The sequence below is a fragment of the Malaclemys terrapin genome, chromosome 5, assembly GCF_027887155.1.
Source record: "Malaclemys terrapin pileata isolate rMalTer1 chromosome 5, rMalTer1.hap1, whole genome shotgun sequence".
Classification (NCBI taxonomy): Eukaryota; Metazoa; Chordata; order Testudines; family Emydidae; genus Malaclemys; species Malaclemys terrapin.
In genome coordinates this window covers 30,358,816-30,420,171 of record NC_071509.1, presented here as the reverse complement: position 1 = coordinate 30,420,171, position 61,356 = coordinate 30,358,816, and the positions used below count along the sequence as shown (strand labels likewise).

Sequence of the window (61,356 nt, the reverse complement as noted above, 5' to 3'; positions counted from 1 at the left end):
ACACAATCAGTATAGGTGACATAATTATTGTCCATATCTTTTCATTTCTCTGTGGATTCTAGCAACAAAACTTGTGTTGTGATAAAACAGATTATAAAGTCTTCCTGGTGAAGAATACTGCTTTGTGGTCTGGAATCAATTGCACTCAGAATCAAATGGATTAAACTTAACTTCCCGTGTATTGAACAAATTGATTTACATATCTATATCTATATCTATAATCTATTCGATTATAGATAGATACAGATATAGATATTCTCTGCCCACTGTCTGCCCTGGATAAGATCTTGGCCAGATCCTCAGCAGATGTAAATCAATGTAGCTCCATAGTCAATTTTCTTTCCTCTATATATTGACGGAAATGCTCACAACTGTGTTGTTTGCCTGTGGATGTGAGCACCTGGGATATATACCATTGGTTTCCTTTCTTGTAGTAGCACATTGCTAAATCCTCACTGAACACCTGAACTGTTAACCCTCTAGTTATATCATAGTATACCAATATGCCTGCACTAGTAGGTTAATTGATTCATTTTGATGAAGATAGTTCCGGTTAATCATCTTTCTTTAGGAGAACGCTTGGTGGGGCCAAAGTTTTCCACAAATTGTGGTAGAAACTTGGCAAGGTGATTTGCCATCCCCAATATATTTCCAGGTAAGCATGATTCTCTTCCTCAGAAATGGATGCCACTTTTTTGCATTGTTGGTCTTGATAAACTCGTGAGACAAAGTAATCAATATACTGTACTTCAGCTGGTTTTATGATGCATTTGTCCAGATTTCACTTGACCCATTTTCCCTAGATCTCTGGACCATGGCATGTAGATTTACTTCAAACAACAATATATTATCCACAATGGCTGCAAGTGCACCAAGCCTGGCTTAGACTCATAGGGTGAAATCCTGGCTCCATTGAAGTCAATGGGCATTTTGCTATTTACTTCAGTTGAACCAGGATTTCACCCACTTTTAAGGCCAGAATGAACCATTGTGATCATCTGGTGCAGAGGTGGCCAACCTGAGCCTGAGAAGGAGCCAGAATCTACCAATGTACATTGCTAAAGAGCCACAGTAATACATCAGCAGCCCCCCAGCAGCTCCCACCCTTTGGCAGCCCTGCCAATCAGTGCCTCCCTGCACCTCCCGATCAGCCATTTTGTGGCGTGCAGGAGGCTCTGGGGGGGAGGAGGGAGGTGTGAGGGCATGGTAGGCTCAGGGGAGGGGACGGGAACAGGTGGAGTGGGGACAGGGCCTATGGCAGAGCCAGGGGTTGAGCAGTGAGCATCCCCCTGGCACATTGGAAAGTTGGCGCCAATAGCTCCAACCCTGGAGTCAGTTCCTATACAAGGAACCACATATTAACTTCTGAAGAGCCACATGTGAGAGTGTACCCCATAAGGCTTTATGGAGAGGGGGTGCTTATAAATGTATGTATGACATAACTGGAATATGTTTTGTGCTGCCTGTGCCATGTAACATATCTTTGTAAAGGTTATGGTCTACTATATCTATTTATCCTATTTGTACATATATATATTATTTTCTACTTAAGGTTAAGAATATGGGCTGTATGCTTGCTTGGTTTCTAAGTAAGCTTTGGGAGGCATTTGGTCAGCTTCTTTAGGAAGGAATTCGCCAGGTTAAGTACCTGATCAGGAAACACTTGGAGAACAATGAATCTTGGAAAGCTTCAATCCACATAAGAAGTCTTCCTGGAGACATACAAGATACTATGTGGACAATGGCTTCGGCCTGTAAAGACTAAGTCATGCAGGGACATGTGACTTGCCCAGGTGACTCCAGAACTCCATCTTGGAGCTGGACTTTGCATAGGAGGGAGGAGGGGGGGGTCTCCTCCCACAAGAGAGAGTTTATTTAAACCCGTGGGAGACCCCTCCATTTTGTCTTCAGCTGGCTAAAGAAGGAGCCTCTCCACCCCCGCCAGGATACTTGAAGGAGACTGAAACAAAGGACAGTAACTACAAAGGGTGTGAGTGATTGCTGGACCCAGGCTAAAAGGAAATTAGCCTGTAAAAGGGAGTGCTCTGGAACTGGTGAGGAGATTATCTGTATTCAGTTTGATTAGGCATAGATTTGCGCATTTTATTTTATTTTGCTTGGTGACTTACTTTCTTCTGTTACTACTTTGAACCACTTAAATCCTACAGTCTATATTTAATAAAATCACTTTTTATTTAGTAATTTACTCGGAGTATGTATTAATACCTGAGGGAGCAAACAACTGTGCATATCTCTCTATCAGTGTTATAGAGGGCGAACAATTTATGAGTTTGCCCTGCATAAGCTTTATGCAGGGTAAAACGGATTTATCTGGGTTTAGACCCCGCTGGGAGTTGGGCATCTGAGTGCTAAAGACAAGCACACTACTGTGAGCTGTTTTCAGGTAAACTTGCAGCTTTGGGATAAGTGATTCAGACCCTGGGTCTGTGTTGGAGCCAGATAGGAGTGTCTGGCTCAGCAAGACAGGGTGCTGGAGTCCTGATTTTTTCCCTGGAGGCAGGGAAAACAGGAGCAGAGGTAGTCTTTGCACATCGGGTGGCAGCTCCCAAGGGGGTTTCGGTGATCCAACCCGTCACACCTAAGGTGACCAGACAGCAAATGTGAAAAATCAGGATGGGGGTGGGGGGTAATAGGAGCCTATATAAGAAAAAAAACCCAAAATCGGGACTGTCCCTATAAAATCGGGACATCTGGTCACCCTAGTCACACCACATGTGGCTCCGGAGCCACATGTTGGCCACCCCTGATCTGGTGTGACCTCCTGCATAACACAGGCCATAAAACTCACTAAGTGATTCTTGTATCATACCCATAACCACTGGTAAAACTAGAGCATATCTTTTGGACAGATATCTATTCTTGATGTAAAGACTTCAAGTGATGGTGATTCCACCAAATCCCTGCATGTTGTTCTAATGGTTAATTACCCTCACTGTTAAAGAAATTGTGCCCTATTTCTCGTCTATCTAGCTTCAGCCTCCAGCTACGAGATCTCATTATGCCTTTTTCTGCGAGATTTAAGTTACCTCTGAATCCTTTCTTTAAACCAGGGGTAGGCAACCTATGGCACGTGTGCCGAAGGCAGCATGCGAGCTGATTTTCAGTAGCACTCACATTGCCCAGGTCCTGGCCACCGGTCCGGGGGGCTTGGCATTTTAATTTAATTTTAAATGAAGCTTCTTAAACATTTTAAAAATCTTATTTACTTTACATACAACAATAGTTTAGTTATATATTATAGACTTATAGAAAGAGACCTTCTAAAAACGTTAAAATGTATTACTGGCACGCAAAACCTTAAATCAGAGTGAATAAATGAAGACTCGGCACACCACTTCTGAAAGGTTGCCGAACCCTGCTTTAAACAATTTAATAGATTGAGCTTCTTTAGGCTCTCACTGTTAGGTATTTGCTCTTGAAGCCACTGCATCACATTGGAAGTTCATGTTGCATTGGTTATCCACCAGGACTCCTAAGCCCCTTTGTAAAATACAGTCCTGTAAGAGTGCTATATGTTCGTTGTTTCCAGAAGTATGACCTTGCATTTGACTGTATTAAAAAGTACATTGTTGAAGTACAACTTACCAAGTGATCTAGATCAGTGTTTCTCAACCTTTTTGGTATTAGGAATCAGCTTGCTGTCTTCCTAAACCAGTGGTCTCTAATCTTTTTCTGCACAAGATCACTTTTAGAATTTAAGTGCAACCCAGGATCTACCCTGCCCTGTCCCTGCTCACTCCATTCTCTCTCTGTCGCGCGCTCTCCCCCACCCTCACTCACTTGCACCAGGCTAGGGCAGGGGTTGGGGTTGAGGAGGGGGTGAGGGCTCAGGGCTGGGGCCGAGGGGTTTGGAGGGTGAGAGGGGGGCTTGGGGCTGAGTGTGGGGTAGGGGGGTTGGGTGCAGGAGCTGATAAGGGGTGCAAGCTCTGGGTGGGAGTTTGGGTGCAGGCGGGGAGCTCTGGGCTGGGGCAGAGTGTTGGGGTACAGGAGGGGGTATGGAGTGCTGGCTCTGGGAGGGAGTTTGGGTGCAGGTGGGGGCTCCGGGCTGGGGCAGAGTGTTGGGGTGCCGGAAGGGATATGGGTGCTGGCTCTGGGAAGGGGCTCAGGGCTGGGGCAGGGACTTGGGGTGCAGGAGGAGGTTTGGGGTGCTGGCTCCAGGAGGGGGCTTAGGGCTGGGGGGCTCCTGCCGGGCAGCACTTACCTCCGACTACTCCTGGTTATTGCAGTGGGGCTTCTGCTAAGGCAGGCTCCCTGCCTGCCCTGACCCCACGGCACTCCCGGAAGGGGCCAATGCACCCATGGGTGCAGGTGGGGGCTCAGGGCTGGGGCAAGGGTACGTGGCGCCGAGTGCTGCTCCTGCCTGCAAGCACCACCCCCACAGCTCCCGTTGGCTGCAGTTCCCCATTCCTGGTCAACGGGAGCTGCGGGGATGGTGCTTACAAGCAGAAGCATGCGGAGACCTCTGCCCCCCCTCTCCCGCGGGGCATGCTGGCCACTTCTGGGAGTGGCGTGGGGCCAGGGCAGGCAGGGAACCTGCCTTAGTGGCAGCCCCACTACACCACCAGAGATCGCAACCGACTGGTTGGTGACCACTGTTCTTAAATCTATCAGGGATATCTCAGGGACCATTGCCAGTCCATGGACCAGTCGTTGAGAAACACTGATCTAGATCACTCTGTATATCTGACCTGTCCTTATTAATCTCTCCACCATCTTTTGTGTTATCTGCTCATTTGCCAACAATGGTTTTATATTTTCTTCCAATTCATCGGTAAAGATGTTGGCTAGCACTGGGATCTCACTAAAAGCACCCCAGTTGGATGATGACTCCACATTTACAGTTACTTTTTGAGATCTGTCAGCCGTTTTTAATACATTTAATATACGCTGCATTGATTTTGTGTAGTGCTAAATTTTTTAGTCAGCGTTGCACAGTACTAAGTCAAATGTCTTTACAGAAGTCTAAGTATATTATGTCAACACAGTTCCCAAAAGGTAAGCTATTGCATCTCTACCTCCTCTGTTGGGTATTAAATATGATTAGTATCCACCTTGCTTTGTCCAGTCTTATGTTGCATAGAAATACTGAAAAGCTGTAGGGCTGGGATTGGATCCCTCACTCCAGTTTAGGAAAAAGGATTGGCCCCTCCAATCACACTGTGTATGTCCTCTACATCCATCTCTAGTATTCAGGTATTGGTAACTATGGTATCACACCCAATTTAATAATGCAACCTATAAGCTTTCACCTAGTTGAATGAGACTTTACAAAATAATGCCCCATCCAACTGAGGAGAGAAATTGTATATTGAGCGGCGTGTGTGTGTCAGGCTCACCTACTAGGACATGAAGGACTGGATTCAGTGATATGATGAGTGCCTTCCACTCCCACTGAGTATCTCCCAAAACGTTTCAGAAATGGCCCCTTAACGTATAAGATAGTACACTTGACTCCTGCAATTGATTCTGCATAAACTTCAGGGCCCTGTGGCCTCCTTGATGTCAGCAGTGCAGAGAGGGGGCTGCTGTTCCTTGTCAGCTAAACTTACTAACACTTATGCACTTAATTGAGGGCCAGATGTTGATCTTTTAATGCCTGCGTGGCTGGCAGCCCGGGGGAGCGGCACAGGCTGCAGGCAGCCCGGAGGTGGGAGCGGGGCTGGCAGCCCCGCCCACCCCCCAGCGTTAGCTCTTTGCGGTGCCTGGGGCGGACGGGCCCGAGCCGGGAGCAGGGAAGCCAGCGGGGGCGGCGCCCGCAGTGCTGCCCTGACGGCTGAGGCCGCGCCCCCACTCCCGCAGCAGCCTGTCGGCAAAGAGGCTGCGCACGCTGCGAAGCGCTCCCACGGCCGTTGCGGCAGGCCGCTGTTCAGGTGGCCCCTGTCACGTGACGGGGGGCAAGGGCTACTCCCAGAGCGGCCTCGGCGGGTTGGGGCATGCGCAGAGCGGTTGTCGCTGCCGCTGCTAGTGCTGCTGCTCGCGCTGGTCACGGCGAGTCTCTATGGGGAGAACATGGCTCCCTTCCCCGACGAGGTGGATGTCTTCACGGCTCCGCACTGGCGGATGAAGCAGCTGGTCGGACTCTACTGCGACAAGGTACCGGGCGGGAGGCGCGGGGAGCCCGCGGCCGGAGTGGGGTGGGACCTACACGCCCCCTGGGGAGGATTTACTGACTGCGCAGCTGTCACCGCCCCTCCCCCCGGGATAGGGCAGGGCCATGCGGCCCTCGCGGGCTGCCGAGCACCTCGCTCCTCGCTCCGGCCCGGTCCCCGCGCAGCAGCCGCTGCTTCTTGCTCCAGCCCCGCGAGCGCGGCAACTTCCGCCTGCCCCAGCAGAAGTAACTGCGTCTGCTTCCCGCCCGCCCCCGCTCCTCCCGGCAGCAGGGCTGCCCTGCCCGCTGGGGCGGTGTGTCCCCTTCCCTTTCCTCCTCCCGCCCCCCGCATCAGCTCTCTCCTCCCCAGTGTGCCTCCCCCCCCCCCCGAAAACCCCCAACAAGGCTTTGCTGATTTTTCCCAGCCGTGAAGAACAGAGTTTTTTTCTGGAGCCTCCCACCCCTCTCATTTTATAAGCTGAGATACATACTAGGGTTCCGAGTTGGGGCTACAGGGCCTTGTGTCGGTATCAGTGTCCTATGCAAGGATCCGCTGCAGGATTAGGGTCTGGTCTAATGAAGTGAATTTCTCAAACCTAAAAAGGCTCACTGTTTACATTGAAAAGCTTGCAATTTTATAAATCCGAGGTTCCCAAACTGGTCTGCTCACCCACTGGTGGCCTGCAGAGCAGCTGATGGCATTGCATGCTTGTGATGTTGACTTCTCTCATTTGAAGCTGCAAAACTGTATTGATGGTCACTTTTAAGAATACATTAAATACTTTCTTAATGTTACTTCTCCATGTAAGTAACCTCTATAGTTTCCACAGCCATGTTATGTGGGCACAATTGATCTGCCTGTTGCGAGAGGCCAGTTTGGTAGTCTGTCCTACTATTGCAGGTACAGGCAATGTGGAGGGGGTCTGTGAGACACTCTTTAGAATGTTCTCCATGTTATGAAAAAGTTTGAGAACCCCAGACTGTAAAACACAGTCTTTGAGTGCTGTTGGCTTAGGCCTTAACACTCTTTTGTATTGCTCTTGGAATGCTCACACAATTTTATTAATGTACTTGCTTTTTCAACATTTCTACAAAGTTTTTACCAAATTAATCCGAGTATCCTAAAAGCACGCTGTAGTGATGCTGAACTGGTTGGACAGGAGTATGGGTTGTCAAATATTGACAAAATCTTGAATTCAACTGTCCTGTCTTGTGAATTTTTACTTTCTGATTTTCCAACATTTTCATGTAATAAACCATGGCCCAATTTTCACAAAATACATATGGGGGCAAATCTGGATTTACCATTTTAAGTGTTGGAAGATGTATAAGATTGTCTTCTGTTAGCCATATTTCAGCTTCTTCTTTATCTGAACTCAACCTCTGACCTTTGTATTTGAGATCAGTCATGTCGGATAGATGTGGAAAAGTTCCTAGCTGCTCTGAATTGTTTTTTGACTTTTGTTCTTATGAGGTTACAGTTCTTTGTTAATCAAATCAGGCTTCACTGTATGAATTATTCATAATTATTCTCAGGTTGTCTTCCATATTCTACCAATCATGTCAATTTTGATTCTTTTAGTTCTTTCCTAATTTTTGTTTACATTATATGTTAACCTGTACATTTTTAAATCTGTCTGGAGGAGCACATTAAAAATCAAAGCATCTTTCCATTTCTTTACATTGAGGGCAGTTTATTAAGTTAGTGTCTTTACTTTTAGTTGTTACAACATAATCACAGATAAATCTTTGCCAAATTTTGGGGTGAAAAATGCTCCTGACTGAAACTGAAATGCTTCTGGAAGGCTTGGATCAGGGACTTTCATGATTAAATTGTGGCTACATTTTTGTGTCCACACAAACATTGAAAATATTTCACTATTAAGAGGTTATCAAAATAATCAACATTCTGATCTTCTATTTCAAAGACAAAATTTTGTTGAATGACACACTTGATTGTGAAGAAACTGATTTTTTTCTGCACTTAAGATGAGCCCAAATAATTTCTATCTTGCTGCGTAACACCTCTTAAGAATATTTTCATTTTACTTTAGAAAAATTCTTTCCATTATTTCAGTTTTCATCATTTCCTTTCATTTCATTCAACTGTAGACATGTTGAGTCAGAAACTCATGCAGTGATATTTGGTAATAACTAAACTCTAAGCAACATAATATAGTGTTGATCAGCAGCTTTCACACTTAGCTAGTTTTAGAAAAATCACGAAGCAAATTCAACACTACTAAGACAGAAAAATAAGATGAGTTAACTATCCTGCAGTCCTTACAGAAGATTCTAGATTTAAGTAAATCAGGCCTCCTTACAATTCACATCTTCATTTGCTATCCCTTCTTCAACATCCCAAGACTGTTGAATCCACTTACTAGCCATGCCCCTTACCATTGTCAGTGACTCCATTCACTCCTTTTCCCATCTTGGTTTCTGGACAATCCTACAACTTCTCTGTTATGCGTATTAGAAAATAACACTGATTCAGTGCTTCTATATCCTGGGAAATTTCCCAAAATCTGGGGATTTTTAACAGCATGTGTCCTGCAGTTTCCCAAGGTGAAACATTTTACTCAAAAATTCCCAGATTTTGGGAAATTTCCCAGGATATAGTGGTACTGGCTAGCACCAAAAATTTCCCAAACAGGTGAAAAATTCCCAGAGTCTGGGAATTTTGGGTTGGGAAAAATTGGCATCATGATATAGAAGCACTGCACTGATTTTATCATTTCTCTTAGATCTCTTTAGAATATTTTCATTCACACATGAAAATTGCAGCCAGTTTCTAATATAAAAACCTTTCAAATGTGTTCATGTAAGTCAGAGGTCTAAAACATGGGAGAAACCAGTGAACCTACCATACCAGAGTGATTCAGAATCAGCCCCATCCCTGGCTCCTCACAACCCTGTCTCCTTCCACCCTCAAATCCTCCTAAGCAGCAACTGGTACCTCAGTTCTCTTCTCCCCCTCCTGCCAAAGCTGTCTAGCAGTAAAAAATTTTCTCACCTCTTTAGATCCCTTTTCCCTCCCTACTCTATCATGTTCTATCCTTCCAGATCACCTGCAGCTCTAGATTTTCCTCATTCCAGCCACAGCAGCCTCTTGTTTTCTCCTGTAGTCACTCAGCAGTTCATTTTCCCCCTGCCTTTTGCCTTCCCTGGCTCCAGCCTCAGCAGCTTCTCCTTCGCCCAGCCGCACTCCCAGCAGTTTTAGCAGGGCCTCCCTTCTTCCTTATCCACTCTACTTCCAGTAGTAATGGCCTCATCACCATCTCTGCTTCTGCCCCCAGTAGTAGCAGGAGGAGAGAAGAGAAGCTGCAGCCCTCTAAAAGTTGGAGGCTATAATTAGTGTCTTGCAGTATTTATTCAGGTATTATGCAATTATCCCACAACACACTGCATAGTGTCTGAAAGAACTCATTCAAGTCAGGGTTTACTTCGCAATTTGTTAGAATATCTTTGTTTTCAGGATGTTTTTGCAGTTAGTGTCTCCCAAAATGGGGGATTAAGCAAAAGTGGGGTATTTTCTCGATGTCCCCTTTCAACATGACTGTCTTGAAGACCCACATTAGGGAATTGTCTGACTGACAAAGGGAGACAGAAATTACAGGAATGTTTCTGTAATGGTGAGTCACCATAGCAGTCGAAACATGCCCTGGTACTGCTTTCTTTTTGCCCTTGATCCTCATCCTTCATACACATTTGATATAGAGACTAAAAGCTTTGTCTGTAAATTATTAGATCTGTTAGTTCCTAGTGTAGTTCCTCCAGTGAAACTATAGTGCGTAGACAAAGCTCAGGCATCTCAGTGGTAAAAATAGCTGAGTCATATGTTCACTATAGTTTCCACTGGTAGAGCTGCACCTATTGAAAATTAGGCCTTTGAAAAATCCTAGTGCAGACACATCCTAATAGTCTCTCATGCTACTGAGCGGGGTACAAATGTGAAACCAGAATGAGTCGCTGTGCTCGATTTCAGTGCAAGACTTCACCCAGTTGATAGTTACTTTGCTTTGGGTAGTTCTGCCCAACAGCAGCATTGGCAAATAATGCAAAATATCCTCCTAGAAAATCAGCAGACTTGCTGAAATGTTTGTTTCCATCTCTACTGTGCTCCCCCCAACCTTTGAAATTATCTGCACGATCATCAGCCCTTCTAAAACAAAAATGTCGCCTTAATCTTTATTTGTTTAAATGTAGTGGCTTTTTATTAAACTTTACTAAAGCCTTTAATGGAATCGCAAAGCAATTGATAATTTTATGTGTAAGGGAGGATAGCCTTGTATCTATTGAGTTACAGGCTCTGAGATTGTGAGCTCTATTTAGAGTTCTGTCATGGACTTGGGACAAATCCTGTCCTGCTTATCACACTAGGCATAGCATAGGATGGGCTGCTTTGACTTATGGTGGCTTGATGCATCTGAATAGTTGGGAGTGTTAGGTGCATTAGCTGGTTCTCTTACCATTCATCTGGCACCCCTATGCTTGGGAATGGGGAGGTAATATACTGTCTTAGTGCTCCAGTTATTTCTGATGACTGGTTAACGTGGCTTTGCAGCCCCTAGAAGCTGAGCTACTGTAAAGATTCCACCATGGAGCCCAGAATCAGGCCCTTGAAGTGTGACCTTGAACCTTGTCCTTATTCTGTTCTTCAGTTTCTTCATCTATAAAATGGAAATAACAGTATTTAGCCACTGCACTAGGGGGTTGTGAGGATAAATTCACTAATGCCTGTAAAGTGCTTTGATTTCCTTGGTGTTACATAAACATTAGCTAGTGTTACATAAAATTAGAACATTGAGAATTATTGAATATGTTAAAGATCATGGCTAGTTGATAGTTTGACTTCTTCTAAGATTTAAGATCCTGTTCTACCATGAGAAATGGTATGTTAAAATTAGGCTTGGTAGAATTTGATTTTAATGTGTGACTGTTGGTAAACATTGATTTCAGCTGTCACACTGAAATTGACACCGCCTCCCCTCAAAAGAAAAAAAACAGCCCCCAAACAGTTGATAACAGTGGGCGTACCTGCAGATTGGGTGGCGATGGCTATGGAAGGAGCCCTCTGTAGTCTTGCTGTCACAGGAGTGAGGGAACAGGGCCATGACAGTAGAGTAGCAGAGGGCTCCCTGCACGGCTGTGGGGTTGGTGAACCCTGATACTGGCAGGCACAAGGTACTGGGGAGGCTGCAGTTTCCTGGCCTAGCGGAGCAGACACCTCTGGCCAGGACTGTGCAAGGAAGAGTCCTTGTTATCCCTGGCCACAGAGGAGACCACCTCGCTGCTGAATAGCTCTGGCCACTGGCAGGAGTCATTCAGCAGCAGGGTGACTTCCATGCAGCTCAGGATTTGTCTTCCTATTCATCCTCCTATTCACAGGCCTGGCCTCCTATTCACACATTCAGCTGTGCCCTGCCAAGACCCCAGCCTTCCCCACACCTGGTGCCTGGAGGGAACCAGTATCACCAGCCCTGTGGCTTTGCAGGAACCCCTCTGCAGCTTTGCTGTCATGCTCCCACTCACTCATTCACTAGCCATGAGTGTGGGAGCTGTCCCTGGGCGGGAACAGTTTAGCATCGGTATGGCCTCCCCCTTGGCAAGGACTTGTTATCCTCCTTCAAGTCCTGGTTGTGGGGGGTCTGTGCTCAAGACCAGAACAACTGCAGCCTCCCCTGCACCTTGTGCCCTGGTGTCTTGGGCCCCTCGGCTACACAGGGAGCCCCCTGCTGCCCCATTGTCAGCATTGCCCTGACCCCAACCCTACCCTCCCACAACTGTAAAAATAAATATACTTAGAAACAGGATAAAAACGTAAATAAAAATTGGAAAAAAACCTTAAATAAAACGTAACAAAAATAATCTAAATTAGAAAAAAATAAAAATCAAGTTCTACCAAGACAAATGAAATGCTAGTTTATTCATAACTGCTTCCTGGTTGTATCAAAGCTGTATCTGCCTACAGTGTCTAAAATGAGCTTTTACTGTTTTGTTTTGTTTCTTTTTAATCATGTTAAGCTGCACCCAAAAAAGAGAAATTTACATCGGCATAGCTATGTGTCTCAGGGCTGTGAAAAATCCACACTCCTCAGAGACATAGCTATGCCCACCTAACCCCAGTATAGACAGTGCTAGGTCAATGGAAGAATTCATTAGTTGACCTAGCTAACACCTCTCGGGGAGGTGGATTAACTACAGCAATGGGAGAATCTTACTCCTGGAGGAATTGTGTGCCAAAAAATTAAAAATTCTGCCTACAATATTTTAAAATTCTGCATATTTTATCAGAATAACACAATATAATCACACCAGTTTAAATTATTTTGGTAATTTATTTCAGAATACCTGTCCAGGTATGTTTGTAACAATGTAGACAACAAAAACTGTTCAGGAAATGTTTTTTGACACACAGGTTGCTTACTAGGCATATTAATACAGAACTTTTAGTAATTCATTTAAATTACAATACAGAATACAATAACCGAGGAGCTGAAGGAGAGGGAAGTAATTGCTGGGAGTCTGGATGTGAACTAGGTGGGTTGTTGAGTATGGGAGGGAGCAGTAGGGAACGTTGTTTTTTGGGGGGGGCAATTGTTAGGGAGCCTCCCCCATGCAGACTCTGGCCGACTTGTAGCACCTCTCATTCAGTCAGACACATCTATCCCTGTCCCCATGTGTCCCTAAACGTCCCTGTTCCCATGTGTCCCTGTTCCCATGTGTCCCTGCACCCCACTTAGCTGCCCCTCCTGCCCCCGGCCCCATGTGTCCCTACACCCCCTACTCAGCTATGCTGTCCCTCCCTTCGCCCTGTCCCCATGTGTCCTTGTACCCCCACTCAACTACTCTGTACCCTCTCCCCCATCACCCGGTGTCCCTGCACCCCCAGTTAGCCACTCCTCCCTCCATCTGCTATGTGGCCCTGCACCTCTGCTCCCATTCAGCCCGCATTCCAGTCTGTGACCCCGCCCCCCCAGGAGCCTCATGGGGCCCCATGCTGTTCGTCCCCTCATATCCTGTGCTCCTGATATGGCCCCACAGGCAGGGTGCTGTGAGGAATGCAGCGTCTTCTCTTCCCTATCCACAGCTAGGGCTGCTCCTGTCAGGGAGCAGCTGCTCTCTGTTCTGGTGCCACAGCAGCCCCTGGTAGGGGAAAGGCACAACTACAGCACTTCTCCAGCTGAATGTATTTTCTGCTGGGAGGGAGGGGAGAGAATCTGTGCGGGACATGAATTCTGCGCATGTGCAGTGGCACAGAATTCCCCCAGGAGTAGACTCTCTCCTGTTGCTGTAGTGAGTGTCTATACTGAGATGTTACAGTGGCACAACTGCAGTGTAGCAGCTGTGCTGCTCTTGCAATTTAAGTGTGGACATACCTCTGGTTACCACTGCTCAGGGAGGTTGATTACCTATGTGGAAGTAGAGCAAGAACTGACAGGGATTTGAAGGGGATTTCAATGCATACTATCTCTTCTGTGAGCAATATGGAGGTGATGTATGACACCTGCATGTGGCAGGGGTGGGGCCGAGGGGTTCGGAGTGTGGGAAGGGACTCAGGGATGGGGCAGAGGGTTGGGGTGGGGGGAGGTGAGGATTCCAGCTGGGGGTGCAGGCTCTGGATGAGGGCTTTGGGGTGCAGGTGGCCCCATGGTTATAGCAGGGAAAGAGGACTCTCTTTTCCCTCCCGCCCCCCAGTGCTCTCTCCCTGCAGCAGCACCTGGGTTTGGAGGGAGAGGTATCTCTTCCCACTGCAGCAGTTCTGGGGCTGGGGTCGCAGGATAGGCGCCTCTCTCCTGGCTGCGGCAGTCTGGGGCTGGGCTGGGTTGGGGCCAGGGGAGGAGTGCTTCTCCCCCCGGCTGCAGCAGGTCTAGGGCTGGGTTGGGTCCAGGGGAGGGGCACCTCTCGACACGGCTGGTCCGGGGCTGGGTGAGAAGCATCTCTCCCTGCCGCAGCCTTGAGCACCTGCGCAGCGCGTAATAGGCTGCTGTGCGGCCGCGCAGCTTAGAGGGAACTTAGATGTGCAGGGAGAGCACTAAAAATAGCAGTGTGAGGATTGGGGCTGCGGCTGGAGCCCAGGAACCCTGAAGCCTGGGGGATCCCAACTCTTTGCCAAGGGTAAAATGTGGTATTGTATGTCTACCCCATGGCCAGACTGAAAAGTCCTGAGACTACCCTGGACTGAAAGAGGTAACTGCAGTAGACAGGGAGACTGATCCCTCCATCCCCTAATCTCAGAATTTTTCTAAAGAGAAGGGTTTCTAAAAATGAGGTCTTGGCTCCTATTTGTATTTGGGGCAGCCACCATGTAATAATGTAGAATGAAATGTATATGTCTCTGGTGTACATATTTGTCCTTAATCTGTTCAGCTAAAATATATTAAAAAAAGTTTAACTTTATCCTGTTGACTACTTCTATAGAGGTTAGGTAAACTTCGAATAAGTGACAGAATCATTGCGCTCATTTGCACAGTACAGCTTGTAATGCAATGTAGGCTATGCTGACCTGGCGTTGCATAACTACTTGTCAGCCACTCAACGTGTTTCACTTGCATCACAAGTGGTTGCCAAGAAAGTGACAATATGGGGCTGGAAACTAGAATCACATATGTACCACTCTTACAAAATTTGAATTGCCTTGTAAATTATGAGAAAGATTGCATATATAAGAAATAGCTATTAGTTTAGGTGTGGCAGTATCATCATCGTTGTTATACATGTAGGCTCCTCTATTCCCATTTTTCATGATTAAGTAAATTAAAATATTTCTGTTATTGCTCTTTTCCCCTGAAAAGTCTTGATCTTTTGTTATCAGTGTCATGCAGGGACACGAGCTCAAGTCACATGCTGGATAATGCATTATTAATTCTAAATAAAACTTTATCCAGCATTATGATTGCATTTCCTTTTATGAATGTAAAATCTTCAGAAGTGTTATGACTCGCATAGCAATTCTAACACAGCGTATATAGATATTTAGTATGTTGTACTGCTGTGTTATGCAGAGCTTCAGGATAATTTTTTTGGTTTGATAGAACCACCAGAAATCTTAACTATCCGCTCTAAATATTTGCTGTTACAAGCTTCAAGTTCTTTCAAATTATCGCATACTGACTACCCATAGGAATAAAAGCTCTTTCTGAAGTAGATTCAAAAGATGAGGATGATGAAGCCTCATCAGTGAGGTCTGGGGAAAATATTAGATGAAAGGCATAGATCGGTTTCCTGGCTGCTATGTAAGGAAAAAGTATAGGGATTTCTGCCAGGAATGCTGGCCCAGAGCCCTGGCTGACAGTTTATATCGGTCTCTGGCTAATAAATGTCCAATGTCCACACTAGTTGATTGAAGGGAGAAGAAACTTTGTCGTCTTTTTTGTTGCTCCAAGGAGGGGTCGGGCTCAGATTCTCTTCCTTGTCCTTTTGCCTAGCAGCCAAGAGGATATATCTACCCATCTCCTGGCTTTTTTTTTTCTTCATGGAAAGTAGTTCCCATGAATAACTCCATTGCCTGTCTCTGCAACTATTCATAGCTTTCGTAGGGAATAGCAGTGTGTGTTTGTTGACAATTTTATTGCTTCCTATAGGATTTTGAATAGCAGCCGTGGTACTGACCAGTCGATTAATTTCATTGTGCAGTTGGCAAAACTGAGATAAATTTTGTCTACGTTTTACATAAACAATCTTTTAAAAACTAGAGCATGTACTTTTTATTAAATTAGAATTTAAACTGAAAAAAATTGGCTTAGTTTCCACAATTTGCTAGGGAAAGCTTTCAACTTGCCACTTACAAGTACAGTCCTGCTTTGCTCCTGTCTGTTTGTTTAGGACTACAGTTGTCTAAAAGAATCAGTGTATTTCTTGCATCCAGTGTATGATAACAGAAGAAATTAAAATAAAAATACAAATATCCTGAATGCTTAATAGTACCTCCTTCATTAAAAGTTCTTTGTCAAAATGTTGTCACTGTTAGGATGACCTTAACTGTTCATTTCCAGACTACACAGGATTTGTACTTTTTTAATTTTTGTCTTTAAATATAATTTGGAATGTGCTGTCTTTCTCGCTCCCTTTGCTAAAACTGAATATGGTTATTTCAAGGGATTTCCCCCCTATATACAGTTTATTCCAAGGGTTCTCAAACTTCATTGCACCACAACCCCTTTCTGACAACAAAAATTGCCAGAAAGAGGGGACTGAAGCCTGAGCCCGCTCAAGCTCTGGCGCCCCAAGGGGGATGCCAAAGCCAAAGGACTTCAACCCTGGACGGGGGGGACTTTAACCTGAGCACTGCCACCCAGGGCTGAAGCCCTCAGGTTTTGACTTCAGCCCCAGGCAGTGGGACTGAGGCTTCAGCCAGCCTTGGAGACCCCATTAAAATAAGGTTTGACCTGCTTTGTGGTCCCAACCCATAGTTTGCGAACTGCTGGTTTATTCTTATAAACATTTTAAGAAGGTAAGGTGGAAACTGTCAGTACTTAAATATTGCACAGTAAATGTACAGTATATGCCTTTTGCAAAGTAAGACGCTTCTACTCAGGATGAGTACTGCTCATATATTCTTTCTGCAATATTAGTGTAAATAGTTCAATTTGTCCCCAGTGGCTTGTAACATTTCTAAACATGGGATTAGATGTTCAAAGCTTACTAAGGGATTTAGGCATTCAGCTACCATTGAAAATGAAGGTAATTGTGTGGTTAAATTCTTATTTGACTTTGGAAAATCTCAGCCATAGTAAATAAGGATTTTAACAATAGTTACTCATTATGTAATTTTTTTTTCATGATTATTAGTGTTCAGTATGGATGCTTTAGTATTATGCTTCACACTGTTAGTGTCCAAATGCACTTAAGTAGCATGAAGCAGAACCATACTTCAGATATTTACAAAAATCTTTTTTGGCTTGGAGATTGTGTAGCGTTTTTTGTCATTGTCAGCTGACTATTTCTGCTGGTAAGTAATTTTTTTCACATCTTAGCTCATATTAAAATGGCAAAAAAAAATCACTTATGAAGATAGCAAAACTTGTCATTATTGTACTAATGTTTTCAAAAGTGAGCTTAATATGGACACTCTTACAATAAATATTCACTAAGTTACAGTATGTAAAATGGTACCAGTATTAGAAATAATGGTAGCAGAAATCCCGGAAGAGTGTGTCAGCTGGGTTGTCTTAAATTGTAGGCTAATTTAGCAGTTAGCTAAGCTATATAGGACAATTCTCTTCTAAAATAGGTTACCATATCATGAGTTCTGTATAATTGTTCTGTAACCGCTTACCTTGCTTGAATCTGTGACTTAGACATTGAGACCGAAGGATGGCATTTTCAAAAATGCTCAGCATTGGCCTAACTTTGCTTTCATTGAAGTCAATGGTTGACTTCAGTGAAAGCAGAGGTAGGCCAATGCTTAGTGTTTTTGAAAAACACCCAAACTTTTCAGAAGAAACTGGAATATCATAGAACTGGAAGGGACCTCGAGAGGTCATCTAGTTCAGTCCCCTGCACTCAAGGCAGGACTAAGTATTATCTAGAACATCCCTGACAGGTGTTTGTCTAACCTGCTCTTGAAAATCTCCAATGATGGAGATTCCACAACCTCACTAGGCAATTTATTCCAGTGCTTAACCACTCGGACAGTTAGGAAGTTTTTCCTAATGTCCAAACTAAACCGCCCTTGCTGCAATTTAAGCCCGTTGCTTCTTGTCCTGCCCTCAGAGGTTAAGAAGAACAATTTTTCTCCCTCCTCCATGTGACAGCCATTTATGTACTTGAAAACTGTTATCATGTCCCCTCTCAGTCTTCTCTTCTCCAGACTAAACAAACCCGAATTTTTCAATCTTCCCACATAGGTCATGTTTTCTAGACCTTTAATCATTTTTGTTGTTCTTCTCTGGACATTCTCCAATTTGTTCACATCTTTCCTGAGATGTGGTGCCCAGAACTGGACACAATACTCCAGTTGAGGCCTAACCAGCACGGTGTAGAGCAGAAGAGTTACTTCTTGTGTCTTGCTTACAATACTCCTGCATACATCCCAGAATGTTTGCTTGGTGGTTTTTTTGCAACTGTTACTCTGTTGACTCATATTTAGCTTGTGATCCACTCTGACCCCCAGATCCCTTTCTGCAGTACTCCTTCCTAGGCACTAATTTCCCATTTTGTATGTGTGCAACTGATTGTTCCTTCCTAAGTGGAGTAATTTGCATTTGTCCATATTGAATTTCATCCTATTTACTTTAGACCATTTCTCCAGTTTGTCCAGATCATTTTGAATTTTAATCCTCTCCTCTAAAGCACTTGCAACCCCTCCCACCTTGGTAGCATCTGCAAACTTTATAAGTGTACTCTCTATGCCATTATCTATTGGGGGAGGGGGGGGTGGGATAGCTCAGTGGTTTGAGCATTGGCCCAGGGTTGTGAGTTCAATCCTTGAGGGGGCCACTTAGGGGTTTGGGGCAAAATCAGTACTTGGTCCTGCTAGTGAAGGCAGGGGGATGGACTCAATGACCTTTCAGGGTCCCTTCCAGTTCTATGAGATAGGTCTATCTCCATATATTATATTATTTAAATCGTTGATGAAGATATTCAACAGAATTGGATCCAGAACCAATTTCTGCGGGACCCCACTCGTTATGCCCTTCCAGCATGACGGTGAACCCCTGATAACTACTCTCGGAATGATTTTCCAGCCAGTTATGCACCCACCTTATAGTAGCTCCATCTAGGTTGTACTTTCCTAGTTTGTTTATGAGAAGGTCATGCGAGACAGTATCAAAAGCCTTACTAAAGTAAAGATATACCACATCTATCACTCCCCCCCCCCCCCCCCCCCAAGACTTTTACCCTGTCAAAGAAAGCTATCAGGTTGGTTTGACACGATTTGTTCTTGACAAATCTACGCTGACTGTTATTTATCACCTTATTATCTTCTAAGTGTTTGCAAATTGATTGCTTAATTATTTGCTCCATTGTATGGTTCCGCTTCTTTAGTTTAGGTGTATCAGTATCATATTATGTAATGGGTTATTTACCCACTGAATTTAAAGCTGGGATGAGGGACAAACAGTGCATATGAGTAGACCTACCAAATTCATGGTTCATTTTGGTCAATTTCACAGTCATAGGATTTTAAATATTGTAAATGTCATGATTTCAGCTATTTAAATCTGAAATTTCACAGTGTTGTAGTTGTTTGGCTCCTAACCAAAAATGATGAGGGAGGGGGAACACAAGGTTATTGTGGATGGGAGGGGTTGCAGTGTTGCTACCCTGCCACCAGCAGCAGTCCAGAAGTAAGTGCTGCCTTCAGAGGTGGGCAGCTGGAGAGCAGCGGCTCCTGGCTGGGCTCCCAACACTGAAGAAAGATCCGCTGCCAGCAGCAGCACCAAAGTAAGGATGGCATGGTATGGTATTGCCACCTTTACTTCTTCGCTGCTGCCTGCAGAGCTGGGCCCCCAGTCAGCAGCCACCACTCCAGCAGCCCAGCTCTGAAGGCAGCAGCACAGAAGTAAGGGTGGAATGGTATAGTATGGTATTGCCACCCTTCTGTGCTGCTGCTGGCAGGGTGTTGCCTTCAGAGCTGGGTGCCTGGCCAACAGCCACCACTCTCCACTTGCCTAGCTCTGAAGGCAGTGCAGAAATAAGGGTGGCAATACTGTGACCCCCCCCCCAAAATAACCTTGTGATCCCCCTGCAACTCCCTTTTGGGTCAGGATCCCCAATTTGAGAAACACCAGTCTCCCCGCTGAAACCTGTATAGTATAGGGTAAAAGCACACACAAGACCAGATTTCATGGTCTGTGACATGTTTTTCATGGCCATGAATTTGGTAGGGCCCTACGTATGAGAAATGGGAGTTGCATATGCTACTTTAGATGCTAACTTGACTTGCAAGGATTAAAAAAAAAAAAAAAATCCAGAGGGACAATTAGCCTCTCTTTCTTATAGCTTTCCAAGACCAACTTCTCCAACAACAATGATTTTCGGGCTCTTCTGCAATCACTGTATGCCACGTTCAAGGAATTTAAAATGCACGAGCAGATTGAAAATGAATACATCATTGGCTTACTTCAGCAGCGGAGTCGGACTGTGTATAACGTTCATTCGGACAACAAACTCTCAGAGATGCTTAGTCTCTTTGAGAAAGGGCTGAAGAATGTGAAGGTAAGCTGCCAAAAATAGGCTAAAAGAAGTACTTGTTTAGGTTTTAATTGTGTAATAAGGGAAACTTGCTAAGATTAGTCATTGGTCTGCTTCTGCTTCATTTATTTGATGAGAAACTTTAGAAAACAAAGAATTGGATTATACTCAGGCTTTCTTAGCATGTTACTACAACTTTATGGTCTCAGTAAGCAGAAACTGCAGAGCAAGTTTCATCATCTAGCATAGCTGTTAAATGAATCTTTTTCTCTCTCTCTCATTTTATATATATAACTTGAACATAAATTAGATTGTTAGAATTATATATAGATATCTCCCTCTATATATTAGACAGATAAAAGATTAAAATGCTACAAAGCAAATATTTTTGTTCTTGTAAAGAGAATAGTTATGAATACAGAGGAAAGCCTAGAAGATGACTAATAAGTATTATATAGGAACCCAGGTCTTCCACACTCCAGGTGCGTTCTATACCCACCAGGCTATTAGCTATTCTGGTGTTGGTCTCTCTCATTCTCTTGTGAAAGCAGTTCCACTTCATATCAATAATTAATCATGAATTGGGCCAGAGAGAGTGAAAATGGATGTGTAACCTGGTGGTTAGGGCCCTCACCTAGGAGGACACCATTCAGTCCCTGCTCCAGTGAATGTTTGTTTATACAGAGTGGAATGGTTTCTACAGGGGAGACTCTGAAGGACCTACCCAGAATAGTCAATAGTCTGGTGGCTAGGGAATTAACCTGGGATGTTGTAAACCTGGCTTCAAATCCCTGCTTCAGGATGGAGGTTTAAACCTGAGTCTCCCACATCCCAGGCGAGTGTCCTAACCACTGGGTCTGAGGGCACCACCACAGTTTTGTGAATCTAGCCTGACATTTTGGAAACAATTTGCTGAAATTGACATGACAAGTAAGGAAATAACCATTTAACAACCAACCCCCATCTTCATCTTCTTGCTTCTCAGATATTGTCATCAATTTTTACTGGCTTCTTATGTAGAAAACTAACCTAAAAAGAGAAACGGGAATTTTGGGACAATTTTGGTAAATACTTTGCTAGAGCTATTTGATCTGCTTTGAATTAAACAGGTTGGACTGCACTTGTGTTTTTCTCTGCAGTATTGTTATGTTAACTTTGAATAGATACATTTGTTTGTAGAAATCAGTTTTAAGAAAAGTGTAAAAATTAAGATTTCAGCATGTTTCCTCTCCTGCATTAGTTTTTTTTGTATCTGAGCCCATGACCACATTACTGATATTGGCTATCATACACAGTACTGGAAATTTCTCAGTCCACCTATTGGGTATTGTAGCTCAACAGAATAAAGATATTAGCCTTGTATTGTTTACTTTTTTTTTTTTCAACACAGGAAAAAAACACCAAACTGTGTGTGTACGTGTACACACACACACACATTTTTGATGATACAAGGTTGTGTTACCGCCTCCTTCCTGTACTATTGCAAAATTCACTGTAAAGAATTTCCTTCTGTCACAATCTGGACAGACTCCAGGGCCAGATTCTTATTACAGGAATACAGAAAGGGTAACATTCATAGTTGAGAAAGGTCAGTTAGCAAATAAGTCACAACGTTTAAAGTAAAGTATTTATTTTAAAAACTGACTGTTTCAAAGTAAGTTTTTATATGGCGCATTTAGTTAGAAACTACAAGTTGTTATTTAACTGAGATATTAGGTTAATTCATGTAGCGTTTATATATTTAAAATACAAAGCTAAGCTAGTATATAACTTATGCAGCATTTCCCAGAGAACACATTTAAATTACTTATATTAAATTTATTACTTTACAGTTTTTTGGTGTGGCTGATTGGTAGGTTTTAATCTACAACAATCTTAATACTTACATGTAAACCTTGCAATTACTTTAGAGTAGAAGTCAGATAATTCATATGTGATGACAAAGTAGACTAGAATTACAATAATATAGTATTTGTTAATTTGACTAGCGATGGATTATTGACCTCTTATGAATTATTGATGTGAAATAACAAAGAAGTGAACAAACAAGATTAAAAAATAAACCAAGGATGCTTCATCACAGAATATACTTTATTATGTTGACTAATGTGGTTTTGTTTTATTTGTGGTACTTCATAGCATAGTGTACTATATATATTTTTTTAAATAATTACATTGTTAATATGAACATATAGCATCTCTGAGAAATGTTGTGTCTGTTCTTCAGGATTTGTAGACCTGGGGTTAGCAAGGTTCTGCTGTTTCTGATTAATGACACAGTGCATTTTAGATTGTAACAGAAGAAATAAACTACAACTTTTCTAGTGCGGAAGACATCTATGAGAGTAAGAAATATGCTAATGATCTCTCTACTAAAAGTTTAACCATTTTTTGTATGTTCTAAAAATTAACTCTGCCTTTCCAGAAGTGGTTGTATCTTGAGAGCTATGGGAGATATGGATATACATTTCAGTTCTTAAACCCTATGGAGAGCTTTTCAGGTTAAATCATACTTTTTCTTTTCAGAATGAATATGAACAGCTAAACTATGCTAAACAGCTGAAAGAGAGGTTGGAAGCCTTCACCAGGGATTTCCTTCCTCATATGAAAGAGGAGGAGGAGGTATGTAGAACTTATCTCTTTAAAGCTAAACCAGTTTTCTTCTCTGAATGTTTGGAACTGCTGGTCTTCGGGTCCTGAGAACCGAAGAAGAGGTCTGTGTAAGCTTGAAAACTTGTCTCTTTTACCAATAGAAGTTGGTCCAATAAAATGTATTACTTCTCTCATTTTGTCTCTCTAATATTTATTAAATAATTTAAATTCCAGGTATAGTGAAAGTCAAGTGATTTTGGCATGACTAGCCTTTTTGATAAGAAGTATTTACACTGAGTGAATTGTACAGGGTTTCACCCTAATTTTGGATTAGAAATGAAGAATATATGACATCTACTATAGAAGTTCAAGGCACACTTACTTTTTATTTTATTGCTGATTTGATGTATAGGTTACCTCTGAGCTTCACTAGTATATGGAACGTGGAATTTTAAAGATATTTGAACAGTTTGTTCTATAATTTAAACTTTCAGTATAAAATTATGGTTAATAGTGAATAATGTATATGGACCATTTTAATTTGACAGTTTTTCTAGATATTCATACCACGACTGTGGTAGGAATGCATTCTTTCTGTGTTTAAAAAAAAATATATAACTTTTTTTTTCTTAAGGAATACCTTTAAATGTATTGAGAATATTATTTCATACAATGTGTATTTTTCTTAAATTTTAAACATAATGTCCGATTATTTTAAAATAGCTTCTCTAAAAGAAGATCTAGTAAAACTGGCCAAAGATCTACAAACGTTAAAAGCAAAACCAAAAAATGTTTGATGTTATAAACCAGTGGCCCGTGATTAAACAGCTTCTCTCAAGCCGCTGCATATATTTGACATATACAGACTGGTATTGCCAGTCTGATTCTGTTTTGTGTGTTTCCAAAAATTGGGAAACATCCTTGGAGAGAGTAAAGCCTTCCAAATCTGCTCAAGAGAGAAGACCTCTCCTGCATTATTAATAATAATACTTAAGATCCTCACATAGAAGACACTAAATAATAATTTCTGAGTTAAACACATATTCTTAGCTCTATTTCATATATGGGGAAACTGAAGAAATTACACTAGAAATTTAGGCCAACCCAGCTATGTCATTCAGGAGTGTGAAAAATTCACACCCTTGCGCAATGTAGTTAAGCTGGCCTAAATCCCCATGTAGACAGCACAAGATCCACAGAAGAATTCTTCCATCGATTTAGCTGCTGCCTCTTGAGGAGGTGGATTACCTGCACTGATGGGAGAACCCCTCCTGTGGAAGTAGGTAGTTGTCTACACTGAAGCACTATAATGGTACCACTGTAGCATTTTAAATTTAGACAAGCCCACAATGATTTTACTTGCCCAAGGCCATGCAATCAGCTGTTTGCAGATTTGGGATTAGAATTCAGGAATTTCAGATTCCTCACCTGGCATTCATTACTATGCATCATGTTGCGCCTTTTCTAATTGAATGTTTACAACAGGAGTTACAAAAGTTATATATATAATTTTAAACACATTGTGGCAGCAGTGTGGGTTTTTTTGGTTGTGGATAACTGGCATTTATTGGTTTAGGTTTTTCAGCCCATGTTGATGGAATATTTTACTTACGAAGAATTGAAGGATATTAAAAAGAAAGTTATTGATCAACACTGCTCACAGAAGGAAGCTGCAGAACTTGTTAGAGGTCTTAGCATTTGGAATCAGCGGAAGAGCTCTGTGGATGAGAAAACAGATCAAGGTGAACCATTTTTAATTAAACCAAATGCAATTTTAAATTTGCAGGTATAATCCACTAAAATCACTCCAGTGAAGAGTTGTCACTGTACATTTTTTGAATGCTTTTACATGGTTTTTATTTGTTAGAAAATGGTGTCTTTTTTTCAAAATTGCAGTGATATGTTGGGAAGAATATTGCTGTTATAGATTTTTAGAAGTTTCAATGTGGGTGTGTATTCAAGCATATCTCGTTCTTCCCCCAGCAATGCTTTGTCCAAATTATAGCAAACATGCAGAGTCTGGTGTTTAACTTTTAATTTCATGCTTCAATTTCAGATTGTATTTTCTGTTTCCAGATCCTGCCTTCACTACCTGAAGGCAGGGTCTGGAGGTTTCTCAGTTGATATCCTCAACAGAGCAGAAGAGTTAATTCAGCTGGCAATATCCCGTAATAGAACTCCCCCTTGGCCTTCCTTGTTCAAGGAGCCAGAAGGGGAAGATAAGCAGGGAAGGAAAGGGTCGGAAAAATGTTTCTGCAAGATGAATGACTGAATAAAGTGAAACTTCATCCTCACTTTTAGAATGAAATTTGGGCAATTCTGAAACACCATCTTGCTTTTCATTTATGAAACTTAGTATAGGATGATTCACTTGATAAGGGCCTGTTGCTCGTTTAATCTGAATGTTGGAGCATTAATAAAATTTTCAATGTAAAAAATACTCATAGCTGAAAAGGTGGCCTAGTCAGCTTAGTGGGAGGCTTGTGTTGTTCCACAACATCAGGAATATTGTAATGGGATAGTAAATACAGCACACCCTCATGAAACTGACTACCAAGGATAAAGAGGTACTGTTCCAACTTCAGTCTGTTCATGAAAATCTAACAAACTTGAATTGAAGACTGTAATCCAAACAGTGACAAGATTTGAGACTTCCTTTGCACCACTAAACTGATCAATTTCTACTTTGTAGGCCAAGCTGACAGAGAATAAAATCATGTATCAGAATGCAAAATACATCTTGGTCTCTGACACAGCCTGCTGGAATTAGCTCCTGCCATCTCTATCCCCAAATTCCCACTCAGTTAGTAAGACTTCTACAACTCTTCTGTCCAGAGTTTAGTCAGGTTTGGTATCAAAGTGGTTTTGTGAGGGAAGCATATGTGAAGGTATGTGATTTTTTTTTTTTTTTTTTTTGAAGGAAGCATATAAATTCCACCCATTTTAAAAAATGGAGAAAGTATCCATCACTGATGTCTGTTTCTTGTGCACTGCTACTTTCTTTTGAAATAAAGCAAAATATATATATTTCATCTGAGGAAGATTTGCTGAATGCCTCATTTAAGGTGTTTGTTAATCAAGTGAACCTGTGCATGATTGCATTTTCCTTTCCTGCCAGAGAAATGGCAAGCAGGACATTTTGTTGGACAAATTCCCTGTCTTGTCCTGCACTTATTTCGGAGGCTTCTCAACACAGGAAGAGAGACTTTGCCCCTCTCTGAAAAGTCATGTAAAACATCATGGTTTGATTTTCCTTTTGACAGTTTTCTGGGATACCATTTGTCTGAAGTCTTGTATGCACTTCAGGCTTGAAGCTCAGCTCCAGGCATACAAATAAATTGGTATTCCCAAAGGGAACCAAGATACTAAATGTGGAACCCTGCAGGGTGATCTCCCTTATTGTGCAGTCTTTATGGGAAGCTCTGATCTTAGCCACATCAAGAATGTCTTCTAGATACACAAATTGTTTTATGGGAACAAGTTGGAAATTTGAGTAGCTTGTAGAATATGAATGTCAAGTTAGAAAAGCCTAACTTCGATGACACCAGCAATTCCTGTGGTGAATTGATCAGTTCCGTGGATCACTTCCATAGCAATGTCTTTGGTTGACCAGTTGTCCAGATAAGAAAACATGCATTCCTATTCAGTATTAAATGAAATACAGTATATTCAAGCGGTTGCTAAATGTTTGCAAGCCAACATCATGAATTGAGGGTACTATTGCTGTGCTTACTTAATTAGAAATCTGGGATACAACCTGAGACTGGGCTTGATCCTGATGTGTAAGAATCCATAAGGTTCAGAAGTTGTAGCCTGCTTCCGGTCTCTGGAAGCAAGTCACCAACTACTGGAAAAAACACTTTTGACTTTTTCTTTCGTAACAAACTAGTGTCACTGATACTCAGAATGGTAAGGTAGTTGAACTGTTTTTGAATCTGGTCTATGAGAATTCACTCTTCTCACATTCTGGAAGCACGCTTTCTGGACTCCATTATAACACACTTACCTTTGGAGAAAATCTTATTCTTTTGATGTAATGGGAAAGAATAGCATTACCTCTATGGTTCTGGTGTCTGAAAGACCTATTTAAGGTGAGTATCTCCTTCCCTTTCTGAGGAGCTAAGGAGTAGAAGGAAAAAAGACACCTATTTAGCCTTCAAATCATTTGTACCACTTCTCATAGTCTTTCTTTGTTATGAATGTTCATTTTAAAAATCTGATTCCTTACTGATTGAATTTTTCACACCACTACTTACAGAAATTCCACAGACCTTACCCAGCCAGTAGAAACTATTTCTCTATATATTTATTTTGTAGCAGCTAGTGGTTATGTACAAATTATTTTAAACAATACTTTACATAAATTCACCCATAATGAGGCGTATTAAAGCTACTGATTGTTTGCTAGCAATGAACAGAAACTAAAAACAAAATATGATACCTGTGCTTTAGAGCACTTTGTAAGACACTTACTTGTTTGTTAGTCCTGGCCACTCAGAAGTTTAAAAAGGTATTACCTACACTAGTTAGTTGCACCCAGAAGAGAATGGGGAGCCAAGTGCAAAGATTTGAGGCTTGAAGCATAGAGGATGTGCTTATGTTAGCTTGTCCCAGTCAAGAAGGCTGAGTGCTTGGAGGTAATAAAAACATGATCCCCATTGGACAGGACTAGTTGCAGCTTTCTTGCTAGCTGCAGATGAGAAAAGTCCTTGTGGCTTAGTACAGTATCCTGAGAATCCAGGAGCAGCCATGGTTTGTGTTTTGGCAAAGACAGGCATACGTGCTGTTAAAAGGTGCAAATCCTGCTTCTGCCTATTTCGATAAGTTTTCACTACCACAAAGTATTGCTTCCATTCCACCTGGCTTGAGTAGCATCCAGATCCCTTTCTTGGCCAGACTTTGGAAAGGAAATTAGGCTGTATAATCTGTAAAGGAAATGGTAGGGGTTCAATTGAGTTATTGTGATCTTCAGTGGCATTTATAACATAGAATGGTTAAAAAACAGCCCCCCTTGCCCCATGCCTTCTGAATATTTTTATGTGAAATATTCTTTTAGCTCTTATTACCAAACAAATTGAATGTATTCTTATGTTAGCTTTTAATGCATTTTATCATTGCATCACCTTGGGAAAAATGAGTCCAGCCATTATCACTTAACTGAAGAAACATACGCTGATCTCCCTTTATTAACACACATGTTTTATATTTCAGAAACTGAAGTGACAGGGCATACCACAAATATTACCCATCTTCCTCCTGAAGTAATGCTGACCATTTTCAGTTACCTTAACCCTCAGGAGTTGTGTCGATGTAGTCAAGTAAGCACTAAGTGGTCTCAACTGGTTAAAACTGGATCTCTTTGGAAACACCTTTACCCTGTTCATTGGGCCAGAGGTAGGTGATTGAATTTTTCAGCTGTTTTAAAAACATTTCAGGGATCTGATTTTGGAGATTGCAAAATATAATAAATTAGTATTTTGTGTAATTAATCTAGATTAATTGAGTGTAGGTGCTCCATTTGGTCATGGTGGCATTACACAGTTTAATTTGATGTGATAGAAGTTGATTTTGATAGAGGGAACAACTACAAGCTTAGTTTAATGTTTTATTTTTTTGGTAGTCCTGAAAAGACAGTATATACAAGAATGGACCCAAGTTAAATGAAACAGTAATATGCTAACCCGTATATGATCTAACAATTATGTTAATTGGTAATATATCTTAGTAATCGGAAATAAGGTTAGTATATAGTGTTCTAAATGGTGATATTGTGGCTGCTTTAGTAGTCTTATTGCAGCGGATTCAGAGAAATTGTATAGTAAAAGTGAAATATTTCATATTTTTGTTGCAGGCTTTTCTTGTACAGACAAAGTCTTTAGAGGCTCTTTACATATTGTAAGACTCCAATAAAGGGTACAAGCCACAGAAGCAACAAAACCCCTGTTCCTTTGCAGAGAGCTACAATCGGCATGTCACTGTTTCCCCACAATTAGTAAGAGAAACTTCATATCCAACTGGTTGTCCATTGGAAAAAGCTTGTTTTCTACACAACTGAGTCACGTGTGCAGTGTGTAATTGAAAACTCGTGAGCTATAGCTGTTGGAAGTGTTTTTATTCCAAACTGATCAATTCCTTACCAAGTGACATGACCAATAAAATTGTGAGAATTTCATGTTAGAAAGGAAATTTGTATATTTCATGCAGGTTTTTTTGCTTAGTAAATCGTTAGTTGGTTACACCAATTGTTAAACGAACTGTGTATATATAAATATACTTATTTTGTTATAGAATTTTAGAAACAGGAAATAAAAATTTTTTCAACGAGGAGGACCATTATTTCAGTCCTACTTTGCATTTTCATACTGGACCCTCATGGGGAAATATGAAAAATAGAATCCTCATTAAGAAATAGAATAGTTAACCTAATGGAGATATTGAAATTGTCTCAGGGAATTCTAAAAGCTTTTGAACATTCACTTTAAATACATATACATTTCCTGATGCTTATAATATAATAGTCGAAACCAACTTCAGTTGAAGAAAATAGAAAATCTTTTACTTATATCATGGGATTGTACCCCAATATATAACACATAATTGCTGGAGTTTTCAGTTATAAAGATCAGATGTTTCCTACAGTGCTTTTTCATTTATTTCCTTTTTTTGACTGAGTAGGTGATTGGTACAGTGGTCCTGCAGCTGACCTTGATACTGAACCTGATGAGGAGTGGGTGAAAAATAGAAAAGATGAAAGTCGTGCTTTTCAGGAATGGGATGAAGATGCTGACATAGATGAATCTGGTAGGCAAAATCTAATCTAGAATAAATTTCTATGTTCAGCTTTTCATGATGAAGATGCAAAACCCCCCAGTAGATGTAATCATATAGCTATAATTTTATACAGAGGCAAATGTAGATACTTCCTTTTTAAAAACAGTTTATCTTAATTGATTTTAGTACATACATTACAATTATGAATAAATGAAGAAACATTTTAATCTGGAATGTATACTTTTACCTTGGGCTAGCAGAAAATACTTTGAATTTGGACAGTTTCAACTAACAACTGCAGAATTAAGATTAAACTAATATAATTAAAAGAACACAGGCGCACTGACTCTTGAGCAGTTAGTCAATGTCCTGTACATATTACATGGATAAAATGTTTCCAAATATGGTACTACTTTTTGTTAGGCAACCACACTTTTGTTTACTATAGCAAAACAGTAGTAAGCAGTCACCCTAACCAATGTCTCATAATTTCAATCTCTGTGAAGTTTGCGAAACACAGCACACACAAACTTCCTTTGTCCACAATTTAATGATAGCTACAACATCTTACCTTATTTGTGTTACTAAGGCTTGGATGAATTATGCTCCTATATCTGTTTTGGCTATCCCATTTCCAGCTCCGTACTCAGTTCAGCATGAGCTGAACATTGGAGAAAGGTAAGACCAGGTTTTTTTTTTTTTAATCTGGTCTGTTTGTCAGAAATTCCCCATCTTGAAGACATAATCAGTAGAGTGTGTTCAATTGGTATGTGAGTTCCAAGATAAAACTGACTTTAAAAGTATGTTGCTATTTTCAAGTTTTTAGTCTCAGAATCAAAAGATGCTCTTGGATGCCCAGTTGACTTCAGTAATGCACACTAGTTTTCCTTTCTTTACTATTGGCCCAGAGGCTGCAATTTTGTCTCTTTGTAAACCACATCCAGGATCCTTGCCTTTGTAACTTGTAACTAATTACTGCAACATCTTCTACGCAGAGTTACCAATGGAAAAAGTAATTGGCAGCTTTAGCTAGTACAGAATGCTGTGTTATTCTTTGGAATGAGGTGACCATTATGACCAAATAACACTCTGTATTCTGAATTTTACCAGTTTGTGTCTGTGTACGTTTTGAATTTTTGGTAGCAACCTGTAAAACCCTAAATGGTGCAGAATCTGAAAAAAACCACCTTCTTCCTGAGCAATGTTGTAATAGCTTTCTATTGGGTTGGTTGCTCTTGTTGGTTTCTGGCGTTTATCTCTGTAGGACAGCTAGACAAGTAGAAAACCACACCTCTGGAACCTACTTCCCAGAGTTGAGCAAATTTTAAAGTGCATCATTAAACGTGTTACGTTAAACTTTTCATTTACATTCATATTCTTTTAGGCACAAGATATGAAGCTGTTTTATACCTTAGTGGTTCTTTGAGTACTGTCCCTATGGGTGCTCCACTGTAAATGTGTCTGCATCCCTGTGCTGGAGAACAGAGAAATTGTGGCAGTGTCCTTTGGGCCTGCACATGTGCTTTCTCTCATGTTGCACCATGAGGCTAGCCAGCCCGTGCGGGCTAACCATCCTCAGTTCCTTCTCAACCGCCCTGGCTAGAGACACTGCTATTAGCAGTCCGTTTAAGTTCTTCTGTTTGCAGTTTGCTATTGGTTTTCCCCAGTTCTAGTTGTAGTTCTAGTTGTTATTTCTTTGTTCGTTTTTCCAACCCTTCAAAAAAACTTAAAAAAAACCACAAACCATCCAAATCCCTTTGTTTATCTTCCGGCCTTTTCCCCCCTGGGGACTGTTCCCCTTAGTGGGGTATGCCCATCTCCCTGGGTTTCCAAGAAGTGCCACACTTGCAACGAGGTGATCTGTTGCAGATAAGAGCACCCAGTGCATTTGCTGCCTTGGTGAGGGTCACATACAGCAAAAGTGCACCTTCAGCCAGTAGCTTGGCTGAGATCCCGCAAGGACAGAGAGCTCCACCAGAAAATTATCTTCCTGGAGGCAGCTCTGTGACCTCAGGCTCCTGGCAGACATGAGTCTTCCCCATAACATTCAACTTCTAAGGGAAGTGGGTCAAAGAAACAAGCTGGGGACTCCTCTTGTAAGTCCTTCAAGAAGAGAGTGGGGAAGTGATGAGCGTATTGATAGCCGTAAATGATCTCTATTTTGCTCGGTATCCTCAGCAGCACCAGTATAAGGCTACACCATATGACGGGGACTAGTAACGCCTTGATCACTTTGGCAGGACAGCATATTCCTCTGCCATCTTGCAGTTCTGTGTCGCCAACTAGCAGATGCTCACGACCAAATATAACTATACAAATTATAACAAACTCAGTGACTTTACTGACAAATTACCCGAGGCACATCAGGAATCCTTTAAAGGCATCGTACAAGAGGGACAATTAGTAGCAAAAACAAAGGTACAATTGGGCCTAGTGCCACCGACACAGCCGCTAGGTCCATCTCCACAATGGTGGTGGTGTGATGGGCATCCATGACTCCACTTGTCGGGATTCCTGAAAGAGGTGCAGTCCACGGTGGAAGATCTTCCTTTTGAGGGGATGAAGCTCTTTGCTGAAAAGACCCCTCCCTTCATACCTTGGGCTACCATTCCAGGGCTACCCTCAGGTCACTGGGAATCTATACGCTGGGGCAAAAGAGGCCTTTTAGTTTCCAATCTCAACACAGACCATATGTGGCTCAGTATCAGCCTCAACACCATTACGAAATGCAGAGGAAGAAAAGGAAATTCCTGAAGTGCAAACTGTCTGGTCCGCAAACCTCGTCCCAACTCCCTGCATCTAAACACCACATTTGACAGGCAGGTCAAGGCAGCACGAGATGACGCTCCACAACTGACACAACCGACTGTGATTGCCAATTGGTGGCCGAATGGGTATACAGTATTCTGTGCTGCCTGGGAACATATGTCGGACTGATGAGTTTTAGAGATCGTCCAATCTGGGTACTCCCCACTTCACCTCCATAGCCCCTCCACAACCCCCTTTCCCATCCCCTCATCAGGACCCTTCTCATGAGAGTTTGACAACAGGAGATAAATCGCCGCCTCCAGTTAGGAGCCATAGAACTGGTACTTCAGTGTCTGTGAGGCAAGGAGTTCTATTCTCATTACTTCCTAATTCCCAGAAGAAAGGGAAGTTGGAGACAGTCTTCCAAGGGGAGCAGTGGAGGCAAAAGACATATCTGGCCTCAAGACTAAGCTTGATAAGTTTATGGAGGGGATGGTATGATGGGATAGCCTAATTTTGGCAATTAATTGATCTTTGACTATTAGCAGTAAATATGCCCAATGGCCTGTGATGGGATGTTAGATGGGGTGGGATCTGAGTTACTACAAAGAATTCTTTCCTGGGTGTCTGTCTGGTGAGTCTTGCCCACATGCTCAGGGTTTAGCTGATGACCATATTTGCGGTCAGGAAGGAATTTTCTTCCAGGGCAGATTGGCAGAGGCCCTGTGGGTTTTTCGCCTTCCTCTGCACGTGGGGCTTGGGTCATTTGCTGGAGGATTCTCTGCACCTTGAAGTCTTTAAACCACGATTTGAGGACTTCAGTAGCTCAGATATAAGATGGTCACCTTATTGACTATCATTCCAAGATTGGAATAGGGAGACTGGTTTTTGGCCCTCAACCTCTAGGATGCCTACTTTCACATCTTGATCCTACCAGCTCACAGACAAATATTTCTCTGTTCACTTTGGGACATGACCATTATCAATACAGAGTCCTCCCCTTTGGGCTGTCATCAGCCCTGAGAGTATTTTCCAAAGTTCTGTCAGTGGTAGCCACTCACTTTTATGCTCGCAAGGGATAGTGATTTACCCATACCTAGATGACTGCCTCCTCAGAGTCTGATCTCTCCAGGAGGCCCACAAAGCTGTCAGCACTACAATACACTTGTTCACAGAACTGGGTTTACAGGTCAAGACCCAGAAGTCAACGCTTACCCCAGTGCAATGCCTGGAATTCATTGGGGCCAACCTAGATGCCATACAGGCCAAAGCCCTCCTACCTCCCCACTGGTTTCTATCCCGGGCTTTTCTCATAGACGCTATTCAATACAGTCCAGATTCTGGCCAGACTCTGCCTCCAACTCTTGGGACACATGGCAGCAGGCACAGCAGTGATACCACACGCCAGATTCCACATGCGATGCCTCCAACTATGGTTCAGTTTGGTTTACAGACTGGACGAACTCCTGTCGCTCCCCACCAGGATCAAAAATTCCTTAAACTGGTGGAAGGACCTGACAAATGTGTCAGGAATCCCTTTCTCACACATGTCACCGTTGTTGGTTCTTACCACAACACATCACTCCTAGGGAAGGTTGCACATTTAAATGGCCTCACAACACAAGGCAAATGGTCACCTTCAGAGATGTCTCTACACATCAATCTCTCAAACTGAGAGCGGTCAGCACGTCTGTGCCCATTTCCTCCCACTGATCACGGGATCACATACAAAGATCCTAACAGACAACATAGCCGTAGTAGCTGGGACGGCTGGGGGCAGCTCGCCCTCTCTGTGCATGGAGGCAATGAGACTATGGAACTGGTGCATCTCTCATAAAGTTACTTTGTCTGCTATTTACCTCCTGGCTATGCAGAACTTGATAGTGGACAACCTCAGTCACAAATTCCTGCACGATCACAAGCGAGAGATGCACTTGTCAGTATTCCACGACTACTTATACAATGGGCAACACTATCCATAGACCTGTTCACCACTTACCAGAACAAGAAGTGTCCACGCTACTGCTCCAGGGAAGGGATGGAACAGCACTCTCTGGGTGGTGCTCTTCTTCTCCCCTGTGACAAAAACCTTCTTTTTACGCCTTTCCTCCATTTCCTCTTCTGCTGAAGGTCCTGCTAAAAAAAGAGAGAGAGCTCACGTCATCCTGATTGTCTCAGCCAAGCAGGAGCAGACCCGGTGCCCTTATCTGACACAGCTCGCGACATGCCTGCCAATCTCTCTCCTGACCTTTGCACACCACCTCACACAAGCCGAAGGGTGTACCCTACATGCCAACAGGGAGATTCTCTGCCTCAAAGCATGGCTTCTACTTGGTTTCAGAACCTAGAAATGTCATGCACAAAGGTATTACAAGAGGTTCAGTTACACAGTAGAAAGTCCTCCATACGACGTACTTACCTGCAGAAATGGTCTAGGTTTCAGACTTGGTGCATGTCCCAACAGATCTCTCCAACATCAGCAACTCTTCCACATGTTCTAGAATATGCTTTGACTCTTAGAGTCAGAATTATCCCTAAACTCTCTTAAGGTCCGTCTAGCAGCTATTACAGCCTTTCACCATCCCGTAGAGGGATATTCTGTGCTGTCATACCCAACAACTAAAAGATTTATTAAGGGTATAATAAACTCTTCCTTCAACCTCGACTCCCTACTTCCATGTGGGAACTAAACGTGGTATTGAAAGGGCTGACTAGGCCCCCTGTGAACCCATGGCCACCTGTTCGCTAGCCTACCGATCAGTGAAAACAGCCGACCCAATAGCAATTACCTTGGCCAAAAGGATAGGAGAGATAGCAGGTCTGATGGCACATCCTCCTTACACAGTATCCTTTCCAGACAAGGTTACAGTCAGGCCGCATCCAAAATTAATTCCTCAGGTAACCTCCCCATTTCACATGAATCAATCAATTCACCTTTGAATCTTCTACGCTAAGCCCCACCAAGCCAATAGGGAGATTATACTACATATCCCACATGCTAGGAGAGCTGTGGCCTTCTACCTTGATAGGATAAATGCCTTTGGGAAGTCCCCTAGACTTTCCTCTCTGTGGCAGGAAGATCCAAGGACTCAGCGATATCAGCCCAAAGACTCTGTGTGTCTTGAATTGTGTCAGACAGTGCTACCAAATTCATAACGTGACCCCCACCTTCTAGACTTGATCTTGTGGAATGTGCACAGATCATCTCCTCATCTGTCACTTTCTTCAAAGATGTCACTATCTCAGAGATCTGCAGAGCGTCGACATGGGACATGCAGAACACTATGCAATCTCTGGAGAGTCTCTGATGCCATACTCTGATCCACAGTACTGTCATCTTCAACTGATCCGACTCCGAAGTCCCAGTCCTCCAGAAGGGATACTACTTGGGAGTCATGTACAGTGGAGCATCCAAAGGGACACTACTTGAAGAAGAAGTTACTTACCTTGTGCAGTAACAATGGATTTTCAAGATGTGTGTCCCTATGGTTGTCCACAAACCACCCTCCTCCCCTCTACTTTGGAATTCTCGTTTATGACTCTGTGGTAGAGAAGGAACTGAGGATGGTTAGCCCATGCGTGCTGACTAGCCTTGTGGCACAGCACGAGGAGGGACAGCACATATGCTGGCCTAACGGACACTGCTACGAAATTCTCCAAGCAGCAGCACAGGGATGCAGACACACCTACAGTGGAATACCCATGGGGGAGACATCTCGAAGAACCATTGTTGCTGCATAAGGTGGGTAACTTTTTTTTTTTTTTTTTTTTTTTTTTTTTTGGTGGTAAATCTTGTATTTAATGTGATATGGGGAGATGAACTCTATAAATCTCTCTAAATACATTATAAAGTCTTAGGTTTCTTTCTGGTTTATTTTCAGAAGAGGCTGCAGAAGAATCACTTGCAATTAACATAGCACAGATGGAAAAGCATTTACTCCATGGCTTAATTCATAATGTTCTCCCACATGTAGGCACTTCAGTGAAAACACTAGTACTAGCCTACAGTTCTGCAGTTTCTAACAAAATGGTATGTATTGTCAGCAGTAATACGTTTGAGTGTACAGGCTATAATTAGTAATAATATATAATTGGTGTGCTTGAGTCTGTATTGTCAGTGAAGTTGAATTGCAACTCAAACGAGTGTTCATTTGCATGTTGGCTGAGAGACTTTTTAATTGTCTACGTTATTTGCATTTTCTTTATTTTTCATTTCCTTTGCTAGGTTAGACAGTTCTTGGAACTTTGTCCTAACCTGGAACATCTGGATCTCACTCAAACTGATATTTCAGACTCTGCATTTGAAAGGTTAGTTATTTGCTTTTAAAAACTTTATCTATAGCTTTTCCAGTAAAAAAAACAAACCAAACCTAGAGCAATACAGTAACTAGTATAGTAATTATACATAACTTGCATTCATCCATAACCAACAATCAAACTAAAGCAACATTAATATTCTACTTAATATGGCAGGCAAAGCTTATAACTGTGGAATGGACCATTTTGAAAAGACTTCAAACGTTTCAGTATTGCACATAACCCCAGTGAGTTGCAACCCTTGCATAATAATCTTATGGGTGTAATGTTAACACTTAATGAATGTAATCCGTACTTACTACTACTTTGAGCGCTAGACTGGGTATTTTCTGTGGGTGCGGATACGCACTGTGTGCCCGTGACTGGAAATTCTTCAAAAATAGCAGCTGTTTGCAAATATGCTCTCGCTGCTTCCATGATCCCAACCAAAAACATTTGGGGCCATGCAGGCCAACAGCCTCTCGAGTTCCATTCTACCACTTGCAGTCTGGAATGGAACCATTCTCTGTCTGTAGCCTTTCCAACTTTCCTGCTTGATGATCGGTTCCTTAAATAAATTTTAAAAATTTATTTAGGTATTTTATATTTAGATAGGTAGCTGTAGTGATAGTTAGTTTGACGGTAGTGGGTTCCTCTCCCTTCGTTCCCCCACCATTTGGGGCACCTATTATGCCCAATGTTCCAGATTTCAGAGCCTGGCTGGCCTGCCCCCATGGGTTCCCACTGAGTGACCTGCACGAGAGCTGTCTGTACTACCTTGGAGAAGCACAGATCCCCCTCAGGTATGACATCTGCCATGCCTTTCCTCAGTGTACTAGGCAGTGTCGGAAATTCAGACTTGTAAGTGCTTTATGGAGTTCTCTGTGAGGCTCTGATTGGACCTGGTGCTCTCCCACTCCATATTTACTGTATCTGAGCCTCCAGGTAGCATTCCTCCAGAACCGCAGCCCTTCAGTTGAGTCTTTCAAGAAATCTAAGGACCCCACTGAATGGACGTATGAAGAAGGCCAGGGTAAATACCCTCATAAGAAGAGGAATAAATCACTTCAGAAATCCTCCAAAAAGAGGTTTATTTCTTCCCTTCCTCAGACCCCACCTGATGCCCCAGAAAGGGTACATCCAGACCTTGCAGGGAGCAGAGGCCATTACACTGGTCTACAATTTATGAGAAGTCGTCTGCTTCAGAGATAAAATGTGCTATTTATTATGTATTTTGATGTGCTGAATTCAAATATGACCATTAAAACAACTGATTGGCTACTGTTTCTAAGATATTTAAGTTTTTACATTTTATGTCTATGTATATTGTGTAGATAGTAGAGTTTTAATCATAAATTGTAAACCTAGGTCTTTTCATGTGTTTATGGTTGCTTTACATGATAATATTTCACCTGTCCTGTTTATGTAACACTTTAAAAATCAGCAAAAGGGTTATATAAATAAAATTTATTATGAAAGAAAAGGCAAAAAGCTATTATGTACATAGTTTAGTCCTATTCAGTGTCTACTCAGCGCTTCTTGGCTTCTCTCTTGTATTCATTAAATGGAGCATCTCCTGTCACTATCCAGCAATAGTCTGCAAGCACTGATGGGCTCCATTTGCCCTGATAGCGTTTCTCCATTGTTGCAATGTCCTGGTGAAATCGCTTGCCGTGCTCCACAGTTCGGTGGAAAAAAATCTAGATGAGAGTGCAAAAAATGTATCTTTAGTGACATTGTGCAACCAAGGCTTTTGTATGCCTTGAGGAGGTTTTCCACCAACAACCTGTAGTTGTCTGCCTTGTTGTTTCCGCGAAAATTTATTGCCACTAACTGGAAGGCTTTCCATGCCGTCTTTTCCTTGCCACGCAGTGCATGGTCAAATGCATCGTCTCAAAGAAGCTCACGAATCTGAGGACCAACAAAGACACCTTTCTTTATCTTAGCTTCACTTAACCTTGGAAATTTTCCACAGAGGTACTTGAAAGCTGCTTGTGTTTTGTCAATGGCCTTGACAAAGTTCTTCATCAGATCCAGCTTGATGTGTAAGGGTGGTAACAAAATCTTTCTTGATTTGACAAGTGGTGGATGCTGAACACTTTTCCTCCCAGGCTCCAATGACTGTCGAAGTGGCCAATCTTTCTTGCTGTAGTGGGAATCTCTTGCACGACTATCCCATTCGCAGAGAAAACAGCAGTACATTGTGTATCCAATCTGTAGACCAAGCAAGAGAGCAACAACCTTCAAATCGCCACAAAGCTGCCACTGATGTTGGTCATAGTTTATGCACCTCAAAAGTTGTTTCATGTTGTCATAGGTTTCCTTCATACGGACTGCATGACCACCTGGAATTGATGGCAAAACATTGCCATTATGCAGTAAAACAGCTTTAAGACTCGTCTTCGATGAATCAATGAACAGTCTCCACTCATCTGGATCGTGAACGATGTTGAGGGCTGCCATCACACCATCGATGTTGTTGCAGGCTACAAGATCACCTTCCATGAAGAAGAATGGGACAAGATCCTTTTGACGGTCACGGAACATGGAAACCCTAACATCACCTGCCAGGAGCTTCCACAGTGTAGTCTGGAGCCCAACAGCTCTGCCTTACTCTTGGGTAGTTCCAAATCCCTGACAAGGTCATTCAGTTCACCTTGTGTTATGAGGTGTGGTTCAGAGGAGGAGGATGGGAGAAAATGTGGGTCCTGTGACATTGATGGTTCAGGACCAGAAGTTTCATTCTCTTCCTCTTCCTCATCTGACTCAAGTGAGAATGATTCTGGTGCATCAGGAACCGGCAGTCCTTCTCCGTGGGGTACTGGGCGTATAGCTGATGGAATGTTTGGATAATGCACAGTCCACTTTTTCTTCTTTGACACACCTTTCCCAACTGGAGGCACCATGCAGAAGTAACAATTGCTGGTATGATCTGTTGGCTCTCTCCAAATCATTGGCCCTGCAAAAGGCATAGAATTCCTTTTCCTGTTCAACCACTGCAAAGATTTGTTGCACAAGTGTTGCAGCATATGTGTGGGGCCCACCTCTTGTCCTGATCTCCAATTTTGCAGCCAAAATAAAGTTGATAGGCTTTCTTAACCATAGTAGTTATACTGCGCTTTTGTGATGCAAAAGTCACTTCACCACAAACATAGCAGAAGTTACCTGCACTGTTCACACACGTACGAGGCATCTCTGCTCACTTTGGGTAAACATAAATGTGTCCCTTTGCAAAATCAAACACTGACAAATAAGAGAGCATGACACGGTATGATTTCTAGAGCTGATATAGGGCAATTTGTTCAATAGAGTGATGTAAGCTTCGTTACGATTGCATCATCCATGACTTCTAGGAATAACATGATGCAATTCATATCACGTATGACGCAATGCCAGCTTCAGATTGCATCATTCATTGTTTTGCCTAAAAAGCAAGTACTGTCCAAACCCAGTCATAGATTTATTCATAGATCCAGTCAAAGATGTATTTTAGTCATTTCTGGTTTAAATTGAGATCCCTTCCCTTTATAACTCACTTATCCTCCGCCATTCCCAAGTCAAGGGTGGTATATACTGACCCAATAGCATATCTTGAAAACTAGAGCCAATCAACAATTTTAAGCATCATTTTCGTTCTCAGTGACCCAGAATTAGTAAAGTTTGACTACATTTATTTCAGAAGCATTTTGGCTGTAGAGTAGTGTTATCGACAGTACTGAGAGGTACCAGTGCCCTGAAATTGTATGCTGAATGGGTAGGACCAATCCAATACCACACAGAGAGGCAGAAGGGACTGTTTGCCCTCTGCATAGTTTGCACCAATCCAGTAGAAGTCTGCTGCTTCAAAGAAAGCATTGGCAGATCCAACCAGGATGCCTGCCACCTCTCCTCTGGTGAAATCCCAATATGCTCTGCTTGAAGATCTGGCATTCTGTGTGTATCCTGAATCTCTGATCCTCTTGGACCGATTCTGCTGAGAGAATGTTAAGAGAGTGCTGTCCCCACACTATCAACTCACCATTTGTCAATCCTGAGCTCCAGCCGTCAGGCAGAGGCTCCAGCACTGTCAATGTACTATTCATCGGCTTATGTCTGTAGCTTGTCAGGGTCACGATACATACCTATTGGCTTGGCTACAAGAGCCTGACAACTCCTGCTTGTCAGATGAAAATGATCCAATACTCATGGTTCCCCTGATAGCTCTTAACTAGGTTATCAGCCCTAACAGGACTTATAAAGTCTTTCGGATGTCTTCATAAAGCACAGTATTGCTAAGGGACCAACAGTACCCCACATGGGGCCACCTTTATGATCCTGTCCACTGACCTTGTTGGGGCTCTTGGGATTAATATCACGTGCCAGTGTATGAGGATCCTGAGTATCACTGCCAACAATAGCCCAAGTTCCTACAGAAGCACTTGTTAAGGAGGAACAATGGGAACCACTGGATCCCTTGGCAGTGCTTTCTTCATCCTCCCAGAGGAGGCAGTGACACCAGCTTCTCCCTTGCCACCAGATGATTACAGGCAGTGCCATGGCCTCCTGAAGAGGATAGCTTAATCTCTTCAGGTCCCACTACAGTTGATTCAGGATCTTACCCAAAAATTCCTGGATTTTCTCCAAGCTATGGCTTCCTCTAAGGTGGTATGCCCCATCAACAGGGTCGTATTGGAGCCTTGTAAAATGATTTGGCATATATCTGGTACTTGTGCCCTGCCCCTGAAGAGGGCTTAAAAGAAATATTTTGTTCGTACCCAAGGGAGTAGAATATTTCTTTACCAACCTTTAATACTAACTCCTTAATGGTACAGGCTGTCATTGAGTGAAGCAGGATGCACCAACCCAGTTCCACCCCTCCTGACAAAGACACCAAGAGATATCTCTTTAGCAGAAAGAACTTCTTAATTGGCTAGCTTACTATTCCGCATAGCAAATTACTAGGCATCGATGTCCAAGTATGACTTCATGAATTACAATAAGCTGTTGAAATTCTCTAAATTGTTGAAGGAATTTAGGTCCCATTTCCAGGCCATCCTGGATGAGGGAAATCTGGTTCCAAAATTGACCTTCCAAGCATTTCTCAATGCAGTGGATGTAGCATCACGTTGCATGCCTGCCTTGGTGGTTATGAGATGGGCTTCAGGTTGCAGTCCTTGGGGCTTCCTTAGAATGTTCAGGTGATGGTTCAGGATTTCTCCTTTGCAGTAACTATCTTTTAAGTGAAAAGATAGAGAAGTCATTGCACACTCGCAAGGATTTTTGCGCTACCGTCTGCTCTTTGGGGATCTATACCCTGGCACCTCTTTGGAAATATTCCAGGCTGCTGTTTCTGGTTACCACACACCACCTCAGTCATTTTTCTACCAAGGGATCTAGGAGCCCCTTAGAAAATGACAGAGGGTCCATAGTGGCAGACACTCCACACCACCGCCCTCCCCTCTTCAGTCCCAACTGCCTACCAAGAAGGCATTTTGATGGGATGCTTGAGAGCCACCAACTAGTTTCCATACCACCTGTTCTCCTGAGCCCTTTTGGTGGATGCCTGGCCTGTTTTCTCCTGATGTGGCACCTTATCACATAGGACAAATGGATTTTGGACATCATTTCAACTGGCTACATCCTAGAATTCTTGTCTGCCCCCCCCCCCCCCCATCCCTTTTCAGGAACTCCTCTCATGCATCTGAAGAAGTGAGGTTTTTTTTACCCATGAAAGCTTATGCCCAAATAAATCTGTTAGTCTTTAAGGTGCCACCGGACTCCTGGTTGTTTTTGCTCTCATAAGAGGATTCTCAAATAGGAGGGGGACTCCCTAATCCAGTTGGGAACAAGACATCCTGTGCCCTCTTCTCACAAGGAGAAGGGCTTTTACTCAAGATACTTCCTCACCTCCAAAAAGAATGGGGGCTGGAGACCCATCCTGGATCAAACAGCTAAACGTCTACTTCATTCAGTGACACCCCTGACCTCAATAATCTCCTCCACAAACAAAGGTGACCAGATTGTTGCCCTCTATCCGAAAGATGCATATTTTCATTTGGATATTCACCCAGTTTGCAGGAGATTTCTTCATTTCACTGTAGATCCAGAGCACTTTCAGTACAGATTACAGAATGTATTGGAGTGAAACTGAACTCAATCGTGGCAAGGGCCTACATACCTCAGGACTGATTCCTCATAATGGTCGCCCAACTTCATCTCAGTCCTCAAATGATGGCCTGTTCCTGCTTAGGCCTCCGGGTTTGGCTGAGGTTGGTCTATGCAGCAAGAAGAGACTCTTTGGCAAGAAGGTCTTGCTCCCCTGGAACGTGTTGCCATTACTCATTTGGCGGGGGACCAAGAATACAGTATGCGTTGGGTCCTCTTTGTTTCCAATCCACCTGCAAAGACACTCATCATGGATGTCTCCCTTCTGGGATGGGAAGCACACTTATTCAACCAGACAGCTTGGCATTCCTGGTCCCCATAGGAATCTAGGCTACGTATCAATCTTCTTGAGCTTCAGGCGGTCCACGAAACATGCAAGATGTTCCTACCCCTTATTTGGTTTGCTCATATCCAGGGAAGCTCAGACATGACTATTGTCTATTATATAAACAAACAGGGAGGATCAAGATCCATCCCAGTCTGCAAACAGGGGTCCAGCTCTGGAATTGGTGTATCCCTCATCTGATTACTCTCTCAGCAGTACTTTATTGCAGGTGCAATGAACTCCTTTGTGGACAGCCTCAGCAGGTGTTTCCATAGGGATCACAGGTCGGAGCTTCACCCATCAGTAGCGCAATACATCTTTCATCTCTGGGGTGTCCCATCCTGGGAGCTTTTTGCAATTCAGTGGAATGAAAAGGGCTTCACAGATTTGCTCCAGAGTGGCTCTGAACCTCAGCTCCAGAAGGGATGTGTGATGTTTTGACCTGCTGATGTACTGCTTCCCTCCCATCCTCTTACAACTCTGTCCTCAGGAAAATCAAGCTGGACAGGATAGCAGTGATCCTGATATCTCCCTGATGCCTGAGACCGTTCTGGTTCACTACCATCCTGCAGTTGGCCTCATGCCCATGCATTCACATATAACTGTTCTGAGACCTACTGTCTCAGAAAAATGGCAGGATCAGCCACTTCCACCTTCACCTCGGCTTCTTTCTATCTGGTGGCATAGTTTTTGGATGGACAATTCATAGCATCATAGAAGCATAGCATATCAGAGTTGGAAGGGAGTTCAGGAGGTCATCTAGTCCAACCCCCTGCTCAAAGCAGGACCCATCCACAACAAATGTCCAATCCGTCCTTAAAGACTACAGAGAAGAGATTCTCCCTGTGAAGTGATCAGCACGACTTAAAATCTTGAGGAATCAGGAATCCATGTAATCCTGGAATATCTTCTCTTGTTGAAGACAGCAGGCCTGTCCATCAGTTCTATAAGTGTATGTTTGGTGGCTATTTATATATAACGTCTATTCTTTAGTGCTTACTCTCCACTACTATGAAGTTCCTGTAGGGTATCATAAGGACATGCCCTCTGGTATTTAAAATTGCTTATACCTTGGACCTGAAACTCATCCTCACTTATGAGTGCCCATTTGACTCCTGCTTCCTACTAGGAGGACAGGATTAGAATTCAAAATGATCTTGACAAACTGGATAAATGGTCTGATTTAAGTAGGATGAAATTAAAAAAGAACAAATGTTAAGTATTGCATTTAGGAAGGAATAATGAATCCCCACAAATACAAAATATGAAATGACTATCTAGAAAGGAGTACTGCAGAAAAGGATCGGGGGGAGAAGAGGAGGAAGGAGAGGCGTTCTAGTGGATCACAAACTAAATATGGGTCAACAATATAATCACTTTTTTTTTTTGGCAAAAGTAACATCCTTCTGGGATGTATTAGCAGGAGAGTTGTAAGCAAATCATGAGAAATAATTCTTCTCTACTCAGCACTGATAAGGCCTTAACTGGAGTATTATGTCCAGTTATAGACAAATTGGAGAAAGTCCAGAGAAGAGCAACAAAAATGACTAAAGGTCTAGAAAACATGACCTATGAGCAAAGATTGAAAAAATTGGGTTTGTTTAGGCTGGAGAAGAGAAAACTGAGGGGGAGACATAAGTCTTCAAGTACGTAAAAGGTTATCATCAAGAGACAGGTGATAAATTGTTCTTCACCACTGAGGACAGGACAAGAAGTAATGGGCTTAAGTTGCAGCAAGGGGAGATTTAGGTTAGACATTAGGAAAACTTCCTAACTGTCAGGGTAATTAAGCACTGGAGCAAATTACCTAGGGAGGTTGTGGAGTCTCCGTCCCTGGAGGTTTTTAAGAAAAGGTTGGACAAACATCTGTCAGGGATGGTCTAGATAGTACTTAGTCCTGTCTCAGTGCAGGGGACTGGACTAGATGACCTGTCAAGGTCCCACCCAGTCCTACCTTTCGATGAAGGTTGCCTTCCTTATGGTGATTACCTTTGCTAGGAGAATAGGTGAGCTGAAGGCCCTTCTGGTGGATCCTCCATGCATGGTCTTTCACAGAGATAAAGTATCTTTGAGGTTGCATCCCATGTTGTTCATCCCTAAATTTGCCTTCTGAATTTCACTTCACTTCATAGCCCCACTCACTGGATATATGCAGGACTTTAGTCTTACACTTACATGGGACAAGACCCTTTCTTCGAAGTCTCCAAGATTGTTCGTCATTATTGCCGAAAGAGTGAAAGGGGAAGTTTTTCTTTTTCCCAAAGACTTTCACAACTGCAACCTCCGTTTTTACACTCCTATGAAAGCCCTTCAACTTCAGGCTGTCAGAAGCCACTCAACCAGACCACAAGCGGCTTTGAAGGCTTCCCTGCAAGGAATTCCTCTCTCAGAAATATGTAGAGCAGCGACTTGGGGCTCCATTCATACTTTCACCAGGCATTATGCCCTAATTTAAGCTTTGGCTGAAGATATTTCCTTTGGTTCAGCGATCCTTCAGTCTGTGGTGCAGAATGTTTCTTGCAACCCTCCTCCTCAATGAGCACTTCTTCTTGGGAGTCACCCTCAGTGAATAACCATAAGCACCAGCATTTAAAGAAGAAAGGAAGGTTATGTACCTTATAGTAACTGGAGTTCTTTGAGATGTGTGTTCCCTATTGGTATTCATGACGTGCCCTCCTTCCCTTCTACTTTAGTTTTCTTGTGATTTGCGGTTGAGAAGAAACTGGAGAGGTGATTGGTCCTCTCTGCCCCTTATGCCCTCGTTGGGAGGATGAGGAGGCATAGGGTGCAGGCATGGACCAATGGACGCTGCTATTGAAGAACTTCTGGTCCCAGGCTCATGGAGCACATTTGCACCCACATTGAATACATATAGGGCCCACACATCTCGAAGAACTCCAGTTACTATAAAGTACATAACCTTCCTTTCATGTAGTAGTCAAGAGTGTCTCGGGTTTTCTCCCTGTAGCTCTAGAGCTGATATAGTTTGTAATGCTTAGAGCACTAATTGTAAGAGGGTTCAAATACTGCATTGTGATCAGGTGTCATGGACCCCTTTGCTTGGGTGGAGTTCTGTTGATTTCACTTTTACAGATGAGGCTGTAGAAGTTCCATTGGTGTCATTGGGACTTTGTTTGGATGCGGGATCTGCACTAATAGATCCTGCACTAATAGATCGGGCTGAAATTGCATGTTCTAACAGCATGTATGTTGTAAGTGAGGGGCTAATGAAGGTTGGGGAGAGGGATAGCTCAGTGGTTTGAGCATTGGCCTGCTAAACCCAGGGTTGTGAGTTCAAACTTTGAGGGATCTTAGGGATCTGGGGCAAAATCAGTATTTGGTCCTGCTAATGAAGGCAGGGGGCTGGACTTAATGACCTTTCAGGGTCCCTTCCAGTTCTGTGAGATAGGTATATCTATATTGTATTGTATTATAAGCTCTCAAAGTTATGGTGGTGGAGCATGTAACGTCTGAGCAAAAGATTCCTTAGCACAACATTTAAAGTCTGTTTCAAATGTCAAGCTGGTGGCAATGCTCTGTCACGTGCTAAAAGATGTCATTGCTTCTTCAAGGCCATATAGAACTTCCATGAGGGATGCTGACCCTCTGGAAGTTATTCACTTGCAGAGCTTGTAACTCCTAAGAAATTTTTATCAAGCATCTGATGAAAGTTACAGTCCCTGCCAAGGTACTTGGAAGGTTTCAACTAACATTTTTTTACCTTTCCTAATTTTTAATTCGGAAACTATATTTGGACTAGTCCTAAATGTAATTTAGTACATCTAAATAAATTTGAATTTTCAGGGCAATTTATTTTTAGCTATGGGTGGGCAAAAAAGAACATCTTTACTCCTAAAAATGTGCTTATTTTTTCCATTTTTTAAGTCCATAATTCAAAAATGACTTACTCCATTAATGTTAAGCAAAAGATTTTTTTTTTTTTTTTTTTAAGACTAAAGATGAGAGATTTCAGGCTAAAAGGTGCAGGATTTTTTTGCTTTTATTGTCAAAAGACCAAATTTGTTTCCAGTGCAAGCTCTAATCTTTCAACTTCAGTAATGGAGTTGTATTGTGACGCTAATATGCTCCTAGGGCTCCTGGAATCCAAATATCCTCTGTTTTAAATACTTTACTAAAGTGGAATGCAAGGGAATCGAGAGGAGGATATACATTAAATACACTAATACAAACAACAGCCAAGCTTGAAAAACTGTAACAGTAGGAATTATAACATATAAAGAACTATTAGTCTGAAAGACTTAAAAACAAGGGCCAAATTTCATATTTTCTGATGGCAGAGTATAATATCTTTTCCACATTTGCCAGCTTGCTCAAGCCATTGTATGATCTTGCAGTGTTCAAGTTGCTTGCGAATTTCCAGTAGATTAGGACAGCTCTTTTGGCAACTCTCTCTCTCTCTCCTCTCTATATCTATATCGAACAAGAACTGCTTCTGAGAATTGTTCAACTACAGAGATTTCCAGTAGCTTCACTTTGTCTTACAAATCATTTTGGAAATTATTAAACAGTAGTTGTGGACCTCTGGTGGCTAAAATGTTGTAATTTTGCCACCCATACTTAGTGTTTTAAATAACATTACTGAGCATATTTCATTCCATTCTTTAGATAGCCTTACTCTTTTTAGGCATTTATAAAAGTACTTCTCACTGTAGTATGAGTGCCAAATCCTATTTTTAAATTTGTTAACATTTTACTTCTGTCCCTTCAGCGCTGAGGCACATGTAATATAAACACTTAATGAATTAATTTCAATATCTAACTTCTCTACAAAAGTCAGAAAACTACTTACCTACCTATGTTTGTTCATTAAGAGCATTTACAAACATACATAGAACTGTATGTTAAATTTATCCTTTTCTGATTTCAGTTGGTCGTGGGTTGGTTGTTGTCAGAGTCTTCGCCATCTTGATCTGTCTGGTTGTGAAAAAATCACAGATGTGGCCATGGAGAAGATTTCCAGAGCTTTGGGAATCCTATCAGCTCACAACAACAAAGGAGTTCTGAAAAGTTGCAGAAACCGAAGTGCAAAGACTGTATGGAGAAACAAAGACATTACCATGCAGTCCAACCGGAAGTACAGTTTGCATGATATAACTAATGAACCTCTTATCAAGGAAGAAGGTAATGAGCACTATTGGACTAACCCTGTCAGCTCAGAAAGTTTCAGCTCTGCCTATGTCTGGGTGCTAGATGCAGATGATCTGGCTGATATTGAAGATGCTGCTGTGGGGCGACGCAGAAATATTGAGGGACTTTGTGTGGTGGAACCAGCATCCAGTTATAGTTGTTCAGCATCCTGTTACAATAAAGACATTGTTGGACTAAGGACTAGTGTCTGTTGGCAGCAGCATTGTGCTTCTACTGCCTTTACTTATTGCAGTCACTCATTTTGTTGTGCTGGGACAGCACTAAGAACTATACAAGCACTTCCAGAGTCCTCTACACTGTGTAAAAAAGCAACAAGGACTAGACAGTCAGAGGGAAAAGACTTTGCATACTCTGGGAGTGAAAAATCAGACCAAGAGACTGCACGAATTCTTCAGTTCCTCAGCCTGTCTGGATGTTATCAGATCACAGACCACGGTCTCAGGTAAGTAGCCATTTTTGAGCTATTGCAGTCATCAAAGAGAACGTCCTAGCTTTTTCTTCCTTGAAAGCTATCAAATGAGATGAAGGCAACAGAGCCCTGTTACACAATGGGCTCAAATTAAGCTTGCCAAGATGAGATCGTATGTCGTTCTTATAAAAATAAGAAACATTTTGAATTGTATTAATGCAAAGTGCTCCATATTCAGAGATGTATAGGGATAGTTAAATGATGACTGAATTTTAATAGCCTGATCGACATAGTATTTTCCTGGTAGTGATTGCGGGAGAAGTTTAAAGCTTAGCTTTTATGTGGTTACTTTTCATGTTTTATGACTTAATTTAATTTTGGCTTTGTGGCACTAGTTCTAAAAATTTGCAGTAGTTTTTCCCTGAAAGAAAGAATTTTTGAATCCCCAGAAGATATGTATTTTTATCTGTCTGAAGATGCATCAACATTTTATGGACAGCAGTTTTGGGTGGGTTTTGGAATCAATCCTTAGAAGTATATACATCTTCAGCAAGGAATTCATGGCTGGTTCATTGGCTTACTATGTGAAAACCTGAAAAGCTAGAGTAGTGTCTCCTTTAAAAATGTTCAGGTACAGAATTGGGCATAAACTGTATGTAAACAAGAACAAGTTGTGTGTGAGATGATATATACAGACGCCCCCTGACTTACGCAATCGTTCCATTCTGGAAAGCTTTGCGTAAGTCAGAAACGTATACCCATACGTTACGCAAAAATTTCTGCAACTCAAAAATCCTGTTTCTGGCTTATGGAACTTTTTCCGTAAGTGTGAATTTGCGTAACCCGGGTCTTGCGTAACCCGGGGAGTGTCTGTAGTGCATAGCAAATGAAGCTTGACATGGATATTAAGGACTTGGTGCCCATGGTTTAGGGAAGACTAAAAAAATCATTTGTGAACATGCAGCATAGCAGTCTCCTAAGACCTTCAGTCACACAAGGCTTTACCTCTGTGGCATCACAATACATATTTCCAGACTCATGAGCTGCTGCTCTCTCTAAGTGGAGGACAGGGTAGGGAAAGGAGCTTTTTCTCTATTTTCATGAGGAACACCAAAACACATAATGAAATAATTTAAACACAAGCACTCCTTGCTTTGGAGAAGACAGAAAACCACTGATGTGTCAGACTGTAGATCAGTCACTTTTTTAATAAAGTTTCTGCAATTTTTTGTTTTTTGTCACCATGCTGCACGTTTAAAGATTTATTATAAAGTCATGCAAATACAGGTGTCATGGTATAAAGTGTCAAGTTTTAAAATTTTCCCATTGGCCTGATTTTCAGAGGTGTGAGCAATGCCTTCCTCTCATTGGTTTCAGTTAGCATATAGATTCTTAAATACAGCTTTAGGAATACAGGTTTTAAAACTGAGTGTATAAAGGCTCACATTAAGAAGATAATTAAACACCACAACCTAAATGAATGTAGCATTAAAAATACACTGTTTAAAATAATTAAAAGTTGGGATTGCAATAGTGACTTTAATTTAGTCTTATTGTGTATGTGTAATATTTTCTATTCTTGTTTAAAAACATATGTAAAATTTCAGTTTTTACAAAATTAAATTAAAAGGAGCACCTATCATTTGCTCTAGCTATCTTTGACCATATCACCATAAATGTGTGTATATTGAATGAAACATGTACATAATACCAAAGATGGCACTGAATCAAAACCCTCTATCTTATTGTGCCTGAATTTAGGACAAGTTCAAATCTGGCCCTGAACTTCGCAGTGTGGTACTATTTCTGCACCAAACAAATGATAAGGTGAATCTAATACACAGTGGCTAGTTTTGTGGTCCGTATTCTGGCAAAACATCCATTGAGTTCACTTCTTAAATGCCTCTCATCCAATAACAAAGTATAAAATAGCACAAAGATCAACTTTGTTATAAAATGTGGGAATCACCTGTTCTTAAAATCAAAAAGGTGTGTTAATACAATGTGGCATTAGTCCCTGATAATTAAAAACAGTACTTGAGTTAAGCTCAGACTTGCAGCTCTAAAGTTGTTCTCCTCTGTAAAAACCAGAGGCACCACCAGTGTTGAACAAAGGTTCTGTGTGCAGATCAGTGGGTTCTGTAGAAGAACTGCACCTTTCTCTTGTGTAGCAAGAGGACCTGGTCACAATCTAAGTTAAACTTCTGGATGTTACTGTCTGGGGACAAGAAGAAACTGGGAACAGTTCCACAAGTTATGGAATTGAACATCTCTGGCTAAAGTCATTTGTTTGGGGGATGTTGTTTGGCTCTGGGTTTTCTGAAAAAGTAAGGCTGACTTCTAGCCCCGACTGGGCAACTGGACATTTACTATCTGGATTGAGCCCTGGCAGGAGTTCAGATGTTGGTGCAGAGCTGAGTGAGGAATTTTGTTCTGGTCTGTGCTGGCTCTAATCTTATAACAGACAGAACTCTAACCCACTCAGCCTAGTTGCTTGGGCAGTCTGGAGCTTCCCTTTCGAAGGAAAAGAGTGGCAAAAAAGGGACCTGGAATAAGGAGGAGAAAGAAGAAGCTCTAATTTCTTGTTTTTCTAATTGCCTTAAATAATAACTTTGCTTTAGCATCTGCAGTAGGCACTCCTTGTAATAAGCAGAGGGAAGCTCAGGTAATAATATACATACTGAAGTAATCTCATCTAATTATTGAATACAAAATTGACAAGTTCAAGGCTGACAACTACATTAACAACTCCTTTGATTTTTATAAAAAGAATACTTGAGCATTGACATAGGGGTATTGACATAGGGCATCACCTTCCCTTATGTCAATGCTAACATTGCTTGATTTTAGAAAATCCATGAACTTGGCAACGCAGCTGAAGCATCTGCATTGACTGCAATCCAGTTCTTTGTTCTGTCTTAACATGTTTTGACTTTCTCTTTGATCGTAGGGCGTTGACCTTGGGAGGAGGACTGCCGCATTTGGAACACCTTAATCTCTCGGGTTGTCTTACTGTAACTGGTGTGGGCCTGCAGGATTTGGTTGCTGCATGCCCTTCTTTAAACGATGAACACTTTTACTACTGTGACAACATTAACGGTAATGTCATTTTGTAAAGTACATTATAACCTTTGGGGCTCGAGGTTTTGATTTGGAGAATTTTTAAACTTTTTTTTGTAGTATAGCAGTGAGTTCTGTGGTTTATCAGGTTAGCCTTTGCCTCAGTTTCTTCTGTGTTTGTTACACTGGATTTTTAAAAATTTCAAATAGTTTGAGAGCATTTATATAGTATAGGTGAATATTACTTAAGGAAACATATTTGTGATTCCTTGTATCTTGCATCTTAATTAAATGTAAGTAACAAAGGATGGAAATATCTCTCAGATTTATCGGTTATCCTCAGCACAACGAACAACTCCAAATAAACCCCAAACCCTCAGTGGGATTGCATTCTTATGATAGTGACACTAGTCATGTGGGCCCATGAGACTAAGGCTAAGTGCTAGTAGCATGGAGGAGAGAGATCATGTTGATCAATGTGCAGAACAATCCATAATACTAGAGCATTGATGTATGTGTGTTCACAGAGGGCATCTCCTTTCCTTGTGGTCAGTGCTAACGTTGCTAATGCTGAGATGCTTTGTATGTCCCACTTCCTCCTTTGTGGAAGATGTGGTGCTAGCTTTGTGTTGTTGTTTTTGCCCCTTACTAGCTCACAGTGGTACCAAGATAGTGAATTAGGCTTTGTACAGCGAATTAGGTTCCAGCTTCACTTCAGGGAAACTTTATGGTTGGTTTGTAACGGAGTATAATTGAAGGGTTTGGGTTTCTCTGAGGGGAATGTTTGACTTTCCCATTTTTACTTTAGTTATTTTCATTGCCTGTTCTCAACGCTGACTCCTGCATCCACTTCTGCCCTCTTTATGCTAATGAGGAGGCAGAGAAGGCACAGTGAATAGATGTAGGCTACCTTCAGTGACCCTTTATGCCTACTTTGATAGCATTGAGCGGTGCAGAGCCTAGGAGAACAGATGCAGCTATTTTTATGCATTTATTGTAGTAGAATGAGTGTGTTATGACCATTTAAAAAAAAAAAAAAAGGCTTTTGTCATCTTCCCTGAACTGCTTGCAAATATACATTGTGAAGATTTCTTTGTTAAATGTGGATTTTGAGGACTTGCTATGAAGGACAGGTAGGTCCTTAGATAATACATAGAGGAGTATTTCACTTCTCTAAAATGTGAGCAGTTATGGTCTCAGAATGATTGATATATACTTGCCCAATCCTCTAATCCTTCTCTTGGTATTACCTTGTTTGATGGGCTAAACTGGGAGGGGGGAGGGGAAATCTTCAGGGTTAGATGAACTAGTGAGTGTGTATGCTATATTATTTATATTTTGGTAACCCCCCAAAACTTCAGTCAGTATTGAATCCCACTGTACCTGATGCAGTACAAATTCATATGAACTCACGGTTTCTGCCCCAACAACTTGTACTCTGATATAGTCAAGATGCAACAAGTAAGTGTAACAAAAGAGGAGGGCAAGAGAGGAGATTGAGGGTAATATTAATGACATCACACAGTTTTATATAAGCTAACTATGCATGATTTGATGGTTCTGAATTATTTAAATATTCTTTAAAAATCAACAATCCCCACTGGCTCACTGTGTTTCTTGTATATGTAACTTCATCTGTATAGTGCTTTTCATCCTGAAGGCATGTTACTTTAGCTCTGAGGTGGAACTTGGCAGAACTTTAACAGTAGAAGCAAAGCTAAACTGACAACTTGAGGGTCTAATCCAACTTCCATTGGAGTTGATGGAAAGATTTCATTGACCTCAGCTGGAGCTGGATTGGGCCCTAATACTGGAGGTGAAGGTAAATATTTTAACAAAACCCACCCTTGCTCGGTATTCCAATACTTAACATTTTTATACTTATGCCCTGCATCTCAGCTACTGCACCCTCTCTTTTCTCAGGCTTCCTCAGTGCTCTCATTGCTTTTCTCCATTGGATCCAGGATGCAGCTGCTAAAATGATCTTCCTTGTCAGCTGATCTGATCATGTCAGCCTCCCCCGTTTAAATTCCTAAGTGATTTCCTATTCTGCACAATGTCTTTTTCAAAGGCCTGTGCAAACCTGTCTCCTACATCTGAGCTAGTTGCGTATGTCATTCCCCTCTCTTCCTCCATTCTGCCAGTGATTCCAGCCTTGATGACCTGTTCATGTACTTTACCTGCCACTCTTTCCATGTCTTCTTCCACTTCCACCCCCTAATGCATGGAACACCTTCCCAAATCTAGTCTACCAAGCCACAAGTCTCTTCAACTCCTCCCAGCCCATTAAGTCTTGGTTCTTTTATGCTGCCCACAAGAAATGTCTTATTTATTAAAAAACAAAAAAAAGCACTTCTTATTGTAGCACAGAGATGTATATGCACAAGCTTGAGTAATTTTGCAATCCTACTGCTCTAATGCTGGTCCTTAACCTCACTTACTGCATCATATCTAAAATTAGATTATAAGATCTTCAGGGCAGAAACTATGTCCTTTTGTTTGTTCTGTAAAGCATCCAGCATGTTTTTGGATGCTGTGTAAACAATTACTATGTCGGGGTAATTTAGGGAGACAAAATTTACTTGCCTAAATTACTCTTAGGAGAAGGGTCATAGAATTTTAATGATCTCCTATACCAGTGGTTTTCAACTTTACAGATGACTGTATCCCTTTCATGACTTTGATTTGTCTTGAAAAACCTCCAGGTTTCACCTCACTTAAAAACTACGTGCTTACAAAATCCGACATAAAAATACAAAATGTCACACCATACTATTACTGAAAAATTGCTTACTTTCTCATTTTTACCATATAATTATAAAATAAATCAATTGGAATATAAATATTGTACATATTTCAGTATAAAGAAGTCATTATCTGTATGAAATTTTAGTTTGTACTGACTTCACTAGTGCTTTTTATGTAGCCTGTTGTAAAACTAAGCAAATATCTAGATGAATTGATGTACCTCCGGGAGGACCTCTGCATCGTACACCTGGTTGAGAACCACAGTCCTAAGCTGAGCATAATCAAGACCACAACCTTTTTACCCGGTGCAAGGGCTCAAAGAGTTAGCCGTCATGTCCCAGCAGCATTTTCATTTGGATAATACATTCTCTGTCGTTAAATCTGGTCTGCAGTTTGTTGGATATTGTATTCTTCATTTTATTGGTGTTGCAGTGTCCTACATTCCACTCCAGAGATGATTGCTGAAGTTATTCTTCTATCACTTTGATGTTTCTCAAAGTAACTGCAGGAAAATTGATAATTGGCAATAAACTAAACTGTTAGTTTAAAATAACTTCTCATCTGCATCATCTTAAATTTGTTGCTTTAATTTAGTAATACTTTGCACATATGTAGCACTATATTTCTAAGCACTGCACAAAGATTAAATAACTGTTCTCTACATGTCTATAGATTGTTTAAGTATTTCATACTTTCTCATCACTTTATCATGGATTATTTTGGGGGAAGATATGTTCTGGAATCATATTGGAAAAATCCTCATTCTTAGTCTATTTCAACACAAAAAATGGACCCTGAAGTATGGTATTTAGCACATTGTGAATGATGCAGACTTCTCTTCGTCATTTATGGCATTCAAAGGGCTTTACTTTCAATCACAACCTGTTTTCAGATCTTTTTCATAAATGGTGCTGCCTGTCCACTGCAGGAGGCTTTCACTCACTTGATTTGGAGGCTCTTTGTAGAGGGCACAGTGGATCAGTTCTGTAGACGTGTTGGGAGTTTTCAGATTCCCACTTTAAGACCTGGCCCACATGCAGATTTTGTATTGGTATAATTGCATCCATGCTAGCCCTAGGGGTTTATACCACTTCAGTTATACCAGGAAACAAAAATTGTATGGTTAAATGGCAAGATTCAAGAGGCTATTTGAGCCAAACAGAGATCCTTCAGAAACTGGAAGTCCAGCCTAAATTAAGCCAATAGAAAGGAACATAAATTATGGCAGATAAAATGTAAGATTGAAATTAGGAAGGTAAAGATGGAATTTGAAGAGCAAGTAGCACATGTAAATGGTACTCAGATATAGTGAACCTAGTTAAAGAAACAAATAAACAAGAAATTCTTTTAAGTATATCAGAACCAGGAAGAATGGGAGAGAATCGGTGGGTTCTTCAAGTGCTTGCTCATGATGATTCTATTCTAGGTGTGTGTGCGCCCACGTGCACGGCCGCTGGAGATTTTTGCTTTAGCGGTATCCTTAGGGTCGGCTGTAGCACCCTCTTGAATGCCACACCCATGCATCAGTATATTAGGCACTGCCGGCCCCACGCCCTCTCAGTTCCTTCTTAGCGCCCGTGGTGGTTAGTCGGAGCACCTTTCTTTTGCCTCGCAAGGACTAGCCTCAGTCTTCGAGTCTTAAGGCTTTCTAAATAGTTTGTTTATAGTAGTTATTAAGTAGTGTAGTTAAAGATAGAGTCCCAGTGGGGACTTGCCCCAGTCTCTGGGTTTTAAGCCCTGCTCTGATTGTAACAGGCTTATGCCTGTTAGTGACCCCCATAGCAGCTGCCTCAAATGCTTGGAGGAATCGCATGTGAAGGAGAACTGTCGCATCTGTAAGAACTTTCGTCCCAGAACTCAAAGAGCGAGACATCCATTTGAGGGCCCTCCTCCTGGAGGCTGCTCTCCGCCCGGTGTCCGAGCCTTCCTGGCCAGATTGCCCCAAGCAGCTTGGCCTCGGTGTGCAGTGTCTGGACCCGGTTCAGGTCAACAGCCCACACCGGAGCCACATGTCAGCAAAGAGTCGGTACAGGAGGACCGAGTAAATATAACTTACTTGGAATTTCAGTTGTTTCACTTTGACAAAGACCTTCAGTAGGCTGTGAAGTACTTCTAGTGTTAGAGGGAAAATACTGTTATGATTAGGAAAGGGCTAAAATAGAATAGGAAAAGAGAGTTAATTTTCAGCATGGCTTAAGGTTAGTAGGGTACCTCAAGGTTACTGGGATCAGAGGCAGATTACGGTTTTGTGGGGCCCTAGGCAGAGCAAGTGGGGGCCCCTCCCCATGCCTTCCACAGTCAGTCCCCATCATCAACCCTCTCTCCGCCCCCCCCCTCCCCCAGCGCTCCTGCCAGGGAAATGGGATCGGGGCATAGAGGCTTTCCCTGCTCCCCAGCAACAGCTCTGGGTGGGGTGTGGGGTCGCCCCAATTGGCCAGGGGTCCTAGGCACAGGCCCCGTTGCCCCAGTGGCTAATCCACCACTGACTGGGACTAGTTTTGTTTTTAATATAGTTGCTAATGATTTGGAAAATAATGAGGTGGTAAAATTTTCAGATGACACAATATTTAAGTTAGTTAAGAATAGAGGAGATTTTGAGGAACTTCAGAGGGACCTAACAAAGCTAGGAGAATGGGGGAGTGCAGTATCAGATTAAATCGTATTTACAAGTGAAAGATAATGTACTTTGGAACAACACTTGGAACTCCTCATATATTTGCTGGGTTTTAAATTAACTGTAACCACTCAGGTACAAAAGCAAGCAGTGTTAACATGCATGAAGAACAGGTTGGAAAACAATATTGAAAGTGTTTATAGTTTATAAAAAGTCATTTTATAAACTAATGGTATGGTCTCACCTGGAATCCTGTGGTTCTGGTCACATTCTCTCAGACAAGGTCTAGCAGTAATGGTTGTGGTTCAAAGATTTTTCTAAAATGTGTGGCTTTGGGTGGCCACAGACTTTACCTTTGGGCAGTAGCAGGAAAGCAGTGGGTACATATTTTAAAGGTGTTGCTGCCCATAATATATTCTCTTCTTCCCCAGACCAACTATCCAGAAGCTTCGCTCTTCCACTGCTAAAAGCTAGAGGGTCCCTCACATTCAGTGCTTAAGACTCAAAGGTCAAAATATGGCACAGTGATTAGAAAGTTGATCAGAAACATTTACTGTAAAATGGCACTTTGTCATTTTACCTTTTCAGGTCATTGTCTTCCCAGTGATACCAGTTGTTTGTTGATGAACACAAGTTTTTGTTTTCAGCACCATGGAGCCAGTATCCTGCAGACATGTCAGGTGGATTTTATTCTGCCTTATGCATGAATAAAATTGCTAGCTAAACTCTTTACTCCAGATTCTTGCTTGTTTGTGTGCAGTATGAAGCAGAAAACAGATTTCCAGACACCAGGTTTTGCTTTCAGTACTGGAACCTACAGAAATCATTTTACTTGGAAATTCATTACTTTTGACTTTAAGTTACTGCTTGAGAACAAATGGTGCCAGAGATACTCAAATGCTGTTGTCGGTGCATAACTTTTCTGACTGTAATCACATTCTAAAATGTATTAAAAATACATGATGTCTTGTGTTTTTTGTTTGTATTTTCAGTGTATTGAGGGGAAGAGGTGGGTTGTTCTGGAGAGCTTTGCACAATCTCACACTATTTAAACTGAACGTGTGTGGTTGCATTATGTTGGAAGCCAGGCTTAAGTGAATCTCAGTGGGGGAAAAAAAATGTACATGTCTCTGAAAGGGTAAAATAAAAGAATACAGCCATATCAGATTAAATCCTGTAGTGTGAAAGGTAATGCAGTCAGATTACTTTGTGTTTATATGCTATTTTTAATATTTTAATTTAAAGGTGTAACGGTAAGTGAAAGTAAGTGATGTTTGGTAGAATTTCAGTAGTAGTGTTTCCTGTCTGAGTTCATGCAACTTCTGCGTGAGAGAGATCAAAATGTATAACGTATGAACAAATGACAGCTTCTTTTGTGTGTGGGGATCAATCTGAAAATCTATTAAGATCCACAGTACTCCTGGTTTGCATCTTTTTATTCTACAGTTTTTGTATGACTACATATGTTTATATGTTAGCTATAAGATTGTTTTTCCTTCAAAGTTGGGTAAAGCTACATTTCAAGTTTAAGTTATTGAAGTAGACCAGGGATATATTTTCAATTTATTTTTGCATTCTGACAGTGCCCTAGTGTTTTTTTTTTTTTTTTTTCCTTTAAAAAAATTAAATGTAACTTGCAAATGATCTTCTGTATACTTTGTTTGGGGAAAAAAATCATGATCTAAAAGTGTTCTAAAGGGTGAAGATGCTTTCTATATGGTCTTGAATTTCTAGTGAGAATTCGGAGGTCTAGCTAATTATGGAAGCATTTCCCAGAAAAAGTTCCAGGCTAAAAACTGCATCCACATAAATAGAAGTTTTGAATAATGTGTATTTGTATAGTGCCACAAGGTTAACAAAGCTGCCTGAGCGATTTAAAAATGGAGGTTAAATGTGCATTCTGAAAATATCCCACTCCTGACTGCTAGTTTTTGGCAGAATGGATATTATTAAATTTGCTGATCTGAAAATGTTGCACATTTCAGCCTGCAATTTGTGATCTCTGAATGTATGTTATTTGGATGGGACTAAGGCACCGGCCAAATTTATTGTGTGAAGATTTTCCAGTGGAAAATCCTAAGTATTCAGTGGGATGCATTTACACAGGGATACTGATGAAGATTTTTTCAGAATTCTTCAATTCTAAACCTACATTCCTTGGTGCAAAATTAGCTAATTTATAAATAACCAGGTTGCCAGGGCAGTCCTAAAGATGAACAAAGCCCTGTTTTCCTCCTTTCACATTTGTTCTGTTTTTATGCAGGTCCTCATGCTGAAACCGCCAGTGGATGCCAGAACTTGCAGTGTGGTTTTCGGGCCTGCTGCCGCTCTGGTGAATGACCCTTGACTTCTGATCTTTCAGTCTACTTCATTTAGCTGAGCAGGCTTCCTTTCATGCACTTTACTTACAGTCCACATATTGTGTTAACGATCCCTTTTGGAGTGTGATTTATTCTACTAGCCCCACCCTCGCCCCACAATTTAAAATCTTAATTCTGAGTAAACTGTACAGTGTTGTAACAATCTCTCAAGTTTCATTTTGGTTTGAAAGGTGTTGGGTTTTATTTTACTTAATGTATTGGGGATGGGGAAATGCTCATCAGATTTTTTTTTTTTTTCCACAATGCCACTTTTCTCAAAGTTTGGCACTTATATTTTGTTCATTGGATTATTTTGTATTGAGTGGGACTTACTGACTTCTATTTTTTAAATCCCCCAAGTACAATATAAAGCTTTACAAATAATTTGAAATGTATTTTTTTGCATTTTGATGATGTACATCTTTAGATGTGTTGTTTCTTCCCATTTCCCAAAATCCTTCGTTTATTCTGCAAAATGAAGGAAAGATGCTCTTTCCTATAGCATTTTTTTTGGGTGGGGGGGCTATTTGGGCTTGAAAAGTATATTCAAATAAAACATTCCCATTGACACCACAGTTTTACTTAGCATTCAAAATATATATAATTTCAAAATGTACAGTGTTGTCAGGTCAGTGAATACTGCCCACTTTATGTAGTGGGCTCCACAAATCATTTGTATATGTACTGTATTTACAGAGCAACCCCATGGGACCCCACATCATCTCCCATTATAAAACCTGTTAAGATGCTGAATTTTTGAAAGGGATTTTCAAAATTAAATTTTTAACCATATGAACAAATGTAAAAATAAACAAAGCTTTGAGGACTTTGACGGTGATGAATAATCCACTTTGATTGGAATGCAGGGAATCCAATTGCTGACAAGTGTACATTGGAGTGAGGTTAGGAACCAAATCTTCTGTTAGAAACAAGATCTATACATTTTTATTAATGTGTTACAGGAAAAGATTAATAAATACACTATCTTTATGTTCTGTATTTACTTACTGCGTGTTACTAGTACTCAAGATTTGAAGGAAGTCCTTCCCCTCCACCCACCCACCCAGCAGTTCAAATAAAGTGAACGGAGGTTACTTTGACTTCTTCATTAAAGTCACATGTTAAATTGTTAAATGTAGGTAGGAGGAGCGATGATTTAATAATTCCTTGGTGCTGGCAGGCAGAAATTTCCAAGGAGTCAGTGTGTCTAGTGCAGGGGTCGGCAACCTTTCATACATGGGGTGCCGAGTCTTCATTTATTCACTCTAATTTAAGGTTTCGTGTGCCAGTAATACATTTTAACGTTTTTATAAGATCTCTTTCTATAAGTCTATAATATATAACTAAACTATTTTTGTTTGTAAAGTAAATAAGGTTTTTAAAATGTTTAAGAAGCTTCATTTAAAATTAAATTAAAATTCAAAGCCCCCTGGACCGGTGGCCAGGACCCAGGCAGTGTGAGTACCACTGAAAATCAGCTCGCGTGCTTCTGTTTTCCCCCTCCCACCTGTTCTCAGTCATGTTTATCCAGAATGTGCTCCTCAGGCCCAGGACACACACTGACTGGCACAATAAGGCATTTATCTCAGTTGGAGCCTCTAAAGTCTTGTCTATATAGTAATTTAGTGGCAAGCCAGGAGGTAAATCTGCAGTGTCGAAAAGTCCAGTTTCGGCCCCTTTGGCCTCCAGCAGCAAAGGACCAAAGAGTTCCAATAGGCCACATAGTCAGTCCTGTATCCTGGAGCTGGTCCAGCACTTGTTTAACTTGGGACACGTCTGGCTAAAAACAAATATCAATATACATCAGGGCAAAATTCTCCATCTCCTTGAGTAACTGGTACACCATGCGCTGGAAGGTTGCAGATGCCC

General features: G+C 41.7%; 1 protein-coding gene across 2 annotated transcripts; it reads left to right on the top strand.

The window, feature by feature from the left end:
• The first annotated feature begins 5,924 nt into the window (after positions 1–5,924).
• FBXL5 (F-box and leucine rich repeat protein 5) lies at positions 5,925–60,477 on the top strand. Of its 2 annotated transcripts, none has more exons than XM_054029347.1 (11): positions 5,925–6,114; positions 20,060–20,275; positions 22,778–22,873; positions 24,420–24,585; positions 28,055–28,237; positions 29,519–29,644; positions 36,244–36,392; positions 36,588–36,670; positions 48,016–48,738; positions 51,656–51,804; positions 59,391–60,477. In XM_054029347.1, exons 1-11 carry the CDS (start codon positions 6,031–6,033, stop codon positions 59,465–59,467), a joined length of 2,052 nt encoding a protein of 683 aa, XP_053885322.1. In that variant the 5' UTR covers positions 5,925–6,030; the 3' UTR covers positions 59,468–60,477. The 2 variants fall into 2 exon arrangements, with proteins under 2 accessions (XP_053885322.1, XP_053885321.1); XM_054029346.1 differs by having other exon boundaries at positions 5,947–6,114; positions 36,247–36,392.
• The last annotated feature ends 879 nt before the right edge of the window (positions 60,478–61,356 follow it).

What these genes read in the sequence shown, in the direction of transcription:
- FBXL5 (XM_054029347.1), top strand. Translation starts at nt 6,031, where the DNA reads ATGGCTCCCTTCCCCGACGAGGTGGATGTCTTCACGGCTCCGCACTGG. An exon ending in TCGGACTCTACTGCGACAAG is followed by an intron (nt 6,115 to 20,059) that starts GTACCGGGCGGG and finishes TCTTTCTTATAG; the next exon opens with CTTTCCAAGACCAACTTCTC. An exon ending in ATCACAGACCACGGTCTCAG is followed by an intron (nt 48,739 to 51,655) that starts GTAAGTAGCCAT and finishes CTTTGATCGTAG; the next exon opens with GGCGTTGACCTTGGGAGGAG.